The 71441-nt window shown below is 42.8% G+C and overlaps 3 protein-coding genes and 1 long non-coding RNA gene across 5 annotated transcripts; 3 read left to right on the top strand and 1 right to left on the bottom strand.

Moving 5' to 3' along the window:
• The first annotated feature begins 4476 nt into the window (after window positions 1-4476).
• On the top strand, window positions 4477-51140 carry LOC139342222 (palmitoyltransferase ZDHHC14-like). Of its 2 annotated transcripts, none has more exons than XM_070979212.1 (10): window positions 4477-5003; window positions 5644-5937; window positions 19609-19769; window positions 33675-33827; window positions 38239-38376; window positions 39305-39353; window positions 41142-41244; window positions 42069-42178; window positions 44104-44209; window positions 49951-51140. In XM_070979212.1, the coding sequence occupies exons 2-10, from the start codon at window positions 5696-5698 to the stop codon at window positions 50419-50421; spliced, it is 1533 nt and encodes a 510-aa protein (XP_070835313.1). In that variant the 5' UTR covers window positions 4477-5003; window positions 5644-5695; the 3' UTR covers window positions 50422-51140. The 2 variants fall into 2 exon arrangements, with proteins under 2 accessions (XP_070835313.1, XP_070835314.1); XM_070979213.1 differs by having other exon boundaries at window positions 49996-51140.
• A 1235-nt stretch (window positions 51141-52375) lies between these two features.
• On the bottom strand, window positions 52376-57769 carry LOC139342578 (galectin-8-like). The gene is made up of 8 exons (XM_070979769.1): window positions 57568-57769; window positions 57182-57270; window positions 55995-56205; window positions 55748-55867; window positions 55612-55638; window positions 54889-54977; window positions 54604-54769; window positions 52376-54428 (listed from the first exon to the last, which is right to left on the bottom strand). Exons 1-8 carry the CDS (start codon window positions 57604-57606, stop codon window positions 54279-54281), a joined length of 891 nt encoding a protein of 296 aa, XP_070835870.1. The 5' UTR covers window positions 57607-57769; the 3' UTR covers window positions 52376-54278.
• An 879-nt stretch (window positions 57770-58648) lies between these two features.
• LOC139342554 (interferon alpha-inducible protein 27-like protein 2A) lies at window positions 58649-59610 on the top strand. The gene is made up of 4 exons (XM_070979729.1): window positions 58649-58747; window positions 58906-58935; window positions 59179-59340; window positions 59447-59610. The coding sequence occupies exons 1-4, from the start codon at window positions 58738-58740 to the stop codon at window positions 59548-59550; spliced, it is 306 nt and encodes a 101-aa protein (XP_070835830.1). The 5' UTR covers window positions 58649-58737; the 3' UTR covers window positions 59551-59610.
• A 1254-nt stretch (window positions 59611-60864) lies between these two features.
• Window positions 60865-61370, top strand: LOC139342601 (uncharacterized). Its single transcript, XR_011603050.1, has 2 exons — window positions 60865-61026; window positions 61114-61370. It is a non-coding gene; the product is annotated as an uncharacterized lncRNA (long non-coding RNA).
• The last annotated feature ends 10071 nt before the right edge of the window (window positions 61371-71441 follow it).

The following is a 71441-nucleotide window of genomic DNA, read 5'->3' on the forward strand; positions in this document are numbered from 1 at the left end:
GTTCCCCGTTTGCGTTATCGTTGGGACTGTTTGGGTTGAGGACAAAGAAAAAAAAAACTCCCTGAGCATGTATGCAGTGTGAAACCCTGCCCCTCACTTACACTGTGAGACAGAGCAGATAGTGACAGAAGGAATTCATGGAGGGTGTACATTCATCAATAGGTCAAATATGTTTCCAGTTTCACTCTTTCGGCCACTGAGTGTCTCATCTCTGCTGTTTCGAGACTCTGTTGGTTTTCAGATTAAACTCCATTGACATCCCTGTGTGTTGTTGTGGTCACCGATGCATAGCATGTTGTCTGGTGATTAATAAAGTATGGATCTTAACTTTAATCTTAATCTCTCATATTAACACACTCATCTTGGTCAGTTTTGAATCCCTCAGTACTAACATGCTGTAATGAAAGGACATTGTTTGCAGCCTAAAGTGCTGCTCCTTTGTACGATATGTAGGCAGATTTCAAAAGGAATGTAAAAACAGATACTGGGAAGGACCAAAAGTTTGAAAGAGGGCTGAAGTGACGGATACTTGTTACTAGGCCCAGTTGGCAGACTTGTGCCAACTACATGTCTTGTCTGCACTATTGACCCTATTCCAATGAAAAAAGACACCATGTATCAAAGGCCTGTCTCACAGAAGACATTTTGACTTGTCATAGCAGGAAAAGCACAAGCGTTACTAATAACATTAAAGATAGCGCTGATCTATTTAAATGTCCCAGTAAGCCATGATAGTGTGACAGTGAGCCCGCATGCACAATACCCAGAAATTGAAGCAGCTAAATGGAATTCAGCCATTGTTGAATCTGTTATTTACACCTGTGTTTTTCCTGCTGTGTGTGAATGTCCTCCGTGAAAAAAGCCTTTTTCTCTCATGAGATGCGTCAGCAGGGGTGATTGTACCTCTCTCATGACCTTGTCCCAGAGCCGGGGCACCTGGTCACAGAATCTAAACTGTGCTTATCATCGAGGGTTGAGCCCCCCACAGGGCTGAAGACCACCGCAGGTTCTGTAACAGACTCTGCTCAAAGCAGATACCCAGAAGATTAGTTCACCTGAATAACATAGTGTACACTCAGAGTACAGTAGGAGTTATATTTTGGTGATTTTGACATCTTGTCCTCTGCTTTGTTTCTCCCTTCATCTTTGGTTACAGTGCATATGCTAAACGATCACATTTCATCACGTTTTCTCTGTATATAGTTTTGTGTTGTTGTATCTGGGTCAACATGTTGATTATTTTGAGTTTTCAGTGAATTTAATCATTTCCAAAGACAAGGACCGTCCTTACATGTCTATTTTTCTTCTTTTTCCCCTTTTAAACTTGCAGCTTTATTCATAATTTTAGACATTTTCACCGTGCTACTAATTCTTTTTTCAATATCAAACCAAAGATAGTATCATTATGATAAATGGGTAGTTTCATATTCACTTTAAAAACTGCTTTTAGAATTGAATCTCCAGTCTCGTGTTTCTAATTATTATTTCTGTTTTAAACACAGGCTCAGGCTCTTTTAATGAAGGCATGCAAGTTGTTGTGAGTGTAAATACAGACATCAGATTGGAATTGCACTGAAAAGCAGACATAAACACACAGTCTCTGCTGTATGTGTATTTTGTCTACTATGCTCACTCTACCTTGAGTTTTCTAGTGTTAATTAATAAAAAACAAGTGTTTAATAAAGAAACAACTTCCAACAACCCATTTTAGCATTTTTTAGTGTAACACATCAGAGGCTACACACACACTGAGTCTGATAACATCAGTTATTCATCATTGTTCACCTACTTTCTGTTTATTTTGTCTGTTTGAATAGAGTCCTGGGTTTGTTTTTTCCCTGAATTGTCATTTCCTCCTGAGTTGGAATTTGACGTTGTTCTCTCTCCTTTCCTTTGCCAGGGGAAATGTGGGCATGATATCAAGTCCTATTTTAAGCCGCCTTTAATAATTGCATTCCTGAGGTTGACAACACGGGCGATAAACAAGTTGGGTTTCAAAGAATGATTGTTAGCCAGGTTGCTTTGGCTGCAGAGAGGTACAATCACTCATCTTCCACTCATTAAAATCTCACTGACATCTTTAAACTACCTACAGCATGTCTGAGAGGTGGAGAACAGCGTCACTGGTTTCTAACTAAAGCTCGTCTCTGTGCAGATATCATTCCTATGCTTTCGGGTATGTTTTGGCATCCTGACTGTGACTGTACTGCTGTTGCATGTGTGCACCTGCGCATTATAAACGAAGACTTACCCTACATCCCCGAGTGTTTTCCATTTCAGCCTGTCATTTAGAGTTTGAATAGAAAGTGAATTGCTGTACTTTTTATGGTGATGGAGGATGTGTTTCACATAGGCAGCCAACCGCAGGAGAAAACCTCCCACACTCCTGTGCCTCTGAGAAGCTGAGTCATCGAGCTCTGACAGGATGGATGTGGTGGCTGAGAGGTAGCTGGGCCCGTCATTGGCTACTGCTGGCCTGGGTACCCTGCCCTGCTGCCTCTCACGGCTGGCGTAGGTAGATGAATGAGTATTAGGTGAAAACAAAACGAACTGCTCTGACCTTTCCAGGTCCAGGGATGTGTTACCGTATGCGTTTTAGCGGCGGCGTGAACTGTGTGTTTAGTCAGTCGGGCAGCATCCAGTAATTGTGGCTACAGAAAGTTCATTGGACTCTTGGTGTGACTTTGATGTCACTATGTTCCTTCATCCTGTTCAGCTTTCTAAGCGAAACAATATTGCCTGGATGAAGCCTTGGCAGGATGTGATTCAGGCCTGTGTTGTTCTTGGATTTGGACTCAAAGGCCCTATCATGTCCACCCATCTCCCCACACAAACACAGCCATATGTCATCAGATTGCTTAACGAGCCCCACACCTAAGGAATTAGCCTGGGGGGGGGGGGATCACAGATCATTAGCAACCATTGAACACATCCACAGCTTTCCAACAGATTAACTGAAACATGTGCCATTTGATAGCTAAACATGTTCAGCGGTGGCAGCCAACAACTTGCAGCATCGTAGTAGCTCATTAGAAATGCTGTATCATCAGCCCATTCTGTGCATGAAGTTATGTATTTTATGGTGTCTGTGTGTTTCATTTCCAATCTGATAAGTAAGCTCGATGATTGCTAAACCCTACTTTCAAAGAACAAATGCACTGGCAGAGCATGAAAGTGCAGTGAGAACAAATGTTCTCCTCTCTCCGCGTGATGTTTGATTCTGAACAAGTTCGTCCTCTCACATTACATGAAATGCAGCCAGACTTCTTTTTAGAGGATAATTGTACGGCTGTGGGAGTGAACGAGCTAAGCCGCCTGGGTGACTTCAGAGCTGAGGATGAGGAGGAGTGTGTGTGTGTGCATGCGTGTGTGTGTGTGTGCCTGTGTAGGTGTTAAGAGGAGGACAGATGACAGAGGAACTGTAGGCTGATGATGCAATCATCTGTACCAATGCTGGCCAAGCAGGAAATTGCATCATTGGAGAACTGTACTTGGCATGGGCGCGATCTGCGTGGTGACATCCCTGCACGTCTGTTATCGATAGAAACAAAGGCAATGTGACGGATAGTGCTCCCATTTAGTGAATGATTTACTGTCAGTAATGTTTGTTTTGTCATTTTTCTGAATCATTTTGATTAATTCAATAATTCTGCTTCCTGTTCAGACTTCCAGGGAACATTACTGGACAGGATTTTGCAGGTGAGATCAGGGCAATAAAGGGGCATAATACCAATGGAACAAATCTCCAGATGTGAATGAAACTATGTGTCTGGAGACACTGGCCTGACTCCTGCTTGAAGCGTAAACATGACCCATCTTAATGTTTCTGGGGCCTGCACTGGATCGGGGCGGTTCCCAAACCAGTTTATGAGCACAGATGATGGACATATTGAAAGAACAAGATAAACTACTTCAAGTTGGCACCCATTCATTCCAATGAAAGCTGCTGATCCAGCACAAACACCTTTTTCCTGCCACAGATTTGGCCTGGGGTTATTTACTGTACCAGGACTGTTTTTAGACTGAGGAACAGTGCCCATATTTAATATGATAAAGAAACATTTTACCTGGTAGAGATGTGGCTCATTCATGTATTTTAATAACCTAGCTCTATGGCACCGCAAGAATACGCAGGCTTTAACTAAACAGCTTGGTCGTAGGATCAGTTCACTGCTGGTTTTGGGTGAATTTATTCCTATCTCTACCTTCTCAGTTTGCAGCTCGCCTAGTTTTGCCTCTTTAATATAGTGATTATAAAGAAATATGAAAAGCATAAATACAAAGCATCTCTAACTTGCAGAATCTGAATGCAAATGAAATGAATCCAGGTCCCTCCCCGGACACGCCCCTGCGAGTAGGGACCCCCCCAATGACGGACGCCTGGAGGTCCCTGGACCACAGTTTGGGAACCCCTTTAACAGCCCATCCTCCCTTTGCACCTCCTCAATAGTGACTTCAGCCTCGGTTGGAGGGGGAGGAGCAGGCTGGGAGGCTCTACTCTGCTCCCATGTTGATATTTGTTGTTTGCGAGGGTGGCAGCACTGTGTGTGTGTATGTATGTATGTATGTGTGTGAGGAGAGGGACACTGTGATCGCAGGGTTGTCGACTGACGTGCCTGCACGCTTCTTGGGGATTGCTGCAACTTTTTTCCCCGGAAACGCGGCTGAACGGTGCAGATTTGTGGTGACTGTGTAACACATGGACATATGGCTGTAGAGGTCCTGCCTGGTTCGCGTTGTGCGCAGAGACTCGCGGCGTCTTTCTGAGCGACGGCCGGTCAGGATGCCGGAGCTAGTCTGAGAGCAGTCCGCCCGTGTGGTGTCTCTCTGGATCCCCCTTCCCCTTTTGAACCAACTTCTTCCTCGGCGCCAGTTTCAGACTCATTTCTTTTCCCCTTAAACTTCTTAAAATGGTGTTCTTCGCATTGTCGTCGCCTCGTAGCAAACCTGGATAACGAGAGGAGAAGCTACGTGACAACACCCTGACACGACGAGCAGCTTCGGTAAGGCAGCGCTTCAGCTGACGCTTCAGCGGGCGCAGCAGACAAACACAGCCGGGATGTGAAGCCGTGCTGTCCGCGGTGTTGTGTGGCTGACAGCGCAGCCGGGGAGCTCACTCAAACCTTCATTTTAGCCCCTCTCGAGTGGGAGACTTATAAGTAAGATAGCCAAATTAAAGTGTGTAGCTTTGTGGGTGAACTGAGTGACCACATAGCTAACTTAGCCATTAATTGCACAAGTTGGGCTAACATCGACTTCCCAGTCATATCATGAACTTGCTAGCCGCGTTAGCCTTAGCGGCACTTTACATTCAGTTGCTATAAAATGCTAACCAGGTTGCTTGCTAACAAAGGCGCTATTAACGTTAAGATGTGGTATGTGTGAGCTGAATGTATTTGACAAGTTTAGCTAACACTAGGTGAGCTAACTTGCTATACTCACCTAATTTGTTGCTTTACGTAAAGTTAGGGGTGTTTTAAAACGCCAAATATATGTGGTGTGAGCGTTAGCTAGATATTATTAATAACAGGAAGTGTGTGTTGCAGCTTCCACAAACTTTTTCCCCGTTACACTAACGCCCGGGCATTAAAAGTTATGATCTTAGCCTGTCTGCTCAACTGAACTCATTTCTTGTCTTCACAGAGGCACAACTGCCCGGGATTTATTCAGCTGTGGGGATTTTAATCAGCAGTCGATGCATCTCGGGGTATCTGAGTCCGTGAGAGAGTGCGAGTACAGCCAAATAAGCACTCGCAGCTCCACGCCAATGGAGACCCCTTACAAGAAAAGGACCCCGAAGAAGAGGAAGTGGGAGTCCTTCCCAGGTCGGAATAAATTTTACTGCAATGGGAGGATTATGATGGCCAAGCAGACAGGGGTTTTCTACCTCACCCTTGTCCTCATTCTAGTGACTTGTGGACTTTTCTTCACCTTTGAGTAAGTATTGTTGCAAGTGCACTCAGTCTCCTCTCTGCTATTCACTTGTGCACGTTGACATTGTGGATTAGGGATTTCATTTGATGGGCTCAGCTGCCAGAGAAAAAGTTTTAGATATAGGTCAGTTATGTCACTGGCATCGCTGGGTTTATTTCCTATGATCTCCTCGGGGCTCAGGGAGATGTCAGAACAAACTGGTTGGGGATTAGGCTGAGGCTTCTCTGTTTTAGGAAGTTCGGAAAATATAACAATATGCAGTTTCTTTAGCAGAGGCAGTGTGAACTGACAGGGCTGTGCTGATGGAAAGTGGTCTGTGGTTGCATTGAAGGGGCATGGATTTCCTGTTAATTTGTTTATGGCTTGTCCGTGCCCTTGCATTGTGTATGCATCTTAAAAAAGGTGCAGGGAGCCCTTCTGTTCCAGATTTGCCATTGTTGTTTTGGCATGCTTGTCTTGCTGTCAGAGAGCATCCTTCAGCAAGAGGGCTCATCTTCAACCTACTGTTGGCTGACAATAACTTAACTGAAGTGTCCTTGAGCAAAATGTTGAATCCTGACTAGTTGCAGGGTTGTTTATCTGTGGCTGACCCAGGAATGGGATTTTCTGTGTATTGTGTGGTAATTTGACCTTTATAATGACATCACGAGAACTGAGTAGAGGCTTATCTTTCTCCTTTGCTCTCAAATCAGCTTCCAGAGATCTCTAACCATACGCCTGTTGAGCATTCTTCTTTCCTATCAAATGTCCCAGACGTCTTGACTTCGTGTCATGCCACCAGTGACTTATGGAGTAGACTACAGTGTCAGTCCGACTCCGCCTATGTGTGTCATTTGCAGCCCCTTAATCACGCGATCCTCAAAGGAGCCCTCTGTCTTTTTCCCACTGGTAGAACAACCTGTAATCAACAGGCAGAATCTACTTCTCCACATTGTCTCATCCAGGCCTTCATCTTCACCTCATCCCGGATGTCCTAAAGTGGCCCGTTCTCGCTGAAGTGCATGATACAGCATGACGACGCACACAGACGTGAGCGCTAGAGTGTAACACAAGAAATAGTGCATTTGTCTCTCTCTCCTCATTATTCCGCAGTAATCACTCTGTCATCTCAGAAACCCCATCTATACTGGATAAGAATCCTGCTCCATCATGAGATTTGTTGCTCATTCGGACAATCTTTATCAGGCTGAAGTGCTTCAGAGCCAGAGAAAGCTTAATGGGCAGAATATGTGCTGTGGTTGATGGCTGCTGTTCAGTATCTGCACTGTAAAGATTCACGATCTAGGAATAAATCAAAAGACAGTGAACTATACGGCACACAACCACGATTCTAAACAAAATGGTTCATTCATAATGTATAAATGTGTGCAAGACAGTGTGTCCTTATATCATTTAGAAACATTTTGAAAGGACCTACTATAATGTAATGTCTTTTTTCTAGTGATGTGTTTGTTAGTGCCAAAACAATTAGTTGATGAATCTTAATTTCTTCACCGATCGTTGAGTCGTTTTACTTATGTAATACGCAAAACCAAGAAACATTCTCCCATTTCAGCTTCTCTCTTTTATATCCTTGTAAATTCAATGACTAACAAATCAAGACATCTAAAGATGTCACTTTGCTCTCTTGGAAGTGGTGATGGCTATTTTACACTATTTTTGATTTTAGATAAACAATTAATTGAAAAATAATTGGCAGATTTATGGAAAATGGAAAGAACTGCTCGCTGCAGGTCTAATTTTATGCTAAAAAGCAAAAAAAAAAAAAAACCCCAAAACATACACACTGATTTATTAAGAGGGCTTACACATCTTTTATGTCCTTTTTCAAACCACTGGCAGTTTTTCTTTTTTGTATGCCCTGTGTGAAGTCCTTCACACACGTCTATCAGCAGTGACCTCTGGACCACTTCATCTTTCAATGCATTGTCACCTCAGCAGAGATACAGACGTAACCCATGACCGAAGGCCAGACTGCGAGAGAGAGGGCATTGCAGGTCAAAACCTCCAACGCTCTTTGCCATGGAACAGTTTCTAAAATTACTGAAATAGGAGGGAAACGTACTGCAGAGCCCATCTGAACCTGGATGTTCCCCAGCACCCAAATGGAGGATGCCAGATGCTTCCTGATGATACTTCTCCCCCCTCAGATACCTTCATTTCCTCCGCTGTGGCCAATCAATGGAGCTGGGCCCAGTGTACTGTCCTCTGTTTGTTGTGACTACAGGCTACATTTTTCGGTAACACTATACAACCACAAAGCCACTTTTCAGCTTAGCACTGTCCTCCCTGCGCAACTGGCCTTGCCTCCAGGCTGCCTGAGTCCTCCTGGCTCTCCCCTCTCTCGCCGTCTACCCCCGCCCTGTTCCCCTCAGCTGAAAGGAGACATTTATCGGACAGGGCGATAGTCAGCAGACCTGCACGCTGCCTTCTGTTGTCATTAACTGTAATGCGTTTCGATTAGATGTGTTTTTCTAACCCCACTCCCCAGTTGTCAGCATAGTGGAGAACTACACCTCATTCACTTTGTGTGGGCTTCTTCTGTCTTTGGGGTTGCCACTTTTATTTAGTGTTTTAAATGAGGCTGTGGTATGATGACACCTGGTTCATATCTGTTTAAAGATGATGTTCGGATTTGTGGGGTCCAGAAAGAGTCGGCAGATGGCGAGTGCTTGGGAATGAACGTTTACCCAGAGATCTTTCTGCATCTCCATATTTCTTTTTGCTTGTTTTCTTTGTCTGTCTGAGGGGTGCTCAGCCATGCACAATAAACCCTGTTAGTGACCAGCAGACTTTGGTCTGTTTATTATTCTGTTGCTGGCTCCCTCCAGACGTCCATGTGTTCTGTTGTTGCACATGTTGCCATCTCTCCCTTATGCCTCGTAAACGTTTGAGTCAGGCAGATGTTTGAGGTGGTGTTCTGCTGTGCTCTTTTTGTTTGACGTGAAAATTGGACCCAAGAACCACAGTTTTGGCCAGAGAAACACTTAGTTGTATTTGAGGTGAACAAAACCACATAGATGTAATGCAGTAGTCATCAGGACTGGTCTGTGACACTAAACAGTGAATAATGGCTACATGTGCGTTGCTGTTGGTTCGTACAGGACCTTTTTTATAGTGCTCAAATGAAATGGCTGCTTTAGTCTTTAGTGCATTTAACCTGAGTAGTTGACAGATTGCCTGTCATTCACACAAATTCTGTTCTCAAATGCAACACTTTAAAGTTTGCTTTAAATATTTACCCATTACTTTTCCAAATATTTCTCTCTTAGTTTTTGAAATCCACACAAACGACTCTTCACGTTGGCACAGATCCACCACACAGCACTTATTTAAAAGAAAATATGACACTTTTAAAGCTTGTTCACCTGTTACTCACATTATTGCCTTTTTCCAAAACAGTGGTCAAGAAATCACTTTCAGCAACTTCCTGAGGCACCACACGAATCATCAGACGCATCATGGCGCCTGTTGGTGTAACTAAATTGACTTCATGATTTGATTGATCAAGGATATGTGAACACACAGCGTTGGCACAGCAGTATTTGTTCACTTCATTTTTGGTTCCACCCATGTAGGTGTTGTCCGTGGCTGGATTTATCTCTTATTTCTGTACATTTGGTTAACTGGTCTCTAAGCAACTGTGAACGGCTGAGTGTTTTCCATACAACTGGAGCTGTACTGTAAAGGGTAATTGTTACCTTGATGACATGTTGGATGGTTGTTGGAGTTCACCCAAACTGCACAGTTTACTGCAGCTTTTTATCTGGTGAAAGAGGAATGTCTTTTACCAAAAGTGAACTGCAGAGAATGCAAATTATCTTACAGTGATTGTTGCATGTGCAGTTCACAGGTTATGATGTAGAAATGCTCATTTTCTTCCATTAAAACTGCTAAAGCTCAAGCCTGTTTTCAGGAGGTCAGTGCAGAACGTCTACTTGATACAGACATATGTAGACTACAGCCTGTGTCACTAATACAACTGTGGGTTAGGCTTTGATTTAAGTGTCCTGCACATTTAGTCTCACCTAATTTATGTCCTTCAGTGAAGCTTGTAACCGCTTTATTTATGTGAGCAGTACACTGGCTGGGAGTTTGTGCTGCCTGACAGGCTTAATTCAGCATTCCTGTGTATTCTGCACAGAGCACAACAAGAATAGTCAAGAACCTCATTTTCCATTCTCAGTTTTTTCAACGTTACAGCAGTTTATTGCAAAATAACAACAAGGGTGGCAGTTGCATCAAAGGTTTTGAAAAGCCACTGCACAACAATACTGACTTCTGAGAAGTTGTCTGACCTGTTTTTCAGCTGTCAGAGGGATTTGATTGACACAAATCTGGTTTGATTCAGAAAGTCTCGAGTCATGTCGGCGGGCTACAGTCATCCCGTCTTGGCATCGAATGGTTTTAGCTTATAAATGAGACAGACAGGTCCCTGCTTTAAACAAATTGTACTTAACATGTATTTCTAAGAAATCTGGATGAGTAAGCCACTTAAAGTGTAAATGCTGTATTTATGTGTCCTGATGTTGTTTTACAAGCGCAGCCTCTCTTGGGGTGTATTGGGTAGTTAGGTTACTGCTCTGTGGTCACACCCATTTTTCCACTGCCTAATCCCACTCTGCATTCGTACGAGTCATGATTGTGACAGATAGGGGTGGAGGATGCCCGATTGTGTGCCTGTTTGGCCGACATCACCTCCTCATAAACCTCTTTTAAATATGCGATTAGGATCGACTAAAAGCTCAGCAGTTTTGTGATTAAGCTTTGCTGTGGAATAAAGGAGATCAGGTAAAGCATGGGGGTGAAGAAAGCACAATAGCTACTGAGTGTTTGTGTCTAAAATTGTATGGAACACGCAACGAAACATAGAAAAATATCATAGAGAAAACAGCTCAGGGTTGGCACAAGAGATTTTTTTTAATGTGCAAGCCAAGCCAAAAAAAAAAAAACAATTTTGGCTTATCAAGTTGCCCTCCTCATGTCAGACTGACAACTCTGAGGAGACACTAAGAAAGGAAATGAAATGTAGAGGCTTACTGCCAGACGTACACAGTAACAAGGCTGCAGAACACTAAGACCGGAGTGGCGGACATCACAGAACAGTGATAAACACAAAGCCATGTCCAGTTTTCTAAACCAAACACTCACTGTGGTCTGTTACAGACATTAACAAACATTCAAGCTCTTTGTTTCTCCAACTTGCTTTAATCAACACAGCAACATGAGGCTTCTCACTCGCATGTACACGAGTATTTAAGCTGGATCAGCGATTGTCATGTAATGTCCCACAAGCTGCTGTCTCGTCTCATGATACATTATCTACTTTTCACCAGCAGGTATCTTTTCCCAAATGTTTCCTCTTTTCATTTTTTTAAGTAATGTGTTACATTTAAGCACATTTTGTCACCAGAAATAGTCTCTAGTCACGTGACTTATGAAGAAAATGTCAGCAATCTAATACAGTATTTTTTGTCAAAAGGATGTTGAACACAGTGGGTAAGTGGGTCTGGTGTAAGCTGCTCTTGCGCTCGGGCACCAGTTCTCTTTGTTTACGGTGCTTGACCAGAAACAGACGTAGATTTTTCATGTTTTCCAGCAGAATATCTGACTCGAACTCGCATCTTACGTCTGCCAGTGTGCTCACACTCCTGAGAGTTTGTTGATGAGCTCTTGCTAGCACTCTCTCAGGACGTGTGTGTGTGATTTCTATTCATTCTGCTTAGACACTGTTAACACTGGTAGCTCAGATGCTTTGGAGGTTCTTGAAAAGAAACCTGCTCAGACATTATAATGACGCAGTAACAACTTTACAGGGACATAATCATGTTTGTCCACATATTTACTAAAGTGGCCTATTAAGAACACTGTAGATGGACAGGTAGGTTGAGTTCAAGGTCTTTAGAAGGGGTCTTCAGTCATTTCTTCTTGCAAATAGAAAGAAACTTTTATGAATACACCATGAACTGTGTTCCTGGTTTACTCAGAGAATGCAATGGCTCTCAAGACCCCTCAGCAAGCATGCCATCTTTTGGCTGTCCTGTTGTCACATTGAATGAAATGAAATCAGTGAAATGGTGACTCTCTTTCTTGTACAATGTTAGATGTGCAGAGCACTCCAAAAGAATAGCAAATGTGTTTGCAGCACGCTGGGGTGAAAAAATAAGTCAGCTTTTGGAGTTTCATGAAGCAAACTATTGTGAAAGAGTCTTTGTTCCACAACATTTGCACAGTCACACCCATGGTATACATAGTTTCCCAAGACAAGAAAAGCATTCCTCTCAGGCAAAGTTTTTCTTAAGAATTTAGAGCAGTGCGCCAAAACTGATTTAGTCTCAATGGCTTTGGCTTAATTAAATAGAAGAAATACAAGTTTTCACAGATGGGCACAACATAAGAGCATAAAATGCTACAATATGCTCTTTTCAGGTGGGTAAATCAGGACAATGGTCCTACTTGACTGTTTAATCATGTATAGATATCAACTAGCCAGATCTAGGTCATTTTTTAAAGCGAAAATGTTTCATTGTGACTTTAATGCCTTGCGGGACCTTCTGTCGGAGACTTTACTGCAGCTGTCTGTTTTGCTGCGGCATCAGGAGGCAGCTCTGTCACCTAGGCTCACTGAAACCAGGAATTGTGTCCAGCTGTTTGCTTTTCTGTAGTGCGATTCCTCCCCCTGACTTGCTCCAAGCCATCAGTCGACCCGGCACCCTCTGTGTGTCACACAGCTTTCCTGTGCTCGCACTTCCACTGCCTGTGCCAGGTGTAATTGGGTCCGTGGCACATGATTGGATCTGGAGGGTGCTCAGATGCACACATGACCACTGCAGCCCTCTGAGGCTGTGCCCGTGCATGCGCTCGCAACATCTGTCTGAAAGGTGGCAGGAAATCATGGCTCCATGAAGTGGTCTGTGCAAAAATGTAACCATTTGCAAAAGCATGTCATGTTCAGTTGTTTCACTGACAAATGACTTGGCCTGCAGCTAAGAGGAGGCTCATGTTATGCCCTTGCCTGCCATCAAAAGCAATCAAAATGTAATAAAAGGCAAAGCTGTCATAGCTTTGTATCCACGTAGCCCTGATGAGTAATGAGACTTTAGTACGAGGGGCCATAAAGCCAAGTGCTTCAAATGCATTTTGAACACGTTAAGCACATTTTAAACACATCCATGCATTTGGCACTGCATCACTGTTGAGTGATATCTCCTCTCAAGCAAGTACAAGGGGAGCTGCAGGCCCAGAAGCTGTGTGTGCTGTGGGATGGATGATCTGTGTTTGACAGACCTTTTTTTGCACATCACAGGATATTGATTGCCTCCAAAGCTGTATGGCCGAAGAAGAAAGTAAACGAGGGTGCAGTTTATCTCAGGTGACAGTGAAAGGACAGCCGGTGAACGGTGCTGTGTGAAGCCAGCTTCACATGGTAACATCAAGCGGAGATGAAAGTCCTCCAAGCTTAACTCCCAGCTGAGTTTTGAAAAACTGGTTGGCATTATAAGAGGCTTTAGTGGGAAATGTGATAACGGTAATCTGGATTGGATTATTGGTGAGATTAGCGCACCCTTTGGGAAGCAAATGATTAGGAAAACCTCGGGAGACCCCAGCGAGGTAGAAAGATTACCTTTGGTGCACTGTGGAGGTAATGGTCGTGTCCCACTCTGGCACAGAGGACATTTGCTGAGAAACAACCACGATACCAGAATTTAGCAGAGTGACCGGCAGATATTATGTTAAATTTAAATTATATCCTTTAGTCTGATCGGCATGATTTCTGCTGGAAAGCATATGAGAGACGATGGAATAGGTGTCGTGAAACGTATCTCCTTTGGGACAATTTGTGTTTATTTTATCTGGTCTCTTAGACAAAGAGAGTAAAGTTCATATGTATTGTTTAGGACAATAAAAGCTAAAATTGAGCTAAAGACCGTCACGACTAATACTTTGAGTGTACTTGTGCCCCTCAAAGGCTGAACTGAGAGAAGCCAGAAGACCTGATGATCTGTAAAGGCCAATTTACTTTAAAGACTATAAAGCAATTGCCCTTTATCTTGACAGTGGGGATATTCTCTTCTGGTTTTAATGACTGAATTTTTTAATGTAATAATATATGTACATGTAAATCAAACTCAAATGGGTCAGTACCAAGTTGGGATGTGTGGCTTCCACTTAGCTGCTGTGATCCAAAAGCGACATCCCTCCAGAGGAATGAAAGAATGAAGCCATGCACATTCCTTATTGAAATACAAAGCAAACATTAGGTTTTCCCTATGTCAACAAAACGTGTCGTGCTGCTGCGCATTGAATCTGAATGCCTGTCACTCTCATCACTCATGGTGCATTATACTACTCTTTGCTTTACAGTGACATGCACTAATATCTCCTGCAGATGCATTAACTGTATATCATTAAGGTGTCTGCCCCAGGAATTAGCTGTCGTAGTTTTATTGCGCTGCCTGCAGCAGTCAATAATTCACGCAGACTTTGACAGCCACGCAGCACACTTTGTAAATGGGCAGCTTTTGGTAATTATCAGCACAGGCTGTCAAAGAGCAGTCTGACCGAGGCTTTACAGTCAATGTCTGTACACACGACTTGTTCCAAACCAGCTTTAGTAATAAATAACGTCAATTGACCAACAAGGCTATTTTTGCTAGCCTCCAGAGATTTCAGTGAGTTTTGACAATCATTCCATGGTTAGTTTATTTTTATTCTTTTCTATTCTGAATGTTTGCTTACTTTATTTCAGATGATCCCACTGTAACCGATGGTCGAGCTCCTGCCTGGAGTTCTCTGTATTGTAATCTGTGTGCTGTGTTGTCTGCTTGGGCTATAGTGTGCTAATCTGAAGATTTTGAATGTCTGTTTTGCTACCTTTTGTTACCTATTGGCCCGAGTCTCTGCAGTCATCCATGGCTTTTATTTGTTGCTTTAGGCTTCTTTCCTCTCACTGTCACATAAGCAGGAATGAAAAAGAAATTCTTTTTCTAACTTTAGGCCAGATTAGCAGTTTGACCCATAATTATGTTTAATTCACTGTATGTTGAGGACTTTGTATTTACTGTACTGGAGACTGAGAACTAAGAAACATAAAACCTTGTCAAGACAAAATCCAACATATAAAGACATCCCCCACCTTAGTCAACTCACATTTCTTCTGTGGTTAGCACTCAGTGACGATGTCCATCTTGGCACATGTCCTGGATCAAATTGGACCATCCATCCATCCATCCATCCATCCATCCATCCATCCATCCATCCATCCATCCATCCATCCATCCATCCATCCATCCATCCATCCATCAACCAAATGACTTGTTGAGACATTTAAAAGGATTGTCTGTCTCTATCTTGTTGAATGCCTTTGTTTCTTTCTTTTTTTTTTTTCTTCCTCGGAGGCTTCAGCTCACTCATGTGGCTGTTTCCAGGGTAACCACTTTCCCTTTTGAAATTTACCATGTCTGACATTGGATGCTGTCCGTTTCCATGGCAACAAAGCCCCTAAAGTCCCAGTTAAATATAAGATTTTTCTATCAACTACTAAAAGGGGAATTCAAATGTAACTTTGGGAAGGGAAAGTTCCTTGTTGGTATCCACTCGTTATGGTCCTCAACAGGAAAGAGGGTTGATGACATTGCTTGTTGTCTTCACCGCTCTTGCTCAGTCACTGATAGAAATTGATTTTTGGGACATTGTCTTCAGGGGGATCTTAAACCAGGCAAGACGTTGCCTACCTGCAGCTCATCCACATACCTCTATTGATCCCCACACAAGAGGCAGGCTTGATGTTGCATCTATTCTGCCTCTCTAATGGCTTCAGTGTTTAATCTCTGTCCATTTCTACCGACCTGTCACTTTCTATCACACATGACTGCCTTTTCATTATATTCCTGATGTCCGACACATGGAGACACGGCTTCTGAGGCTGCGCTTTGTGCTCTTCTCTCAACCGTCTTGGTAACCGCTTGCCAGATGACAGAATTTGAAATATGATTTTTATTGAGGGGAGCACAGATCTGCATATATTGGCATTCCCTTCAGAAAAAGAGAGCATGCAGTGTGTTCAAATGATTCTGTGGATTTGTAGCTCTAAATGACATTTATGCATATTTGACATTTCAGTGGGGGGCTTGATTTCCTCATTGATTACCTTCAAATCTTGGCTTCAGGTTAATTGTTACAAATGCAGCACCCTCACTCAAGGTCTGCCAGGCTTTTTACACCTGTAGTGATTTGCTATTAGCACCTCTAATTGGAGGATTCGTTATGTGATGTGTGACCAATCAGGCAAAATAGAGGACAGGTTGAATGGGTAGATGAAAAGATGTCAGGTAATGACATCAGACTGAAACGTTCTGCTTTCCTGGGGCAGATGCAGACAGGCAGAGGCCAGCTGTGGACTGAACCCTTCCACTGCTCTCAAATATCAGACTTGTACACAGTGGTTGTTAGAAACGATTAGCAGGACATGTTTTTTCCCAGCAGACAGCAGGAACAGGACCAACTTGGCTGACAGGTTTCACTGTGTGGTTTTTACCCATTGTGTTGTTTTTACTGTCACTCGTTCTGGAGTACTGAAATAAATTACCCATGCGGATCTGCTGTTTCTCATCTTATGAAAGCTCAACCAACATTTCTCTCTGTTATTGTTGAGCAATAAGAAAAGTAATAATTCCTCGTATTGAGATATCCCCTGAAGATTTTCTTCCAGAGGAAAGTTCCAGATATTTTGGCCAACTGGAGCTTCGTTCAAATAAAAAAATAATCATCCCAGTCACATTTTTTTTTTAAGAGAGGGAAAATCCTACAGGCTTTAATGTGGATATTGTGTTTAAGTAATAGCTAGCAGCAGGGGTGGGTTGTGTTTGCCATGTGATGATGATGTTACATTTTTTATGCACTTAGCCCTCCAGACAGGAAACAATGACTGGACTCTCTCCCTGCATGACTGGAGTAGTCATCTTGTTTCAGTGTTTCTTAAGAAATTGTCCTCTCAGCACTGCCTAAATGGTCAGATATCTGCTGGCATTCTTTTCTCATTTGTTTCCTTTCTGGCAGTTGAAGCAAACTACTTGTCTTTCTTCTCTGACAGTACAATTTGCACAGTCATTTGGCTTCTACCAGCTCTTTGCGAGGTACCGTATGTCCCAGTGGTAACTGTTGCACTTTATGATTCACATGAAGACAATAGTGACAGATATTGATCTATTGGGACTGTGAATAAAGTTAATTATGAGATGTGATTGTGTGATGTGATGCATGCGTCTGTTGGCTACATGAATGGTATTTAGTGAAGTTTGAAACACAATGTGACAAAAGGAGACAGTTTTACCGTGGTCAAATGCCTGCAGTGAACAAGGATTACAACTCCGGCTGCTTTAAATGTGTTTCCAGTAATACAGCATATGAACCAAAGATTGTTAAAGGTCCCTAAAGGCTGTTTTTTCTTGGTCACATGACACACATTACCAAAACATTACTGTAATATGAGACGATACAGGCCAATATTTACTTGGTTGTGCAGCCATATCATGTCTGCTGTGTGGTATGCATGTGGTATGAATTTGGAGGCCAATAGCAGCCCAGTGAATGGAGGCAACCAGAACATACGGTGCTTACAGTCAAAGTATTTGAAAGAGCTACTTAGCTGCTCTCTGTTTGAACAATGACAGAAATCCAGCCTGCAACACTGCCTCAACCAGAGATGGGAATGTGCCCTGTATTTGATTACAACCTCAGGACACACTGCTGGGTGATGTGTTTCCACCCGGCCCAGATCAGAAGACCGAGGCTGGGGAAGAATCGCAAAGCACTGAAGGCTGTAAAATGGATGACCTGTTAGCAAGCGTCCGTTGACACAGTCGGTGTCCAGTGCAATGACCTTGGGAACCTCAGGCAAGTTTTTAAATGGAGCAATGTTTGTGCTGCACAGTGTTGTCCTGCCTGCAGTCCCCTGCTGATGTCCCAGACAACCCTGTGTTTTTTGCTTCATTCAGTCTCACTCCAGATGTGGAGGAACAGCAGGACTGGTCAGCATCCTCTCATATGGGATAATGGCATGAGTTGTAGACTTTTTGTTTGCCACATCTTAAACATTCTCAAAAAACCGCACAAGTATTGTATTCAGATTTGAACTTTTTTTTCATGAAAGTACAGTGAACTGGCTTACTCATCTTACAGGCAACTTGCAAGTGCACTAACACATTCGTAAGTTTTTGCGTTCTTTGCTCGGGCGTCATATGTTAGCTGACCTTTTCCCCTGGCTGGAGGGCGTTCATCTCCAGCAGTTCAGGTGAAAGCAGGGAGCGTGTACCGATGAAGCTAGAACCTCAGTTAGCACAGATAAGCAAATTTAAGTAAATGCTTTATGTCCATCCCCACCCGCTGTCACTGGCGGAACCCAGCACGGCGAGCCTAAATATAGTTTGGCTTGGTTTAGCAGAATAACTGGTGTTGGCATAGAGCAGCGGATGTAACTGCCCTCCCAAGGTGTTGCCATCTGAAGGCTGATGAGATGGACTCATGGACTTTACTTTGCTATCAAACGATATTTAAATTTAAACTTGCTTCCTTGATGAATTTAAAGAAGAGGACACTGTATGGCATTTTTTTTTTTTTTTTTGCATTTACAGCAAAATGCAGTTTGAAAAACAATGTGGTTCAACAGAATGTGATTGACCACTGTGTCCTTATTGTCGCCATCACCGTCACTTAAAACATCCTAAGTTTGTTTATGATCTGAAGTCATAGTTTCTATGCATTGGTTTTGTAATAACAGTCAATACCACAGTATGGTCTTATGCACTTAGTGAACGCTGATAAAACCTCTCCTCCTCACCAGCTCCACCTCTGCACCTTTTTTGTTCATTCAGTGTAATTTATCCTCCACTCCACTAATTGAAACCATTTTGCAGATAGTCCAGTGGAAAGTATTTTGATTATTTTTCATTTATTTTCACTCTGTTTTAATGAAAGCCTTATAATAATGTTGATACTATTGTGAACCTTGGCTCAGCTCGCAGTACTGCTTTCTGTTCCTCAACAGCATCCCTCAGAACATATGGTTTTGCACACACATGGACCACATGTTCATTTAATTTCCCTTGTCTGGAATGGAACCTCTTCACTGACCCCAGACCTAATCCAGTAGACCAGGGACTTAACAGATGAAAAGTGTTGTTCCACCCCCCAACCCCCACCCCACCCCACCCCACCCCTGTGGGACTAAATGTGATTACTGTAATAACCACCTGCACCGTTAGATGTTTAATTGGGATTATGCTAAATTGTCTCATTAGAACAGATTACGACTCAGGGGCCTGACCCTTATGCTTGTGCCTGTTGTCTGTTAAAGGGTTATATTCACTTACTGGTCATTAGTCAACAAGTCACAGGCTTTACCACTTCCTAAATTTCATGGCTTGTCTCTACCACCAGTAGAGTTCAGTTCAGTATTCTGCAAAAGCTCTGTGTTATGTATGTATGTATGTATGTATGCTGTATTTGGGTGGACACACCTGCGCCTCAGGACATCAGATGAGTTTTGGTTCTGGCTATTTGACTGTTCAGGTTTTCACTGCTAAGCTAAGCATTAGTGGCCAGACTGGACCCGTTGTCTCTTGTTTGCTTACTGCTTATTTCTTTTTCTCCCCTCATCTCCCCTTGTCGTACCAGTTGTCCGTTCCTGGCGCAGCACTTGACCCCTGTTATCCCAGTCATAGGAGGTGTGCTGTTCATGTTTGTATTGGGGACACTCCTGAGAACCAGCTTCAGTGACCCAGGAGTGCTGCCCAGGGCCACCCCAGATGAAGCAGCTGACCTGGAGAGGCAAATAGGTAAGACTTTAATTAAAATATTTTTAGATATGGAAAGAAGTGGGCATGAAAACCAATCACTGAGGTTTTGTTTCTCTGCTTCTGCATGTTTATGCTTCTTCTGTCTTTTCCTGTCACTGTTTCTCCGGATATATTCTCTGACCATTGTTTAGCCTTTTGCCAGCTGTTTTCTGTTATTGTATTTTGTATCTCCAGGCTGATGTTTACCTCTGTCTTAGAGGCTGTATTTGTATTTGGTGCTGATCCAGGGAAGCTAGTGTCTGCCTTTACAATCTCCCATACAAAGCAGCAGATTATCTGGCTGATGCGTCTGGAGTTTGTCTGTGTTGAGAGAGAAATCAGGATCAAGCCTCCTCTGACTTTAAAGGCACTCTGCATTTAGGCTGAGGTGAAGTATTGGTGCTGCTCTGACCAAATGGCCTTTGATCTGTTTATTTCACTCCCATCTTCTTTGAGGACCCCCGTCTGATGTATTACCTGACTCATGAAATTCAGCTGGGTAACTTCTGAATTTAATTTTCGATGTGAAACTTAGAACTGTTTGTGCATTAGGAACCACTTGATATGGTGTAACTGAATTACCGGCATCACAGCGCTAACGATTATTCGCCATGAGTCAGGAGCAGTCGAGACTGCAGTTTGTGATGTGGATTCAGTCTGTTCATGAGATGTGCGCTTGCCTCACTGTTTACAAGTCATTACATCAGGCATAGAGAAATCAAGAATTCATTTTTAATGAAATGCATTAATGCAAGAAGCACAATATGTAGATGCAGCCCCTGTTCAGATGTTGTGGATTTTTATTTTTATTTTTATTTTTTTTTTACCAATGCAATTCTTGGCAAGCCAAAAATTGAGAATGAAAAGTTGCCAAAAAGCCATAAAAATTGGCTATATTTGATATTTCATGGGTAATTGACATGTTGTATTCAACATTGCAGTTAATCACAAGATCTGAAGTATTCATAAAATCATTTTGATGTTTTTTGTTTTAAGTTGGAGCTATTGGAGTGTTGTGTAGTAGTGTTCGCTAGGAAGGCCACATGAAGGCAGTGTATAGTGTTTGTGTTTGAGTAGGTTAAGCTGCCAAAATGTTAAAGTTTGGTCAGAGTGTGGTCAGCTATGTGAGGCCTCTGTCAGAGGAGGCAGGGCGACAATCGAGACACGTAAGACTGGATTTTACACTGATGTCAGTTTAGTTACTCACCGCTGAATTTGTCCTGCTGTCCTGTGGCTAAATGGATTATCACCACCTTACTCAAAGGGTTTAACTTTTTAAACCTTCTTTTTGAAACTGCCTGTAAAGTTTGCTTCTTTTTATTTGGCATGTGAAGCTCCCATTTCCCAGCGATGGTCCTCTCCATGCTTCAGGCCACTGGGGCCTCATTAAACAAACTCTGGACTGGCTTAATTAATCTCATTAGGAGACTTAAAAGCTTTTGGAGGGAAAGTAAAGTACAGAGAGCTTGGAGCAGTGGGCCGAAACAGCACTGTGCAAAAGCGCCATGTTTTGTTTTTTTTTTTCAGAGGATAAACAAATTAAAGGCTGAAAATATGAACAATGTTGACCCAAATACCACCCCCCCACTATCATTTCATCCCGACTGTCTTTTGTGCTGCGTGTTTCTGAGCGTAGTAAAACAGTTGGCTTTTTCTAAACTGTAATTTCTTGTTCACAGAGACATCACTGTTGGTTGCTTGTAGATGAATCTGTGTGCACAGGTGGTGAAATGATTGAACAGTTTTTTTTTTCAGTATTTCTGTAGTTTTGTAGTCCTTCCTATCATTTATCCTAACATTTTTATCACCAGCTTATTGCTGACGTGGGTTTTCAGGGACTCAACACAGTTTAAGAGTCGCGCCCAGGGTATCCCTAACACATACATTCATTGCTGAACAAGTATGATGGAAGTATTTAAACCATTTGGAAGTGAAAAATTGAGTTTAACAATAAAACAATCAGCCCTGGCCCTTGCAGTCATACATCATGTTTGGGATTGCGACTCCATTGGTCCACTTTGACCGGCTGCTCACTCTAATTCCATGGCCGCAGCATTTCTACTTTCTTCTTCTCCTTTTAAGATGGACGTTGCGATGAATTTGGTTAAGCTTGTTTTAATTGTAGAATAGCTTGTAATTGTGGTGCCCTTCAGTCTCTGTAGTCTTCCCCTGAAACATCCACATTCAGTCCCATGGCTGCCAGTAAACTAATAGACTGCTTTAGTGTTGGTGCCATTATGGGTCCCATTATCTTCTGTTTGAAAGAACCTGGCTTGTAATAGCATGAGCATTTTACACACACACACACACACACACACACACACACACACACACACACACACACACACACACACACACACACACACACACACAAATGCACAGACATAAATTCTTCAGGTGGGTTATATCCTTCAGCTAGGAATGTTAGATTTAAGCTACTGAGAGGTAAAGGTCACTGCCTTTTCCCACAGCCAGTAAAAAGGTAGAGGCGCTTTGTTCAAATACATTTTATTCATAGATCTGCTTATTGCTGCTCTTTCTTCCTGTTTTCTCTTGCTTTCTGTCAGCGTCTGTCGGTCTTCGTGGTGAAGCGTTCTCTACTTTCGCCTCTGTCTTTCTGTTCAAACACATTTAATCCTGCTCCTTCTTTCTCTGGTTCCTCTGTCCGGACCTGTGCAGTGCAGAGCTGTTTGTTTGCTCCTTGCCATGGCGTGGCAGCTTGACATGCAAGACATTAGGAGCACATCTGTTAGCTCTTAGCCCGATCATCCAACCCCATCCTAAGCCCCATCGCCAACCAGCCTCTCGATGAAAAGAAACACTTAAGCACGTCTCTCTTCCCCCCTCTTTTTTTAATCAATTGCCCATTTGTCTTGATTCAGTGGTTAAAATGCATTTTGGAGTTGCAAAATAGTTTCAGAATATCTGCTTTCACTGCCCACGTTAACAGTGTGTGTGTGTGTGTGTGTGTGTGTGTGTGTGTGTGTGTGTGTGTGTGTGTGTGTGTGTGTGTGTGTGTGTGTGTGTGTGTGTGTGTGTGTGTGTGTGTGTTTGTACATACTTGCTCTTAAAAGTGCTCTTCATCCCTCTTCCTTGCCTCCTCCTCTCCTACCTACAGCAGGACTCATTTCTAGCATTTTCTTCCTCATCTGACTGAGACACCTCTCAGTCCATTTTTATTCAAAGCTTCTTTTTTATAGATATGTTCTTATGTAACTGTGCACGCCGATGATAAGAAAGCAGCTGACAGTCGTAGCGAGCATGGCTAACTGTTTCGCATATCAGCGCTGCCATAGTGTAATGGCTCTACTTCAGGCTTTTTTTTTTTGCCATGTGCTCTTTTGCTGCATTTTTGGGTTTGATTTACAGCACATGCTCACTCCACACCGATTAGAAGGTATGACCTTTTTTTGGGGTGTTACTAATGACAACTTACTTATTATTTTGCATCCGCTTGTGCATGTACATTTTATGTCTATAGTTTTCTTAATTAAAACAAAAAAATCCCTGATTACTGCAGAAACTAGAGGCCCAAGATGTTTTGCAATACACCAGCAACCTCATAAATAGATGATGATGTTTTGAAGTCAAAGTGCTACAAGGCTCAAGTTTGACACCGCTCCTATTGATCTGTTGATGAAACAGCAGAGGATCTAATGTCTGTACAATACGAAACATCAAGGTCTCTCATGCTCCGTGTTCTTTAGGAGAGAAAGCTGATAGCCAGGCCTCTGCTGTCATCATCGTGAGCAGATATCTCTGCTCTCTGCCAAATGCTTTATCCTCTACTAGGATGTTAGAGTGTGTGGGCTGAAGACATCCTACCTAAGACAAAATCAAATGTGACATGTTTGCACATGTAAGAATATATATGAGAAACATATGAAACTCTCCCCCCTGCACTCCCAATGCAGCAGGAACGCTGTGTACACCTATAAAGGGGGGAATCTGGGGGGTCATGACAGGTAGCACAGCTTGTTGTTTCATCCCCGCTTGAAATGGAGACAAGATTTCTCTTCAGTGTGCCGTGTTTGATGTCTATGCATGTCTGCCTGCCTGCCCAATATGTCAGGACTAGACAGGCTGGCATCAGTTCAGCCACCACATGCCAAATCCAAGAGACTCTCTGAAGCATTAATCAGAGTGAGAGATGGTCAGAGCTGCCTGCTTCCTTCCTTCCACCTAATATGGTCAAAGCTAGCTGGTGAATGTCAGGGCAGCCACACTGTTTTTCCAAAGCTGCCAGGCAGACTCAGGGCCAGCAGAGGAAATAGCTTTTGGAGAGCTTAGAGCTTGTGCTGCTGCAGGAAAGATGCGCACATCAGTAGAGGATGCAATGACATTTAGGCCTTGCATGACTGCAGGAACATTCAATACGGATGTGCTCTGAAATACATCCTTTTTTTCTTTTTGTTTGAATATGGATCTTTATGTATGTTTCCCAAGTAGGCATATTGTAATAGAAGTGTGTGCAGGCATTGTGCTCGGATAAAGACCTTATGCTTAAAGTGTTTGATTAACGAAGTAGATTTTGCCTTGTCGTCAGGAGTGCAGGCCACCGTTTTCTTTGTTTTTGACTGTTGCGTTGTGGTTGGCAGCCCACCACCATTGCTCTTGTATCGTGACTCTTTACACTCTGCCAAAGTGTTTAATGTCAAAACACACTGAAAAATACAGAAGTGTGCTGTTTGCATGAAGCTTGAGCCTTACTAAGAAGACCAGAGCGAACACCCTGTTGCTGATGCAGTCAGACACTTGACTGGGTGATGTGATGATACTCTGTGTCAGTGTTGGCTTTAAAAATCATAATGCAAGTCTGAGATTGTTATTATAAAATGCTGACAGTGGCAAATCAAACAGAGGAGAAGAACTGCATTCTTGGTAGGGGGCAGAGTTTTGCAGAACCAGCGAAGTAATCTAATCATATGTACTTTTCAGATTATAGTTGTGGGCTGTTTCACTGCTGCAAGAAATAGACTGTGATTCTGAAAGTGAATGAGTGACTCAGCTAAATGTTTAAAGTTTCAAACCAACCATATTAACCAGGGTTTGCTCATCACAGAAGACTAGTTTGTCTTTTAGTGAGCAAATTGTATTCATTTTATTTTTAGGAACAAAGTCATTGAACATTTCTTAAAATATTCTTTATCACCAACGCCCTCGTCTCTAACTTGAACCCTGATTTAATCACTTACTGCTTGTGTTCATTATTTGTGTTGAAATGGTTTGTTGGGGCTGCTCTTGTCAGTGCCCTTGCCAGAAATTTAATTCAGATGCCAAACTCACACACACAGCCCATCATCAGAGAGAGCCATCCTCTAAGATGAGAGCTAGCTTAATCACATTAGATACAGCTTCGTCTCCCTGCAGCAATGCAAACATGCTTATGGATTTGAACACCTTGTAGGTCTGCCTGTAGCGTTGACTTTGGCTGGAGGCAAATGTGAGACTCCACCATAAATAGATAAGCTTGTTTCGATTATGATCCATGTACTGAATATCACACCACGTTCGAGGTGGCTTCTTCTTTCCATCTTGGCAGTTTTTGTCCTTTAAATGCTGACCACTGCACTGTTAAATGCTACTCAACATCAAAAAGCTGGCATCGATTTAAATGAATCATCGTAGGTGGTGCTTTTCACAAGGCTGTATTGATTGTGACCTCCTGTTTGCCTCCAACTGTAGAAATTAAAAAAGTGAAATAAATCAGGTGGAATGCACAGCTTACTCTAAGATGAGGTCCAGAGATACCCTGGCAGAGACCGGGTACATCAGAGGAACAGTCTGTTTTACTCAGACTAAAGCTTCCCTTTGCCCTTGCCAGGACAGTAGCCTGTATGTCTGTTTGACATAATGTGTTCATCCTGTTGCACTAAAGAATGAATTAATGCCTCATTTTGAAAGACAGTCCAATCATAATTCATGCTGGTACTTACACCACTACTGCGACTTGCTTCCTCCCTCCTCTGCTTTTTCAGTGGAGCCAGCCACCCCAGGTCACATTCATGTTTGACTTCATTGTTATTGGCTGAAGAATAAATAATAGGGGTGCAGCCAGCGGAAAGAGGCTCTATTACTGAGCCACTTGACAGCTCAACTTCTGCATTTGTGGATTGCTTGTACATAGACGTGAGCCTATCCTCTCTTACCACGACTGACAATGGGAGCATGGGAGAGGATGAGAAGCAGTGTGAATGGATGAATCAATAAAAAAACAAGCAGAATGATCAACGCATTCAGACGAAGTGTCAGGCGTTGTGTGTTTTCATGGGTAGAAAACCAAATCTTTGAGTCCTTACTGAAGAAAAGCTTTCTTATTGAGCGTCTGCCAGCAAAACCCCAAACATCGAGGCCGTTGTTGTGTAACATAGTCACAGGTTTATCCGTGCACCCTGCAACTTCAATTGCACATTGTAGGAGAAGCTTTTATATCATTTTGATCATGTGTGCTGTGAAGAGTCATTTTACACTCTTTTAAATGCCTTTGGCAAAATGCATTTGTTTCCTATTCATTCCTCTCAGTCTTCCTTCATTGTTGGCGAGTCCCTTGGCTTACAGTGACATGGACATGAAAAAGACAGATGAAGAAACGAGAGTCAGTGGGTGATCGAGCTTCAGGGGACAGGAATAGACAAATAGGAACGTACAGGAATAGAGCTGTCACTGTAGAGCTGTTTTATGGCAGCACACAAGAGAAAAGACAACGAACAAACAGACAATAGAAGCAAGTGAGTAATCAGACTGGATTGACCCAATATGGTGATCGTTTGCTCTCTCTTGTTCCACCCATTATGCCTTCTCTGTCTTTCTCACACACATCTTTCATCGTAATGCACTTCTATTACATAATATATATAGGAAGGAAAGCTAGCAGTGCATGCTGTCATACATGGATCAGATTAGGTAATCATAAAGGCATTACCACATGACCAATCCTGCCTTTAGTAATAATGTTCTACTCGTCATCTGTCTCTTTGTTTGCCCTCCCTCCTTCTGTCCCTGTGGATCTCATCGGGCTTTGTTAACTGGCCAGAAGTCCAGGGTGAAGCAGCAGCACCTGGCCGTGCCATTGTCATAATTCACTCAGACAGATAATCACATCTCTGTATCCAGGCTGTTTAACTGATCCCTCATGGTCTTGGCCAAGGCCTGAGTCAGTTCGGCCCAGAGTGACAAAGTCGAAGCACAAGATATTTAGCCCAAGATTGCTTTGTTCTAGATTGAGTACAGTGCAGAGATGTTGAGCCTTTTCCATTTCAGAGGGTCACATGCACTCACTTTTTCACAAGGGGAGCACACAGTAAACTCCGGGGCATATCTGCAAATGAAACGTGTCAAGTTTTATCATCATTTCAGATTTCTATCAGGACTGGCTTTGCAATTGATTGTTTACTCCCTGCTCAAATATTTCACACCAAGTTGGACCTAATATGACATGCTATAAATTTGACTTAACAGAAACAGTCTCAAAATCAGATAAACAAGTCTGAATGTTTTTCAAGAAGTTTCGATGTTTAAATACTGTGAGGCTCCTCGACAGGAAGAGTGAAGCAGCACATCAGACCAGAAGAAAATTGGAAACAGATCAGTGTTTTGTACATGTGGTCAGCCCATACTAATGCTGCTGTTTTGTCTTGTGGCCACATCAAAATTATGTTCAGCAGCAAGCCAAATTCAAAACAGGTTGGCACTGCAGCCAACCAAAAGTCCCTTATTCCTCTGAAGAAGCACTGACACACCTATTAACATGGCATCCAACAAGCTTTGCATTTTAGAAAATCCCCCGCAGTATAAGTTCAGCTCTGACCTCTTGACCTAAAGAGGATGGCCTTCATTGTTTTCATGCCATCCTGCTCCACAGGTAGTTTTAGAACAGCTTTAACATGAAGAAGATTCGCTCTGCTGTTTTAGCTGTGCAACAGGTGTTGGCTCGCTTCAGAACGAGGTCAGACAGGAAATTGCACTGAATTTCCAGCTAAGCTAAATTCACTGATGCTGAACTAGTTTAAAGTTACTCAACACCAGAAGAACTTCCTCAAATGTAGTAATGTTATTTTCACTTGATGAAGTCAATAACCGGGGTGAACCTGCTCGAACCACAGCATGATGCGTACATTTAGATCAGACTTGATTTACTCTGCAGCGTCCATGTAAATAGAGCAGTAGCAGACAGCATTGTCCTATGCTTTTATTAACCTCCAACCACTCCTGCACATTTCATAATCACCCTTTCTCTTACCCGACTCCCAACCACAGCAGGATGCAGCATGCATAATACCAACTACCACTGGCAGGTCGATGTTACTGGTTACTTACTTCGGACTGATCACTTACGACAGCTGTCTTTATAAGTCAGTAGTTCTTATGGCTGCTGCTCTCTGCTGCTCTCAATCTGTGGTTTAAAAGCACTTTGATCATAATTTCATCATAATCATTTGCTTGGTAGACCTGTGATTAGCCTTGATTTTGCCAATCAGCTAATTGTTACTTATTAATTTTTTATTTTTATTTTTTTAATGGAGTGACATCAGTATAAACTGGAGTGACGTAAAGGTTTCCATTCTTGGCTTACATACAATTGCATGTGAGCTGGATTGGCAGCAGCACCTGATCCATACTTTAGTCAAGAAAACAATGCCACTCAGTTTCCTAAATTAGAACACCTTAACATGTTGTGGCCCTTTATCTGTGGAGAAAAAAAAGCATTAAAATTATGTAAAAATGATAAGAATCAGTTTGGCTTGTTCTTGCTTTTCCTTGTTTTTAAGAGCATTTGCCTTGAATTGTGCATGCTCCCAATTTACAAAACTTTTTTTCCACCATGTTGACAATTCTGAATTATTATTAAATATTTTTGAGTCATGCATCTGAATTTGAAAAGCAAAAATATTCCACACGAGTGAAGTCCTGCCACACAGTGCTTTAAACTGCAGTATGAGGCTTCACTCATGTACCATCAAAATATTCACCACAGCACAAAAGACACTCACCTTCAACTTTCCACCGTGGCTTTTTAAGTGACATGATGTGACACATATTTTCCATTTAAATGGCTTCTGAAACCCACACTTTACCACCAGCCTCATGTGCTCTATGCTGCTATTTTTACATCTGTGCGCTGTCAAATTTACAGAACTGAGCCACTCCTTTTGTGTTGAGAAAGAGCTAGTCACTCTTTTTCATTTTTTTAATTGAGGAAATCCTCCATGCTATTTGAAATGGGTTTAAGATTATATGTTTCATTTTATGATTGATGTCATAGTGTGCTTGAAATGTGTTTTAATCTAGTTATCTGTTGTGTGCCAGACCCTGAAACAGCCTCTCTGGTTTTAGTCCTACATCTTTACAGGCAGGTTGAGGGCAGTACGTCTGTATGTTCGCCATCATCATTGTATTCTAATACACTTTTCCCTCTGTGAAGGTAAAAGCTCCAGTTTTCTCTCCTCCACACACACAGCAGGATAGCAATTAGTTTCCCTTTATGCCACACCAGGCAACGCCTAGCACAGTTTGGCTGACATTGAGCCCTCATTTAGCTTTGTGTGTGTGTGTGTGTGTGTGTGTGTGTGTGTGTGTGTGTGTGTGTGTGTGTGTGTGTGTGTGTGTGTGTGTGTGTGTGTGTGTGTGTGTGTGTGTGTGTGTGTGTGTGTGTGTGTGTGTGTGTGTGTGTGTGTGTGTGTGTGTGTGTGTGTGTGCACGTATGTGTTCTGTTACATCACTTCCCAGTCTACCTGACCTTATTTTCTACCTTAAAGCTCTTAGGCCTGGCCTATCTCTCGGAGGGATTTCCCACTAGACACTGATGTAAGGCTAAGCATTTGCTGCTGGGATGGCAGTGCACAAATGGCTTCGTTCAGCAGAAATGCAACTTTGACACTCCCACTCACCCGCTACTTTACCGCAGGCGTCTGAACAAGTGTAGTGAATGTTGATGGGCTAGTCGAAGTGTACTTGCGGTGTGCCCACCGTTGATTTAAAGGACAGTTAGTGGAAGTACTGGTATTTAGTCAGATATTTAAAGCTGAGCTCAACACAGAAAATAAGCAGCAGTTATTTTTGCAACTTATGAGCCACTGAATTTCTATTCTTGAAACAGATAGAGACTGTAGAGGAGGCACATTACATTTAATTTGTAAATGAAGAAGAAAGGCTGCTACATTCATTATGTCTGCTTTTGTTTTGATGTCTGTGAGCACAAAACACCTGGAATATTAGTGTGAAACGACCTTCGTCCAGTCCACAGCATAAATTGCGTAGTATCAAACCACTTAGACCCTCGTCCATTTGGAGGAGCTTGTCTCAACAGCAGCAAAGTCTGCACAATGTACAGCAGCACAGTAATAGCCCTAAAACTGAAATGTGTCCATTCAATTTTGCAGTAATGTTTAAGGCCAGAGTTTGTGTCTGTGTCCATTTTAGCATGCTCTTGTAATGTTTTTGCTCAACTGGGAATAATGATATTACAAGCATAGTTTAATTGTTATATATTGCACTATTGATATCTTTTGTGGTGATGGTGAAGAAATTAACACAAACCCTGCATTAGAACATGTTGAGTGTGTTGGATTTATTATGTTACAAGTATTGCTTCAGTGTTTCCCTTCATGTTATCCATTTTCTGCAATTCTTGAGCGATTTTTTTTTTTTCTTCTTCTTCTTTTTAGTAGTAGTTTGGCCGGAACACAAGTACTTCTGGTCTTTTAGTCTCTTATATTTTAGAAATGTACGGGATATCTGCCTTCACTTGAACTGCTGATGTCCTGTGTTGCAATATGGCAGCAGAACGGGGAAAATGAAAAACACCCCTTACTCCCACTTGGAAACTTTCACGCATTATTCCAAGATTCTTGCCCCTGTTGCTCTGGTAGTCACACAAAATGAATAGAAACTAAGCCTCATCTTAATAACAGATAAAACCAGATAAGTGTGTGTACAGCTCCTTTTTGATGGACTGAAATGATTTTATTTTTGCTCAGACTGGAAGCATTTGATTTCAGTATTCGGTGGCAATTAAGCCACCGTTTTTTAACACTTCCTGTAGTTGTCTTTGCCATGAACAGTTTTTCTCCAGTTTCTTCTGATGACATACACACGTCATCACTGCATCTGTCTTTTCCTGTCTGCCACCATTACTGTAGAGATCTCAGAACACTTTCCAAGCGCTTTCCTCTAAAGCTTCAGAAGGAATCAGTTTAGTTGTCATAGCTCTTTATTTCATATGACAGGCTGTAATATTACTGTAAATTTTACTGCACTATGAATACCTAAACAATGGGACTCCTCCTGCGGGAACTGAATTGTGTTCCGAATTGTTCACATACTCCCTTGATTTGTTGTCTCCCCCAGTAGAGTCTGTTGAGAGGACAGAGGAATAGAGGGAGTGTGGAGGAGAGAGGAGAACGCTCTTTTGGCATCGACCACAATGGAGATGAATTCAATAGTACAGAACTCACTGGTTTCCTCTGCTCTCCTTTAGAAATGTCAAACACCCACACAAGCCTCTCAGTCCCTATACAATCCCCTTACTCTGTTAGCAATGCTACGGGCTTTTGTATAAATGATCCCAAAATGATCTTCCTACACACGATATCTCGTACTCTCGGGGTACGTGAGAGTGCTCAAAGCAAGCTGAGCGATAATGGGATTCAGACTTTACCTTTTATGGCTTGAAAATCACTATCATTGCTCTCGTCCATACCATTTAGCCTGTCATCACTGCTGTCTTTCTCCACGTAAAGCCATTCAGAGCAGTATGCCATCATTTTCTTCTTTGTATAATAGTCTGAGGATCATGGAGTTAAGTGCGTATTGAATTCCAGACTGTTGTTGGTGTTGCTTGAACTACATTACAGTTTTAGTTAACTAAAGATTGGTTCTGGTTGACTCACCTCAGCAGAATCTGTGCAGCTCATGAAAAGAGCTAAAATTGTCAGGCTAATTAGATATAATGAGCTGTGTGGGTTGTCCATGTTCAAACCTTTTAAGCTACTGATATCATGACATGTACCTTTTTCAGAGCTGAAGATAAATGCAGATCAGTGAAGGTTTCGCCATGTTGAGATTCATCCTTCTCGAGACAAATTAAGTAGACAACCTGAACACACGGCACCTAAACAGCAACATCTACTGGATACTCATGACTCATCTTATAAATAAAGAAATTTGTTATTTACACCTTTTTTACTGTGTCTTAAGTGGCTGATTTTACAAACACCGTTTCATTGCGCTGAAGAAATCCTCAATCATATTTTTAGGTTTTGAAGGCAGCATGATATTTATTCTAGTGAGACTGCCTTGCAACTCCAAATTTTTCATCTATTAATAACCTGTAGCCTTCATAGAGGCTGTTTGCAGTAACATGCGTCCAATCAAACCTCTAAGTACGTCAGTGACCACTTCTGATTGGATCTCAACACCCTGCCTGATATGCAAATAAGTATTCACATCTTTCTGTTTGCAAAGACCAAATGTGTTGATGTTTTTAAGCGTCAGCTCAGCAATAATAGTCACCAGGCTGGGAAAAACTGACACTTTGTTTACACAGAGAAAGAAATAACTTCCTGTATAACATTTGTCGAGGTTACAAGACGGCCCAAATAATTAAGTCAAAGATGGTGTTTCACAGAAGTTTCCAGCTCGCTAAATTGCACTAAATGCTTAAAAATATAAATTCTTTTTAAGGGAACCTGGGGACTTTCTCCACTGGCAACGAAGTAGTAGCCTGTATTGGTCACTATTAAGTGCACTGTAAAATTTGACACATTTACGGTCAGTGCAGTGTTGCCCTCTTTCATAGGTTGAGAGTAAATGATGAAATCATTTGAAACTGTGTTCAAGCAGCTGCTAAATGTTGGCAGGTAATATACACTTTAGACCCAGATTAGCCGACGGGCCGGTGCAGCTGCGACACACGGACACAATGTTTTTTCCAAGGAAAGAAACAACGCCTTGTTTTGCATGTAATGCAGAATTGAACAGAAGGCATGAATTATTTAAAACTCACTGTAGCTGTTTCGCCAAGTTTATTAAGTTTCGCCTTTCTCTCAACTCTCAATTGTGCAATTTTTTTAGAGGGTGTCTGGGGGTATTGCAGTTACTACTTCAGTGTTGTAATCAGTTAAGTGTTCACAGAAATCGGCTGCTTATCTCGACAGGCAAGAGAGTCCAGGCAATTAAAGTGCATTACAGTGAACCAAATAGAAATCGGACTGTGTGTCGTATGTGCTTAGAGGTCATGAGTTGAGAAGACAGTCCTTCAACATGCCCAGGACACATTTTTGTACACACTGCTCAAAGAATGTGGCTGCATGTGTCCCAGACCCCCTCAGAATGTGGTCTGAGCAATCTGAGCGATCTCAGTGCGTCTTTGGTGCCTTCACACCTGTGCTTACAGCGGTCCGCTTGTGATTGGATCACCCAGGATGTATGTTAAACAGCCTCATGTCGTGTGCTGCTCTCTGCTGTTTGCGCCTCATTATCCATCCAGTATGTAAAGTGGAGGGTGTTATAAAATGGGAGTAGTGCTACACTTATGAAAAGTTTTTTTTAAAAATGCGTTGGCTGTAAAATAAAGAGATCGTAGCCTAGACCATCGGTGTAAAATACTGTCATTTAGTATAGAACTTATACCAGCATTTGTCTTTACTTTCCTTCTGTTTCAGATAATCACCAGTGAGATTTTCATAATGTAGCCTATCCTCCTACCTTTTTTGCATTTCACACTGTCTGTGCCTCCTATTCAGAGGCTTGCCAAATAAGCGGGTAGTAGTTTTTGTGCCACTGGAATATTCATAACACATACCACACACGATGGTGCTGCTCTGTGCATTACTATGGTTTTAACAGCTTTTTCTCTGTCATTCTTATGTGTCTCTTTTTGTTTTTCTCTCTTTGATTTTCCCCAAGATGTGGCTAATGGCAGTACCGGCTACAGGCCTCCTCCCAGGACCAAGGAGGTGGTCATCAACGGCCAGACAGTCAAACTGAAGTATTGCTTCACCTGCAAGATCTTCAGACCGCCACGTGCCTCCCACTGCAGCCTCTGTGACAACTGTGTGGGTGAGTGGAACTGAAGTTCCCAGGATGTGAGTTTGTGTGCTTGGCTGATATTTGCTGCCTAATTTTTTTTTTTTTTTTTTTTATAAAATTCACTGTGAAACATTAGTAAAGACCATCACCAAACTATCTTTCAGTTTGTGGTTTGTTTAGCTTGAACCACTTCTTTGTCTGTTTATATGTAGTCTCATAAAAGGTCAATATAGATCTGATAAATGGGTAAACGGCTGCCTCACTTCAGTCTGTAGGTTTATCTCATTTCATAGAAGAGCACATAATATACACAAACACATGTTAGCTCACACAATTCGGATAAGTCAGACAAAGACTGCATCTGTAGTGTGAAAACAAGCCAAGTTAAATGTGTAGTTTACGATCTACAGGGAAAATACGGCACACATGCTTCGAGGGGTTGGCATCCACACAGAGGGGGAGGAGGGAATAGCTACAATGAGAACAATACAAAGAAAAGGCACTATAATGGTTGAGTTTTGCTGCTCTTCACAACCACATGCTCCGTATCTGGAGACAAAGCGAAGAGCACAGCTTAGCAATTACTAAAAGACAGACACAGACCTGTGTGTCTGCGTCTGTCTCATCAGGCTTTTTGTGCTGCTCGCTCATCAGAGACGATTCCTTCCTTGAATGTCAGTTTCCTTGTCAGAAGTGGGCCTGACTGAAACCCTTTGAGACAAAAGATGAGGAAGTAGTAAACACATGCAAAAAGATGAGGCGTTGGTAATCAGATGCGGCAGATGCACGCCAGCAGGAAGGAAGACAGACTGGCAGCTGAACAAAAAGATGGGAGGGCATTCATTTTCACAAGCCAGCGAGTATGGCGTTACACAAAAGTGGGTTTTGTGCGTATTTTAGGTGTTAAGTTCTGAAATTAAACTGGCAAGGCAAATTTTATTGCCGTACAGTATTATAGATGAGCTGCCTCAAAAAACAGCATACAGTACATGAGTGACATGTAAAGCAGGACAGCGACAGGAGATGCTTTGAAGGTTTTTCTAGACTAAATACGGACACAGAATGGTGTGATCGTATACATCCAAATTCTTGGGGCTTAAAAACTATGTTAAGATCATAGTTGTGAGTCACAGAAGGGAGGGACATGAGGAATGAGAAACAGAGCCATAGTTGGACTGTCCATACTGCAGGTGGGTGGGAGCGATAAACTCCAGTGATGAATGTCAGTTGTAACTGGTGTCTCTTTCATAAGAGCTACTTTTCCCTCCTGCTCTCAGAGGTCCAGATCTCCACCCAACACGGCTCCACGTTCCCCCCCAAAAATCTGGAGTCCATCAGTCCAAGTTTCATTATGAAGATTCAGAGATAAACTGTATGAATAATGGTACAGGGAATGAGATCATATGCAGGAGAAAAGACTAGGAGGAAAATCTGACTGTATTTATGTTTGTTTAATAGTCCTCACATGTTTATTCAATACAGCCCCAATTCCAAAACAGTTGGGAGAATAAATAAAGCAGAATGTGATTATTGCTAATCCGTTCATACTCAGTTGAAAACACACAAAGACAATATATGTAATGTTTTATCTCATCAACAGCAACACATTTCAAACAAGTTGGGACAGGAGCAACTAAAGTCTGGGAAAGTTGTGGAATGCTCCAAAAACACCTGTTTGGATCATTCCACAGGTAAACAGGTTCATTGGTGAGAGGTGACAGTATCATTACTGGGTATGAAAGGGGCATCCCGGAAAGGCTCAGTCATTCAGGAGCAAGGATGGAGCGAGGTTCACCACTTTGTGAACACATGACTGTATAAAGGACGTTACTGCATGGGCTCAGGAGCTCTTTGTAAAACTGTCAGTAAACACAGTTCCTTTGGCACTATTAGCACTTTACACAGCGCCCCGACGTCCTTGTCCTCAGATTTGTAAGTGTTGGTCAGTATTAGTAACAAACTGGACTGGTACTTGCTTGTGAACTGGAAACGGGATCAGATTGACAGTGGAAAAAGTGGTGCGAGTGCTTCCCCTGTCTTTCGATTTCTCTGTCTCCCTTTCTCTTCCTCTGGTGTAGTAAACGCCAGGGGGCTAACAAGCTCTTAAATAAGTTAGCAGCCAGAATGGATAGGCCTCCCCAGTGGACGTGGAGGATAGGAATATGGTCAAGTCACTTTCTTTTTAGGAGGGATATTCCCCTGGGAGTGATAGAAGTGGCCTCTAAGAGCGCAGTTATGATTCACACGTAGACTGCTTCCCTTCGCCTCCTGTCCTGCTCTTTTATGTCCTCACTGTATATAGACTACAGATGGTCTCAGTGTTTGTGCTTAATTCCAGGTAGTGTTCAAGTATTGGTGCTTGCGTATGTGTGGGCAGAGCTTTGGGATTTTGTGATTGATTTTGTGATTGACTCCAGAGTGTTGGCTGCTGTCTGATGTGCTTGAAAGGACATCAGATGACGCTTTAACTCAAAAAATGTTGTTACATAAGCAAACAATGAAATACATGAAAAGAATATTGGCACATAAGTAATCTACATTAGATCATTATGAGTGTCAGATTCAATTTTGGCTTCATTTTTTGTTTCCAAGAGCTCCTCCTGGTCATGAGGTTAAAGTCTAATCTGAAACGTTGAAACAGCAGACATGTTTCCTGCTCAGAGTGATTTGATTCTTTATATTTCTTGACTAACAGCGGGACTCCCGGCTCACTGTTGAGAAAATGAGCGTAGACAGACAAAACAACATCAAAAGTCTCACTTCTCCTCTCCTTGCATTGTTGTTCACTTGATATTAAGGACTATTGTGGCAGCTTGTAATAATCAGATTGGACTAGTAGTTGCTGTCCCCTTTCATCATGTCTGACTAGAGGCTGCCCAGACACACTTCAACCAGGCATTGATTAATGAAGACAAAAGCAGGTCATTTCACCTCACTAAACAAATAGTGGCTCTGATTAATTAGTTAAATAGCTACCTCTGTGCACAGCTAGTAGCCCACATTCAGAGATAGGACTGTGGAGTTCGGACTGATTAAATAAGCACACCAACAATAAGCCGTCCGCAGATAAGTGTGCTTGAGCACAGTTTCTTTGATTACAACCGCTGACTGATTTTCAGTTCACAATAAAATGAACAGCACTTCAGACTGCATTCAGATGCATACTTTGTGTTTTGAATACATTGCAGCAAGTGTTTCTGAATTCCAGACATTGTATTCAGTTGAACCAGACGGCTGTTCAGGTAAAAGCGGCTCCTCTGCAACACAATAACACCTTGACGCACACTTTACCAAGGTGGCTGTCAGTGCTAGAATATAGGAAAAAAAAGGAACACTTTGACGTTACTACTTCTCCTTTGTCTTCATTTACAATTCCTCAAGTGTCTTCAAATACTCTTAAATTGAGGTCTTACTAGAGGTGCTCTGTCTGTTGCCCCAGCGAAGTGCTTCTTTCACCCTCTCAACCTTGCACAGACACACAATGAGTGAGTGAGTGTAAGGTGAGTTTTTCCAGCCATACACAGTCATGCTGGCCAGCCTGTAACTTTTATTAGCTTGTTTATATAAATAGCCAGTTTGCACTATGTGAAAAATTTATGTTATTATGCCAAGACCCAGAGGGACACTTCCCCTTTCCCATAATTTCCCACAGCTCCAGTCTTGTAGTGTGTGCTCACATGCAGCTGCGGCTGAGCTATATGTAAGTTCTTCCTCAAATCTGGGAGCAAAGACCCCACTAAATGAAATGTTAAAGCTAGTTCGTTTGATACTACTGCTTTGTCTATGTGTGGTTGCACCACAGAGAGGCAAGATTCATCTTAACTACTCTGGCTTTAAGTCCAAACTAATCAAAATATTTTCACTTTGTCAGACCAATCAGATGACATTTTATTACTGTGTTATCTCCCGGGTCCAATTGTCTTTCAGCACTTTGCTACACCACAGCAAAGGGGCTAAAATAAGCTCATGTAAATCACCAAACAATAACAAAAAGGTATGTGCGAATTGGTGTACATTAGTGTCTAATGTCAAATTTTGTCAAGTTACCAGCTTTGCCAGCCCTGTTACATAATGTAATGCTCTGTTGACCTTAGTCTATTTACTATTGTGTAGAAATTATCTTTAAATCTAGGCTATGCTGGAACTTATGCGTAGTTCAGTGTGACCCACTGTTGTTCTTTTCTTTAAAAAAAAAAAAAGCCTGGTTTCAATAATTGTGTATCGAGAAAACCTAGACATCTTCTGGGAAAGCCTGATTTCTAAGCCATGTGTACATAACCCAGTTTCTGGTGGCATTTTTTATAAAAGCACATGCGCATGACAAAGGCTTCAGACCATAGAAGCATCCCTGTGGCAGCAGTGTGGTGGGATGAAAGGAAAGACTTGTTGGCGTGCATCCAGAACAAACTTTTCTCACTTCTGTCTCTCTCTGTCCACGCAGAGCGTTTTGACCACCACTGTCCCTGGGTGGGGAACTGCGTGGGAAGGAGGAACTACCGTTTCTTCTACATGTTCATCCTCTCGCTCTCCTTCCTCACCATCTTCATTTTCGCCTTCGTCATCACACACATCATTTTACGTAAGTAGCCGACAGGAGGGGACGCACAGGCATGGTTGAGACACACACACTCCTCCTGGCTGTGTTCTCAGCGTGTTTCGAGCTAGCAGGGTGTAAGTGGGCGTTGTGAAAAGCTGCAGTATTCTGGCTTGTTACCATCTTTCCAGCTGGGAGCAGGCAGTGGACTGTTGGGCTCCCCGTTGGTGTGTGTGTGAGTGTGTGCATAAATGACAGTGGATCAATGTTGCACTGGGAAAAAAATATTGGCCAAGATTAACTGCTTGAAAATTGTCGTGCTGATTATGGTCTTTTGAGCTTGTTCTTGTTTCTTTGATTGTAACCATGCTGTGTTGAGTCTAAATGCTGTCAGATTTGGCCAAATAGCATCATAGCAGTTTGAATTTGGAGGGTTTTTTTATCCCAGTGGGGCTCTGACCAAGTTAGAGAACATCACAGTGACTTAATAATCTCTTCCTGCTGTAAGCTAACATTAGACACACGGTACAGTCGTGACAGTGCTTCAGATCAAAGGTAGTTGCATCCTCCAGTGCTTTAATCACACTATTTCATTTATTCTGAGCATGTCTGTGCACTCTGAACCCACTTGTTGAAATTTGCACTGTTTCATTTAAAAGCCAAAGTTAATCATCGGTCTGGCTGATTAGTGCCACAGAGATGCCTCTGACGGCTACATTTAGCTGGCCAACACTTTATTTTGGGTCTTTCTTCTGCCTCCGTCCTGCTCATCACACTTGGAGGTTGAGTTGCCACTTAAGTGGGCACACTCTGCCTAGCTTAGTTCATCTTGTTGACACTTCTGCAGCAAATAATGGCTCCAGACTGTGTAGCACCCAGTATCTGATACAAGCTCCCACATTCAATGGCTGTTGTTTATGATGATTGTATCATGGTCCAATGGAGACTCTTCTTTGTCTTTCTCTGTTCACAGGCTCCCATCGAAGTGGCTTCCTCAACGCGCTTAAAGATAGTCCTGCCAGATATCCTTTCACTGAAATATAACTCTTTTGTTCAGTATGTCTGTTAAGTGTTTTTCTGCTGTCTGTCTGTCCATGTTTTTTAATCACCCAGCTTTCTCTGTATTAAATTGTATCACAACTTGACATGGACTTACTCGCCCAGCGAGGGCCCATGCAGGTCATTCTGCAGGTCAGAATTCATTCGCATGACACGCCTTCTCAAAGCGTTTCCATCCATTGCTGCTGCCAGTTACAGTACTTGCATAACTGGTGTGCGTCTGATTAGTCCTGTTCCATCCAAATAACACAGCACGCAAGGCTGCTCCTCACTCTGTCTCTGTCGATTGATTCAGTCGGCCTTTGATGTCATCTGGCTCTGACTTGCCCGCAGTCTCTCTACAGAGATGTTGTGTGAGTGAGATTTGATATGAGTGTGTCTGTGTGACAGATGCCAAGTGTGTGCGAGGCGTCTTAAGCTACAGCTGTTACAAATGCCCTGTAAGTCAGCTTATTGACTTGGGTAAATCCAGGCAAGTCAAACGTTTCACTTTGACATTGCAGGAAAGTTTGGTTTCACACTGTTTGACCTTTGCTTTTAGCTGTAAATCCAGGCTTTATTTCTGAGGAGAGAGTGAAATTTACCTTTTAACCAACCAGTTTCTTCACTTACTTTAAGTGGAAACAGCTAACTCTTCAGCTTTTGTCCCCTAGCGATCTACTACCAATGGTTGACGCCCATCCTTTGTGCCATAAATCAAGCCTTCATTTTCCTGGGACATCGTACCCAGTGGCAGATAGAACTGTTTAGTGAAAGCTTGTAAGGAACCAATCTAAATGCCAAAAGTGATTATTCGATCGCCATTGCATTGTGCACAACACAACAACACTTACTTCATAATGATAAGTTAAAGCAAAAAACTTGTCTATTGCCAGTTTAAATGATATAAGAATCTGAACTAGGATCTGATAATATGCAATATCCAATGCTACTTCTGATCCACAAATCAAGTTAAGAGTCCAGGGCTATGACACTGTCTGTCTCCCTCTCTCTCCCTGCCCTTCTCTATACGGCTGAGTGAGATAACTGTTTTCTCTGGCAGAGAAATGTGTGCCAAGCCAAGCTGATAACAGCCTGTGTCCTACAGGACTTTAATAAAGGGGAATTGCAGTCGATGGTATCGTAGCAGTCCTTTGTACTCGGTGAATGATGACATGTTTTGTCCTTGCTAAGGAAGAAGAGACTGGAGGGAGAGAAAAAAGAGAGGACATTAAAAGAGAGAAAAGGGGAGAGTGAGGGCATTTAGTTGATTTTTACAGTACAGTTTAACAGACTGACTCATGGTCTTTCAGTATGGAATATTACACTGACCTACCGAAGTAATTAATTTTTTCAGTATGCCCATGGGGACATTTCTGTACTGAAAAGTGCACTAGAAGTGTTTGTAGGCCCTGTTTTATGAAAAAGATATTTTTTGTATCCTAAGATGTAATTAAGGGTCACTGTAGTTTATTTTCATAAAGGCAGGATTCATCTCAGACAGCTTTTGTGTGTTTCTGCTTTATTTGGAGCAGAGAAATGAGCAGTGCTCTGCAGTCCCGGCCAAATGAACTGGTAACTAGGAACTATTGGCAAGAGGAGGACAGCCCTGAGGCTGTAGGTCAATATGCTAGCTGTAAGAACGTGTGCTATTTTCTGTCCATGCTGGCTCTGTGTGTCTTTGTCAGTATTGTCTGCTTCACTGCATGTAAGAATGGATTTTAAAAAAAAGGGCTGTGGCAGATATTTATTCCTTGACTTTATTGTGTCACTGTGTTGGAGGTGGTGGTGTGTTTCTTCTCCGTCTGGTCCATAGTGGGCCTCTCAGGCTTCCATACCTACCTAATCAGCTCCAACCAGACCACCAATGAAGATGTGAGTATGAGCACACACGAAATAGAGGTACATCAGTATGCGTGCAGCGTACATCAGTTTGCTGCATGTGCTGTCCCTTAAAATATACACTACAAAATCATGACACACCCTAATGAAGCATTGCTATGAGTCACGCAAGCTTTCTTTATCTGTTGCACACACTGTATTTGTGGATTTTGTTTTTAGGTAATCACTGAAATATGTGTTTCTCATGACAGTTTAGTATAATTGCTGGCTGGCTACATGACTTTTGAACCACAATTTAGTGTTTGTTTGTTTTTTTGTTTGTTTTACAGATATTGTGTAATACAAACTATTAATTAATTAATAGTAGCAATAAAACAATTAACATTTTTTGGGAGTCAGGAAAATTAGCGAAATATTTTATTTTCCCTGCATATTAACCGCAAAAAATTAAAACAATCTAACATATATTTAATCTTTTTTGTGGTTTCACATGTACAAGGCTTTTAACTCAGAGACTCAGCTTCTTGTTTGTGCATCATTGTTTCCATCATAATGCTGCCATTGATAATCATTCCACAATAGATGGACACTAAAGGGAAACCGAAGCATTTTGATGTTCTCTCTTTCACCTCAGTCAGACTGCAGAGAATACTGTGTCAGTGCGGTTGGTTAGCTCAGTTGGTTAGATGCTAATAAGGCCAAGGTCGTGGGGTTGATCCCTGTATTGGCCACAAACATGTTCTGGCCCTTGACCAGACACAATACACAAGCATTATCTCTGAGTCTCTGAGTCCACTGAGACTTCAGATATTTATCTGTCCCCCTGAATTTGACTGATGTTGTGTGGTCTCCTCCAGATAAAAGGGTCCTGGTCTTCTAAAAGAGGGAAGGACAACTATAACCCCTACAGCCATGGCAATATATTCACCAACTGCTGCGCAGCCCTGTGTGGACCCCTGCCACCGAGGTATGACGTGTGGATGTGTTTTTATGAGGTGATTTATCGATTCCCAGGTGCTCAGATGATGACATACAGTACGCCCTGCTCTGACAAAACCCATTTTTTCACCTTACTGTAAAGTGTCACAACACCTGTTTCCTTTCCTCAGTGTAATTTTCCGTTGTGTCCAAAGGCTAAAATAGAGCTGTTAGTCAAGAGTCTTTTTGATGTGAGGAGCTGCTTTGAAATGAGCCTGCCTGCAGCCTTTTCTCTATACATAGCTAATAAGATACTGCAAGAGTGGAAAGGATTTCAAGCTTATTTTAACCAAATCCAAGATCAAAGTTGGCTAGATATATTAGATTTCACACTTCTCCTGTTCATGTGATTTAACAAAAACACAGGCCAACTGTCACAGCTACGTCCTCATGTCCATGTGACTGTAAATGTCAGCACATGCCCTCCCTGCTCCTTCCACTTCGGCATTTTGTACCAACAATTCTCATTACTCATCTCAGTGAAGCTGCTATTCCTTCATCGTGGTTCGAAATGTGTTCATGCTTACACACTGCACAGAGATACCTACTATCGGCCCTTATCTTTACTGGCCACCAGTACCCACTTTAAAGATACAGCACTCTCAGTGACGCTGTCAAGACATCACAAACATCTCTTAGCCTTTGGAACTTGCAGCCTTTAATTTTGCCTTTTGTTTTGCACCCATTTAACCGTGAAGTACAAACGAGAAAGTTAGAGAAACAGTTTAGCGCGTGCGAACTGAAAACACTCACACACAGTTTAAGAGCAATGATGGAGGCGTTTAGCAACATTCTGTCTGTGTATCTGGCTGCAATGTACTCTGGCCCTCACAAGTCTTAAGTCACTAATAATGATACCTGTGGGTGACTAAGAAGAGTCCTCAGTGCACAGGTGGCTGCCATCTGGTCGTGTGTGTGTGTGCACATGTGTGTTTGTGGCATTGCACAGCTGGGTCCACCAGTAAGAAAGGAATGCCTCTCCTCAGCCTCAGACTATGCAAGCAACGCAGCCTCTCACATACGCAGACAAAAACCTCTTGCATTGCGTTCCCTACTGAGGCCTTGACTCACATTTTCTAATGCATCAGCCGACATGTTTTTATGCTCAATTCCTCCTAACTGCATTTGCAGACGTTCCGGTATTCATTACCAGCAACACAAGCCGCTGCTGTAGGTTCCCCTAGTTTGTCTCTGTGATTCGAGCAAAGCATTTCCACCTGAATCCAGCTCAGTCCAATGGGAACACACTGTCCACACACTCTGTTAAATGATTACCCTGCTCACACTTCTTAACACCTCAACTGGCTGTGCTTGCGTGTGTGTGGTAGAGACTGCTCAGATCAACCTTTATCTGGCTGATAAATAGCCGTTATCACGTAGATCTGGCCCACGACCACACAAATGTGCGCACACACTGCAAGAGTTAAGCAGGTTGTCGTCTAACCAGCTGTGTCAGAGTTCTGCAGCATTAACGACGGGACAGAAACAATGATTCACTCCAGCGCTCCACTGCAGGACCTCACTGATTTATTACCCAGTTGTGATTTTATGTGGTTGTGTGAATGTGTGTGGAAGATTTAAATGTAAAGACTCAAATGTTGAGACTTTGACACAATATTCCAGCACTATTGTCTCTTTAAACTGTGGTACCACCGACACACAAGGTCACTAGCACTCTGCTAATCCTCCCCACCTATCATTGACTCAACCTGCCTCTGGATACAGTATTAGCACAATGTTTGCAGTCAGTCAGAGAGTGGCTGTTTAATAACAACTGTGCTTTAAGGCTTTCAGTGTCATTACACTGCTCTCAGGATTGAATCTGTTAGTGGGGAATGTCATTTGCTGTGTAATATTTGTGAATGAATGCACACAGACAACAACTTTCTCCACTCTTTGTTTCTCTCTGACTAGTCTCATTGACAGACGGGGCTTTATCCAATCAGACACACCGCAGCTTGCGCCACCAACCAATGGCATCACCATGTATGGCGCCACCCAGTCACAGCAGAGCCATATGGTAAGACACAGACCTCCATAACACCACTGTCAGGTTGTTAACTTCATAGATGTAAAAATGCAGAGTTGTCACAAGTGCTGTGGATGTTCATAGTGCTGTTGAGTCTGTTTCGAGTCAGCAAGTCATCTGAGGGGTGTACTGCAAAGCGAGATTAATGGGTTTTCGAGGTATGTTTAGCCCCAAGTTTTCAGCACTGGTTGATTTGGCGGCACCTGTGGTCCCTGGTGGTAACAGAAAGTGCTGTTTAACACTAGAGGAAACGCTCCTTAAGCAGCTGCTTTGTCAGAAATACAACAGAAGGGCAAAGGATGCATGTGCTTACACTACAGCCAAACAAACATGTTGTTTTAATAAAGAAGTCTGTCAGTAATTGGCCTTTTCCCCTCATGCCATTAACAAATGGACACAGTAATGGAAGTTGGTTCCCTTGTGGAGGAGTTGGAGGTTTTTCATGTAACAGCTCACTGCAGCAATGTTTAAAACAGACCTGCTGACAAAAGGTTTTGGACATGACAAAGGTCAGTTCCGTCACCTCAGTGAGTAATCATTTGTTTCTTGCGACTGCTTAACAATAAAAGCCACATCGTGTTTCACCAGTCGAATGCTTTTAATGTGAACAGTAAACAGTGAGGCTGATATCACACACGCCTCAGATGCAGATCATAAATACTGTTAGAAAGGAGGTTTGATTTTATGAATCTCCCAAGGATTATAACCTTAAGAGACGTTTTGATAGTCGTCTAAATCCTGTGGTCCTCATTTCTTTGGCTTCAGTCTCGCTCGGACCATACTGTCACTCCTGCAGGACCAGGCCGTGGTCAGCATGACGCGCAGAGACAAAGCATCTTTCACAGCAGCCTGTCTGAAGAAGAGAAACTTCCAGCTGTTGTCTTTTGTTCATTTGCCAGAAACAGAAAATCAGCTCTCTGAAACTGCTGCGGATGAACTTCACCCCATCTCAGAAGTGATACTGCAGATGTCGTGGCTGATATGATTTTGTCTCTGATTGTGCTGGTAAACATTGGCTATTGGTTTTATGGCCTGGCCTAGATAAAATGTGGCCTAAGCAGAGAGAGTAAAGGCTAGATGAGGTCAAACTCAAATCTTCACTTAATTCTCTGACACAACATTCTGCAGAGTCACTGCACCTTTTCCTCTCTCTGTTTCAGACGTGAGAAAGCAAATCCAGTTACAATTCCTCTAGATCGCGTAGAGCGAGACAGTGATGTTTTCAATTTTGCATGTGTCGCTCCATGTTGCCTGTAAATTAGGTCAACAGCAGCAAGGAAGGGTCCTTTGTGTGAGGTGGTATCGCCGCTTGAGCAGAAGGATTTAACTCTGGTTTCAGTCGCTCCCTGTCAGAATACTGTTTGAGATCATGGGTTTCCTCGTCATGCTGGTAATCCAAGTTCTACAAGAAAAATAATGAGGAGGAATCAGAAAAGAGATGATCTGTAATGAACTGGAACATTTAGTGCAAACTCACAATCTCACAAACTGGAAGTACACAGCAGTCGTTAAACAGATATCTAATGTTAAAGTGTCTCCTGCAGTCTGAGAGAGAATAGCTGTTTGTGACGAGGACACTGGACTGACCTCACTGGCCAGTTTGCCTCTGGTGCCTGAATAGACGCAACAAGTCTTCTGTTGTTCGATTTGGCTGTTAACCTCACACATTACACGCTACATTTAAGACCTTTTCACACACAGCTACTTAAACGTCTTTCACTGGTACCGTCCCTCTGTGCCACAGTCATCTCTTTGTTCCCGTCCAACCTCGACCTCGCTCTCCTCGGTCTCATTGAGACGTCGAACATGAACGTCATCTGTCTTCAGGTCCTGACTGTGTGGACGCCTTGTAACGGGCCAAGAGCCACAGAAACATTCCCGTATGTTCGCACATTCAGACATAACTGCCATCTGTTTTCTGTTGCTGTCATGCTAAGTGGCCGGAGTTGTCCTATTGTGCCGGCTGGTGGCCGTTTGTCTGCACACTGATGCAGAGTCAGCTGTTGGTAACACATCATGAGTGACTGTTCCTGAATATCCTCAACGTCTCCCCCCACGCCGACTGATGCAGCTCTCTTCATTGCTGTGAAAATCTTTGTTTGCCTTAAAAATCCAGAGCAGACCACAGCCCAGGTTTGATTTCAGCCTGGGCCCTCTGCTGCATCTCATCCCCTCTCTCCCCCGTCTCTCTCCAAACTGTCACCATCTAAATAAAGCATCAATGGTGCAAAAAGAACAGAAAAAAAGAAAGCAATGTTGTGTCATCACGTCGGTTTTAGAGAGGCTGCCGGTCTGATTTAGTCAAATCGTTCAAACCACGATGAGTAAAAGTCTCCCATCACTTTTGTCTGTTTACTACGGAGGAGTGTGGGCGGGCGCTATTTAGAGAAAGTGTGTGAAAGTACATGAAGTGTGTGTGAGTGTGCGTGTGTGTGAGAGAGACTTGGCAAAGAGACAGCAGAGAGGTGAATTATAAAATGGAATTGTGTCAGACTTGATTCATATGTTTTGTCCGTTTTAGTTTAGTTGATCCTGTAATTTTGCCCTTTTAATGTACGGCGGCACAGACTGTGAGAAAGACAGCGCTGTTTGTTTTCTGGACTCTTCTGATGTCAACTCAAGACAAGGAGGTTCCTCATCAACACGTTTCATTCCTGACCCTGAAGATGACAGAAGACACTCCAGTAGATTCTTACGGTGGTCGTTTCCCTTTTTTAGCTGGAAATCGTGCACTTAAGAGTAACGCAACTCTTGTTTTTGCAGAAATGTGTGAACTCATTCAGGTTACAGTGGCCTGGTGTGGAGAAGCCCTGTAAGCCATTGCCATGGTAACAGAGTGTGAAATGATGTCACTTTACACCTCGATAACATAAAATCTCCGTCTGGGATTTGATTTTGATCTAACACCCAAGTGTTAGACAGAATGTAATGGACGCCTTCACCGGCGTCTTCAGTTAAAGGGTCAGTTCACCCAAATTACAATAGAAAGAGCAGCCAACACTTCAGCTGCGTCAGTGTATGAATTTGTAGCTTTTCTCTGTTTTATATCTTTGTAGTTTGAATATTTGGGTTGAATCTTGAAGGCATCCTCGGGCTCCAGGAATATTCCATTTTTCAATCATGTCTGATATTCTCTAAACAAAAGGATTAATCAGAGAATGTAAGTGACAGATTAATTGGTGATGATAATTGTTAGTTGCAGCTCTGTTTTTGGACATGTGTGTGAGAGTTTTGCCTCCACTCCAGTACAGTGACAGTGAAAGGAAGCAGGAGAAACTGAGAACGATGGTTCATTTTTCAAAATGTTATATTTCAGTGCTGCGTTTTTATTTCAGTATCTGCAGGGGTAGATCCCACTGAAAGTCAGAAAATATGTTATTCAGCCACATTTGACATGTAGAATATGAGTGACTCTGTCCTTTAACATCATGGTACACAGTCAATACTTCTATTTCTGATCTTCTTTCTTCCTTCCTGTCTCTCTTCCTCTGTCTTTTTCCTTTGTGAGCTGTGAGCTATTTTTACACAATACACACACACACACACACACACACACACACACACACACACACACACACACACACACACACTCATAAGCAGAGTGCAACTCAATCAACCACCATTTCCTTGCTGATAATTACACAGTGAGTGATAAATGACTAACAACCCACAGCCTGGTTTTCAGTCTCACCTCAGTCAACCATATGAATGATGGTGTTATAGTCACTGAAAACGCTCAACTTTGTTTCTTTGTTCCACGAGGAGCTGCATGCGATCAAACATATACCGAGTGCCAGCGAAGTGTGCAACTCACCAGCAGTCAAGTGCTCATTCACAGCAGACAGCGGCATGTTGTCAGGAATAACAGTCGACTGGAATCTCCCAGCTTGTAGCTGAAATCCACCGTCTCATCTCGACCCTTGTTTAAAGGTGAAACATGATGGTGTCAGCTTTGAGAAATATTTCATTTCATTTGCACAAGGCCGTGGTCATCCTCTTCATGACCTCACCTTCATGGCGACTGAATTAAACTCTCAACTGTGGCTGGCTGGTAAATTGGACAGTCTTGGACAACATGACTTGAAAGTAGGACTGCACTTAATCATTGTTTTCATTGGCCGTTAATTATGTGGTCTGGAACATGTCAGAAAATGGTGAAAAATGTCCATCAGAATTTCCCAGAGCCCGAGGTAAAAAGTCAAGATATTCAGGTTAAAAATGCATCAAATACTTAGGAGCTGGAAGAGGGAAAGTCAAAAGATAATTTTCCTGTCAATCACAGAAGTTAAACCAATCGTTTCATCTGTGCTGGAAAATATTGTCCTTCTGTCTCGATACACATTTACATATGTGTGCTTGTAGACCCGCTGCTATTGTGTATATTATGAAATCTAAATGTGAGGTTCCATTTTGGATGAGAGAAAAGCTTCCTCAGTGTGTCATCATGGCCACGTGTGAAAGCCATCATGGCCTGTGCTGCTTCATTTGCTATCTTCTCTCCAAGGTTAGTCTGTCAGCAGTCTGTGTACATATTGTTCCTTGTAGTGTGTGTGTGTGTGTGTGTGTGTGTGTGTGTGTGTGTGTGTGTGTGTGTGTGTGTGTGTGTGTGTGTGTGTGTGTCCGTCCGTCCGTCCGTCCGTCCGTCCGTCCGTCCGTCTGCCGTGGGGGATGGACAGGGCTGAGTCAGTCTAGCTATGACTGTTTATAAAACATGAGTGGGCCTCAAAGTAGAAAGAAAAGGACAAACCCTTGTCTCCTTTTTTTTCTTTTTGTCCACCTCTCTATTTTCTTTTGTGTCCAACACGCCACTGATGACGTAGCTCCGTTCTATTGTAGCTGTGAGCGAGCTTTCCGTGTCGTTTCTGTCCAGTTTATCTGGAGAGAGGTTGTCGTAAAAGTGATGGGTCAAGAGCAGCTGAATAGAGGACTGATAATACTTCAGAGTCTCCTGTCAAAGGTGGCCGAACTTTGTTAAATCACATCTGTAATCTGCTCTTTTTAGGTCAGTGAGATTGAGACAGAAAGGTGAGATGTGCGGGACAAGTCTCTGCTTCTTGTCGGTCGGACTTTGCGAGTGGGTGTGGCTGAACGAACCATCAAAGTACCTTTTTGATTTGATCGTATTGCTTATTGACTACTGTCGTCTCTGCACAACCGGTGATCTTTCTGTTAAAGTGGTCTCCAGTGCACATGATTGTTCCGCGGCGATGAAGGGCTATTAGGGTTAAAGCTAATCTCCCTGTAGCTAATGTATGCTATTGATGACTGGCCGTGTCCTAACCCAGTTCCTCTGCTTCAGTCCTAGACATGTAATTTCCACTCTAAAGCAAGGCAATAGAGATCAATAGGCCATGAAGCAGACACTTAATAGCCTTGTGTTTTTAACTCTGACTACTGACCTCAGCTCTGTTTTCACTGGGGCGGATGAACGAGCTGGTCCGGGTTCTTTGTGTGACTCTGCATTCTAACAAGGGTACTAACATCTTTTTTCTCTTTTTTCCTCTCTCCCTCTGATCCAATCACCTGTCCCCTCCTCTGTTGTCTGTCCACATGTTCTGCTTTCCTCAATCCCGTGTGTCATTTCTTCTTTCCTCCTCAATCTAATTTTTAACACGGCCTCACTCTTGCTTTCTATTTCTGTCCTTCACCTCCGGCACCTTATCTGTCTCTTTGACTTTCACATCCCCTCCCATGTTGTTCTCTCTCTCCTGCTTTCTGCTGCTTCCTCTCAGTGTGACCAAGACCAGTGCATTCAGAGCACCAAATTCGTTTTGCAGGCCGCCGCCACACCTCTCCTCCAGCAGCAGAGCAGCGAGCCAGTCATCCTGACGGCCTCCCCTGAAAACGGAGGCACCCTGCCCGGACGTGCCGCTCTCACCCTGGGCGGCCCGTGCACCTCGCTGCCTCTCAGCCAGCCCACCCCTCCGACTTCCACGCCCAGTCTCAGCTGCCACGAGGCCCCTGACATGCTGCCAATCCATGGACACAGCCACACTCACAACCACAGCCATCCCCTCCAGGAGCCCGTGACCCACCACCACTTTCTCACTCCAGAGGAAGTGCCCTCGCCGCCTGGTATGCTCCCCTGCGGCAGCCCCCTGGGTCACAGCCACACCATGCAGGCGGGATTCTACAACCCAGCCAGCCAGGACTCACTACACGAGGACTCCGTCAGAGGATTGGTAAAGCTCAGTTCTGTCTGACAATAGGACATGCACCCCCTCCTCCCTCCTGAAGACATGCATCCAACCCATGAAACTCTCCTGTGCCGTTTTTGTACCAGCTCGCTCTCACCCTGAGTTAGCTTTCCGTTCTCTCCTCAGCAGGACTTAAGACCTGAAAAAGGCTATGGTTTGAATCCAGCTGCTACAAACTGAATGGGATTTAACTGAACCGAAGACAAACCAGTTGTCCTCAGCCAACGTCTTGCCAAACTGCTCCGCTGGAACTGGGAGAGATGTTTCTCCTCCTCTCCCGTACGACTGCTCAGACATGCCCTTCTCTGTTTTTCTACATCGTGGGACGCATCATCTGTTGTCTCCTGGAAACTGGACAGTGCAGTTTCTCTTTCTCAAAAGTGGCGTATGTCTGTGAGCCATGTCAAGCAAAAAAAGAATACATGTTTTGACAGTATGTGACATTTTTGGTCAATGATGAATTTCTGTCAGTGGATCAAAGGTCTGACAGGTTTTTTGTAAAACAAACTTTAGCCTCTTTGCCTGTTGCTGATTGGACAGCGTCTTTTGCCTTTTTTTTCTTGGACATTCTCAGCAGTGCAATGGTTGATGTCATCATGTTGCATATCATCCCGCTTTTTCTATGTTAAGAATAAGAGACTGTTGTACTGTACCATGGTTATTACAAATCTTACAAATTATTATATTTCCTGTGGATATTAATAAAACACCAACTTTTTATCAGATACGGTTTCATTAATATTGAGGTGTAGACGCCATAAAAGGTGCTAATGTGAGACTCATGTGGTGATAGCATCCATCCATCCATCCATCCATTTTCTATACCACCTGTCCCTTTCGGGGTCGCGGGGGGGCTGGAGCCTATCCCAGCTATCAACGGGCGAGAGGCGGGGTACACCCTGAACTGTTCGCCAGCTGATTGCAGGGCAACATGCAAAGACAGACAACCATTCACACTCACACTCACATTTAGGGGCAATTTAGAGTCACCAATCAACCTAATGAGCATGTTTTTGGTCTGTGGGAGGAAGCCGGAGAACCCGGAGAGAACCCGCGCATGCACGGGAAGAACATGCAAACTTCACACAGAAAGGCCCTGCCCAACCCGGGAATCGAACCAGCAACCTTCTTGCTGTGACTGTGCCGCCCGTGGTGATAACATTTAGGTTTAAATGAGAGATTACAGGCCTGTCTGTTGAATTTACTTACAGTGTTTCAAACAAGGTTTAGACTTTCTTCTTCTTGGTCTGAAACCTCAAGCACCAACCTTTGAAGAGATGTGCAGACTTAAACTGTTTCCAGTAATATTTATTGAAAGTCGTTGTGTGAGAATTACACCTCCTTCAGCCAAAAAACGAGAGAGACACCACAGATTGGCAGTGGTTGGTGAAGGCATTCAATCAATGTCTGTTCTCTTCTACCACCTTGTGGTCGAGCAGGAGTACTGCAGTTGAAAGTATAGTTTATTTTTTATTAACAAAACCATATTTTTACCAAACATTAAACCGTCAAAGTTTAATGTAAGCAACAGATAAACTTCTCTATGTGGCTTTAAGCTGTACTAACCAATATTTACTACATTAGAAAAGGTCAAACGAGTACATGTAATATGAAAGAGTCATTCTAGTGAAGGACTGGAGTTCCCCTCAGCTCTAGAGAGCGTTTTGTACTGCAGTTTTTCTAGCATGAAATTTCCTTTTGGTTCACTACACACAAACTGACTGGGACAGCTTCAAATGGTTGTAGGACAAAGTCAAAGTGTGGCTGGTCTGGAAAATGCAGCATTTAAACCGGATCATTTCTCTGTTTGTTGCTGACACGGTCACCTTTAAAGGTTAACTTTCAAATGAAAATATCTTAGTGGTGTGTTTCCAGCCTGTTGTGCTGCCCCCTAGTGGTCAAGCATACCAATTCATGCTGCAAACCATCTGGTCATATTAAACAGTGGATACAAAATGATAAGAGTAACACATTTATTTGTTATTAAATCATTTATGATACATCGGGAAGATCTTTCGTACATATTTTACAACAATTAAAACAGACAGAAAAAAAAATGGAGAAGGAATATCCCAATTTTTTTTTTTTTTTTAGCAGGAGTGATGATTGCAGCACTGAGTGGGAGAGCAGTGACACGAGAGGAGATGGTCACAGATGCAGGATTGTACCATATTCTAGAGCGTGCATAAAGATTGCAAACTGTCATTTGTTAGGTTGTTGAAATAATTATATTCTAAACTGGCCCTGTGCTGCACTGTGCTCAAGTTCTGCTGCACCATTACGTTAAACTGACTTAAATGTCAAGTGCATGGGACGCGATCATGTGTTAAAGAATCCTGAGGATTAAACAGCAGATGGATTTTTTTTAAAAAGATCAAGAATGAAACAAAGAAATGTGGGTGCGCCTTACATAGGTAGGTCCAGTTTAATTAAAGGTATACTGTGCATGAATTATCAGTTTGTAATCACATTGAAACTTGGAGCCTCCTCCTCTGCTCAACACCACTTAACGCAAACACCTCCCTGCTGCTGACCACAGTTACCAGAACGCACACAGCCCAGTGCACCACCTGCACCATCACATACCTGCATAAAGCAGCTGCTCAAGAGTGGTGTACCTGCAGGAAAAAGAGTGATGATGTATCTCACAAATATTTGATCCGTTAACCTGTTTATCATGTCTTAATGGAATATGAACAGCTACGCTAACAGTTGGATTACTGACCACAGAGTGTAGCTGTCCTCAGTCCAGCTCTCTAATAGGCGAAGTAGTAGACAATAATTACGTGTCATGATGATAACATAATTACAATGCATCTGTTGAGTTACAGACAGCGGTCAATGAGCCAATAGCAGCATTAGCTAATTGGGTTGGTGTCCAGACTTTAGCAGAGGTTCAGACACAGACGACACAGATTACAGCGACACAGATAACAGCGTCAGCCTGGTCGTTAACTTTTTATTAAGTCCTGACCTCACCAGTGTGCTGGTTTTGGCTGGGAACTACACACCCTCTGTCCCAGAAACATCCCGACCACGGCAAAATAAGAAGAAAGTACAGGAAGAGGGCAGAGTGCAGATAAACACATCACCACACACTTCTAGTGGATCAGAGGTGATGATTGAGAGGGATTCCTTTTGTAGGAGTCTATACATTGTTTTGTTTTTTTTTAGCAATATCCTGCATAGTGTACCTTTAAAATTTAATGAAAAAAAACTGCAGATGAAAATGATCATGACTGTACATTCAATGTTTCATTTCCAAAGAAAAAGAATATAACCAATACTAATTATTAGCTTTTTAAATTAGCTGTACAAGTAACTGAACCTTCACTAGGCCTCGCTCCTCAAAGGTTCAAGTTCATTCATTGTTTGTGTTTGCTGACTCTCTTGGCATTTAAACAAAGCCAGCACTTGAGTGCTTATTAACATTTACACATATTTCCTGTTTGAATTATACAGTGCACAAAGGGCGTATCACAGCAGAGATGCACTAGAGACAGTGTAAGAGATGAACTGAGGCAAACCTAACTTGTAGCTGGAAACAGTCTCAGTGACTCACAGCCTGATGCTCCAGCACAGCTAACTCTCATGCATCAGTCGTCTAGCCAGGGCTGGAAACACGGACCATTAAAACTCCATGGTAGGACCTATTCATGGCCCTTGGTCACCAAAAATGCTAGACTAGCTTAAAATGAGTGACCTATGGCTGCTGCAAGACTAACCTCACCTGAAGTCAGCACAGGGTTTGTTGTTTTCAGCATCCATTGTCTGGGCCATTGTGGCTAAGCTAATTTAGCATTGATAACCAGAACACAAGAGTGTCTGTAACACTGGCTTCCATGTAAATCTACAGTCCCGATTCACCACAGTTTCACATCAGTGAGCTCCAGGTCCCCCATGATCTCCAGCTGGTCAATGCTGCTCAGGTCCTGCACCCGATGTCTGAACTCAAACAAGTGTGAGCCATTCACTGCCAGCTTGAACTGATGGGGCTGACAGAGGATGAGAATCTGACCAAAAAAACAACCAACACAGACGAACAGACCATCATTACAGAGCACACAGACATAAATAATTATAGATGAATTTCTGATTATTACACACTTAAAGTGGCAGACATTCAGCACAGCTGCAGCAGACAGTAGAAGGCCTTCAAAATAAAGGTAAGTCGTAGACGCTTCCTACCTCAAAGTACTCCCCTGAGGAGAAGGGAAAGAAGGGCAGCTCCCGCTCCTCCTGACCCCAGGACTCGCTCAGGTATGAGTTCCTGATGAACACACCTGACTTCATGCGAGGGTTCAGCTGGAGAGCGATGTTCTCTGTGCCGCTGTTGCGGAGGTTCACTGTAAAACTGGAAGAAGTGCGGACTAAAGGTAAGTCACTTTTTCTAAAAGAGACTACCAGAGGGAAATGTCATTTACATCAGCAGTGTAAGAGTCACGGGGAAAGCTTCATCAGTGATCACCTTACCTGTGAGGATACATGCTGACCTGTCCTTTGATTGTGATGTGCTGTCCAGGGCTCAGTCCTTTCAGTATACTGCCTTTGTAAGGGAGGCTCTGCAATGAAAACAACTGTTCATACATGTTCTATGGTTGTTTTTAGTAACCGTCTCTAAAAAAATGTAATGTCCCTCAATCCAAACAGTCCAAAAACTCAAAGATATTGAGCTTTCCATCATATATCACTAAGAAAAGCTCACATCTGAGAAGCTGGAAACTGGATTATTAGTCAAAGGACAATTCCAATTTATTAGAACTTTAGTGGTATTTTCATAGTTTTGAACACCCATTCATCCATTCTTCAGGTAATAATAATAATACTGTACTTCATCAAGTTAAATGCTCAGGAGTAGTCAGATTATTTCCATCTTTTCAGGTGCTTTCACTTTGGATTTTAGAACAACCTGTCTGCCTGAAGGCTCATATTTCTTTCCCCACTGGCCTTTGTTGTAGTGACGTTGCCGTGTTCCCCGATCTCAAAAATGAATGTAGTGACCAAAGATGTTCCCATGAAAACTGGACTACAAGTTGCAATAAACCAGAAAATTCCTGTAGAAGTCTGAAACGAACAGTCTGCAGCTCAGAAACAAAGGCATCATTTAGGAAATGTGATGCAGTGTTAGCGGCGTCACAAGATACTGAGCACATTCAGACGGGGTTTGTGTAGATGACGCAAAAAGGAAAAACTCACCAAGTCACCTGATTCTGAATATATTGCCTAAGTGGGAAAAAAAGCTCATTTAGAAATAATTCAATCTGATTTGTCTATAAAACAAACACACATGAGAGGACAACATAAAGCAGAGACAGGATGGGAGGGTACTTACTGAGTTTGGGATGTAGCCAATAGCGTGCACCCTGACTTTCCCAGATATAGAAAACGTGTCAACTCTGTTTAACGGTATTTTGTGCTTGTATTCCAGCAGGTGAGCACCATTTACTGCCACCTATGGGTGAAGACAAGTATCTTAGCGGCCTGTTTTTCTATCAATCAAAAGGCCACGTGCATTTATTGTTTCAGGTACTACACAGGCTCATCGATGCCTTCATCCTTCACAGCGTAGGTTCACTGACCTTGAAGACGTCATCGTGCACCAGGATAATGGTCTCGAAGGGGGCTCCGCGTTTGTAGGGCAGCTGATGGAGCGTCTCCTCTTTGCCCCAGCTCTCCTGCAGCAAGGACTTACACACCACGCAGGGCGTGCCTTTGAAGCGAGGGCTGAAGTGGAGGGCGACGTCAGAGCGCGGTTTGGTGCTGCAGCCGCTCGACAGGTCCACCTGAAACCTGCAGAAAGGGCGCACGCCAGGGCCGGATCATCAAGCAGGTAAAGGGTTGTGGGGTTTGGCAGGTCCTTTTATAGAGGCCCTGTGTCAAAATCTACCTCCAGAAAATGATTTTTGTTTGACAAAACTCAAGATTACGATCATAAAAGTTCCACAAAACTGTAGGAAAACTACTTTTTACAAGGACAAGAATGAACTTTCAAGCTCAAATCTACCACAACTGACAAAACAGGTGCATATACACACCAGTGATGGAATGTAACTAAAGTACTTTTATCAAGTACTGTGCTTCAGTACAGTTTTGAAGTAGTTTTACTTGAGTACTTCCATTTTATGATACTTGTACTCCTACTCAATGCTAAATAGAATCAACTCATAAATTATGACGCATCATTTAAGGCCGTGTGGGATTAGTCGTTAAATGATTAAACGTTGCTAAATGAGCGAATCAGAACTAGAAATATTTGTTGGTTCAAATTACTATTATCTTCTAAAATACAGTTTGGTTTTTGAAGAATGTGATTCAATTCTGAATTGGGCCATTCTGCATAACGGGTACTTTTACTTTTGGTACTTTATTTATATATTGATGCTAATACTTATGTACTTAGAGCTTTTTGTGTCAGCACCTAAAAAACAAGCCAACATTTACATGAAATGAAAAAATACTTGTCTTCAAAGATACACAGAAACAACACAGAAGTAGTTCAATGAAGTCAGTAAAAACAGCTGATATATATTTGTGTGTGTCTGTGTGTGGTTCAGAATAGGCGCATACATTTTCATTCATATAAATATTCCATCTGTTTTATTTGGTTCAGACTTTGTTAAATTACATTCATGAACTGCACAGAGCTCCATGAGGCAGTTTCACCTGAGAAGGTTACTGACTGCCAAAGTTTTAAGAAGTCTGTGAAACACTGAACTACACTCAACAGGGCTTTGAAGTTTTTCAAGGTGAAAGCATCCCATCTCACCTGTCAGCATCTGGGGGCACGGTGCCCTGGATGATGATGATCTCCCCAGGGTGCAGGCCTCCAGGTATGGGCCCTGTGTATGGGATCACCTGAGGTGGAGAGCTGAAGTTAAAGACACCTACAGTGACAGCAGCTAAAGACGTGAAGTACGGGAGCTGACGTGAAACGCCTCTGTGCTTCATGGATCATGAGGTGGAACATACACTGAGCGTCTGAGAGCTGTGGTTAGTTCACGTCCAGTGTGCAGGCAGGCCGTTCAAACCCGGACAACACAGCCAGCTGCACAGTTTTTAGCTGGATTCTAGGGGTCTATTGATCACTGCATGATGGCATCAGAGAAACAGCAATAATAATAATAATAATGATAATAATAATGAGCGTCTTACCGGATTCAGGACAGTGTGTTTCGCATTAGCCACAGACATCAGGCTGCTGGTGTCAGGCTACAACATGCAGCTGGGCTGAAGGAGTGTGTGCGTGTGTGTGTGGTGTCTGCGGTGGATGTGAGCGGTCTGTGGCTCTCTGCTCTACACGGGGATGATGGCAGTGGGCATCTTCTCTCCATCGGCCCACGACACCATGCGCATGCGCAGAGCACACCACGTGAACAGGTCCGCTGGACGCCGCACAACGACGGAGCCCCCAGTTCTGTGATTTTCACTGAAACGTTAAATAATGTCTAAGCTGCATCTCACCTGCAAGAGCAAATTAAAATGAATAATGCACTTAACGGTCCTCTCTCAAAGAAATGTCCGTTTCACAAATGCGACAACTGTTGGAAAGATGTGGAACTATGGATCTAATATATTATTTGTTCTAACTAAATCTGTATTTTTTGTTTATGTTAAACCTAATAAGTTGTATGCATGAGGGCACACTGAAAATCAAAAGTAAATGCTGTCATTTTCTAGTTGAATTGTAGAAGAAACAGTCAACATGTACGAGCAAAATGCAGTCCTAGTTCGACAACTATTATTATTTCTATTATTTTATTATTATGTTATTATTAACAATATTAACATTGTTGTTTAATACTACTACCTCAAATACTACTACTACTACTACTAATAATAATAATAATAATAATTGATGATAATAAACAGTAACAACGATGATAAGAATACACCGAAGAAGAAGAAGAAGAAGAAGAAGAAGAAGAAGAAGAAGAAGAAGAAGAAGAAGAAGAAGAAGAAGAAGAAGAAGGATGACATTAGAAAAGCTGGAGTAATTGTTAGTAATGGCACGTTAGAGACTAATTGTCAACTGATATTGCATCTAACTGCTGCTGCACATGAACCTTAACGATGAAGACATTTTATAAACGGTCTGTAGAATTTCTTTTTGATTTTACTTCATTAGTTTGTTATTTTTTTTCTGTTGTTCCAATAACTCTCATTCCTTATGCTCGCGTTAACGCTAATCAGTTGAGTTTCACTTCCTGCTCTTGGGTCACGTGGAGGAAGCCACTCTCTGGCGCCATCTTCTGTCCAAGTCCTACTTAAGTTTTCGTTTCTCTGGAAATTGAAGCTCAGCAGTGACTCATCAAGCTGGATAACATGGGCCTTGGTCAGTATCGCTTTTACTTTGACGATACTGGTACACCTCCTCAAAGCTTCTATGTTTTCCTCGTTAAAATAGTACATTGATAGTAACCACAGCTGATTTCTTGGATTGAACCAGATGAGCTGGAAATGAATAAGTCAGTTTTCCATCTTGTCTTTCAGGTACAGCTATTGCCATCGGAGCAGGAGCATGTAAGTATATGGAAGGCCTTTATAGATCATGCTTCTTCTACTGATACACACTACTTCTTCTTCTGATTTTTAATGCACTTTATTGGCTAAGTGTGTGTGCACATATAAGGAATTTGATGAATGTGTGTGACTCTGTATGACCAGCTAACACAGAGCTAAACTGATATCACTCATGACCTGTTTGAAAGTGGCCTAACATACCAGCTCACCATCAGTAGAAGCACACTCCCTGTCCATGTGCAGTAGGTGCCTTGGCTCTGGCTCCTGTTGCTCTGGGGGGCGCAGGTTTCACCTCAGCTGGAATAGCAGCAGGCTCCATTGCTGCTAAAATGATGGCAGGTGCTGCAGTTGCTAACGGAGGAGGAGTAGCAGCAGGGAGCACAGTGGCTGTTCTGCAATCAGCAGGTAAACACCATTAACCAGGTATTTCTATGGTGGTTTTAACCTTTTATCTTAATGGATAACCAATAACCCAGAGGGAATCATGTGGTCCTGTGTAATCTTGCTTTAGGTGCAGCAGGTCTGTCAGGAGCTGCCTCTGCAGCTGTGGCCGGTGCTGGAGGAGCAGTGGGATGGCTGGCGAGCTTCATCCCCAGAGGATCAAAAACAAGATGAATCTGAAATAACTTTAATGATGAAGTGTTTTGTGCAATAAACTTTAACTTTTAAAAAATGGTGGTTCAGTGTGTCACGTGTGATTACTTCCATTCCTCATGAGGTCCGCTTGAAGGGACACAGAGTGAGTATCTGCATGAAGTCGTTCACTGGTTCATGAAGTTGTTCATGAAGGGTTTCCACAGTAAAGTTGTGGACTCTAAAACCAAAACACTGAGCTGAAAGATGCTGTAAAGCTCAGAGGGGAGCTGCATGGACAGGAGATTATCAGCTCAAGGTTCATAACCATTGAGTGACATTACATCAGTGTTTCTCATTTCCGGTCCTCGGGCCCCACTGCCCTGCGTGTTTTAGATGTTTCCTGCACAAACACACCTGGTTCAAATGAGTGGCTCGTTATCAGGCCACTGCAGAGCTTGATGACGAGCTGATCATTTGAATCAGGTGTGGTGGAGGAGGGAAACATCTAAAACATGCAGGGCAGTGGGGCCCGAGGACCGGAAATGAGAAACACTGCTTTACACCATCACTTGATCTGTTTGTTGTGTACACCGTAAATCCTGTCAAGCTCTGCAATACATTGTTGGACATAAACATCAGCTCCAGACTGTTCTTCCTCAGACAAGTCATTCAAAGTGACACACTGAATCAAACTGAGTTTTATGGCCATCACTCAAAGTATCCTCCCGACATCAGTTTGCTTCCATGGCCTTAACACTCACACACATGTTCTCCACTTCCATCAACAAACGAGGAATCAAACTATCCCGGCCTGCTCACTTTCAGCCTCTGCCCTCTGGGAGGCACTACAGGTCTATCCAGCCGTTGCTGATCTCGGCACATGGAGCTCTGTGACTCTGTGACGGCCTTATCTGATTCGAACTTTCATTTCTCGAGAAAAGATACTTAATCCTCAGTATATAAAGCTAAGCCCAGCTCAGTGATCATCAGAGCAGAGAAAAACATGGGACTCTGTGAGTACCACAGCTCCTTTGACGATGCTGATACTTATATTTACATGTTCTTATAAAAATGCAATAATGATAGCAAATGTGTCTTTAAACAAGGTGAATTGTAAATGTTGATTTCTGTTTCGTCTTGTGTTTCAGTGACGTATGCAGTGCTTGGAGCAAGTAAGTGTTTGCAAAGCTTTCATGGATCACCTGTGTTTGCTTTTCTGCTGATTTTAATACACTTTCTTGTAGAAAAGCCACTTCAATGCTCAACATGTCATGCACGATCCATCCTGTAGCGGTCTAACAAATAAACACATTATCATGAGAAACAAAGCTCCTCTGCTGTGCTCTCATGCAGCTGGTGCAGTGGTTGGGGCTCCTCTTCTTCTGGCTGGCATTGGTTTCACATCTGCTGGAATAGCAGCAGGCTCCTATGCTGCCAGCATGATGTCGGCTGCTGCAGTCGCTAATGGAGGAGGGGTGGCAGCAGGGAGCACGGTGGCTCTGTTGCAGGCAGCAGGTAAAGCACCATGACTTTCATTTTTAAAACGAATTCTAATCTTGAGAACAAGTCTTTCTCAGCTTCTCCTGTGTAATCTTGCTTTAGGTGCAGCTGGGATATCAGGATGTACCTCTGCAGCTCTGGCTGGTGCTGGAGGAACAGTGGGAGGGCTTCTTTCACTCATCATCTGAAAATCATGAAGGAACGTCCTATATTTGCAATAGATTTTCTTTTGCCAAATATAGGAGGTCATAACATGAAATGGTTTAAGTTCAGATGATATCAAATTCTCTAACTAAACAGCTCTTTTGTCATGTCAGACAACTGAAATGTTTTGTGCAATAAATCTTTAAAATCACTGGTTCATTGTGTCTCCTTTAAATATTTGTCTTCTTCATAATGTCTCAGAGTTTCATATACTCTCAATTTGAATATATGAAAGAAAGCGCTCACTGGTTCATAAAACTTTACACACAGTCACTTGATCCATCTTTCATAATAGTATTATATTATTAGTAGATTGGTTAAAAAATGATGGAACTATGGCAGTATCTATCTATCTATCTATCTATCTATCTATCTATCTATCTATCTATCTATCTATCTATCTATCTATCTATCTATCTATCTATCTATCTATCTATCTATCTATCTATCTATCTATCTATCTATCTATCTATCTGATTTAGTGGTAAACTCTACTTTGCCTCTTGTGCTCATGTACATAATGTTTTTAAACAGTGAACTTGTCTGTAGCGGTTAGCAAATATTACAGGAGTGTCACATTTTCGATTAGCTGTGTCTTGGTTTGGGGTCTTGGTTTTTGTTATTTCCTGTTTAAATATGAAAGAGTTTTCCTCATGTGTCACCTGCTGCTTTACTTTCTGTGTTTCCCCACATTTGTGATTGTTTTGTTTCACCTGTCCCTCATTAGTCTTCTCTCCTTTGTGTATTTAAATCTGTGTTTTCCCCAGGTCTGTGCCAGTTTGTCATTGTACCTTGTGCGTCAAGCGTTCCACGCTTTTCCAGTGGTTTCCTGTTTTTAGCGGACCATTGCTTTGTTTTTCCAGACCTTGTCTGGTTTTTGGACTTGTGGCTTCTTGCCTGCTGTGTTGTTTGCCTGGTTGGACTGCTCACTCTCTTTTTGACCCTTGCAGATTTCACCATCCCGTACGCCATTTGTTCCGAGCCATTTTTTGTATTAAACCATTTGAACTGCTCCAGCTGCACCTTCATGGTCTGCTTTTGGGTCATAGTCCTGGTTTTCCTGTCCTCTGTGTGACAGGCTGAAAATTGTTAGCTAGACTGTCAGACAACTATTGGATGAATTGGCATGAAATCTGATGTAGTCATGTTCTCACAAGATGAACTGTAATAACTTTTTTGGTGACCTCTTGCTTTTCATCTTGCAAAACTAACAATAATCCCAATGTCTTAAGCTGCATGTTGTCTTTAAAGCTAATATCACCATGCTGGATTATGAACATTGCAAATATTACAGCTGCACAGCATAAGCATATGTTGTCACTGTGAACATTTTAGCATGTGGACATGTAGCTGTGTGCCTCTGTGTCTTTGCACAGCCTTACAGAGCTGTGAGCATCAGGGGCGGACTGTGTTCTTGTGATGGGTTGAATAATCAGCAGTGGACCAACATCATCGGCCTCATGTGTCGTGTTTTTCGTGTCCTGAAGTGGTCTGGAAATCTTTATGTATAATAGTTTAAGGTTAAAAATGTTTACTTCCTGTTATAATCGGTTCAGTACAGTATTTTGTGCTTCATGTTCAAAATACCATTCTAACTCTGCAGTCTGAGTGCGGGTAGTGGTTGCAGTTACCAGAGGGAGACAGCAGAGGGAGTGTAATGACTGAGGGGAACGCCCTAAGTGCATCGTAAGGTGGTTCAACAACATTACACTGAACATGAAGCACAAACAAACACAAAATACTGTACTGAACCGATTATAACAGGAAGTAAACATTTTTAACCTTAAACTATTATACATAAAGATTTCCAGACCACTTCAGGACAGGAAAAACACGACACATGAGGCCGATGATGTTGATTATTCAACCCATCACATACTTCCCCTCAAAATTAGATGTTGTCCTCAACATCATTACCTTTAACCTTTAACCTTAAGTGTCAAAATGCAGTCAGACATATTCAAAACACTTGTTACAGGCTGGAACTCTTTTGTTACATTCTGTTTTGTGTCAGTCCATTTCCTGTTCAGTTACAGGCTTAAACTCTTTTTTTTTCCCAGAACACATAATACATATGTCCAATATCTGAATAAATGTCAGGACTGTTCACAGCATGGCAGTTGAATTCACCACAGTCAACTTATTAACAAAGTCCTCGACTGTGCAATATTTGTGATATCACTGACACTCTGCTCCATGAGTCCCTGAGTGCATGATATTTTCAGCTGTCCAATGCAGAAAGGAGTCTTTCAGTTTACATCCCATACAGGTAAGGATGCTGGTTGCAGTAAGGCTGCACTGGTTGTGTCCATACTGGGGGGCTTATATAAGAAGGCAATGCAGCAAGACTGTAGCAGGATGGAGTTCCAATTTTATCATATCTGAAGATCTTTGGTGGCCTGCGTTGTCTCTGAGGCCGCTGAGGTCGCACCTCAATTCCATTTTCTGGCGTGTCATCCACTGGAGGCAGTGATGTCTCCTCCTCAGCAACAGGCATGTTGTCCTCTTGGATATCCTGGTTTTCTGGTAGGTTGCCATCACTGTTCTCTGCCTGGAGTTCTGTTGTAGGTTCATTTTGGTCTGGTGCCATTACATCTCCTGCTGTAACAGGACTCTCTCTCACTGGTTCCGATGGTTGAGCGGTGATTTGAGGTGGCATGAAATAATAATCACCGTCGTCATCCTCTTCCTCTGAATCCTGGCTGACTGTATCAGTTACTGCAGTTTTCCTTTTTTGTTTCACAGGTTGATGCACTTTAACTTCTAGAGGTAGGTGATCACAGGGTAAAAGGAGGTTTCGATGCAGAATCCTCGACTTTCCTTTCCCTTGTTCAGATCTCAGCTCATAAATGGGAATATCCTCTCCCACTTGCCGAAAGACACGGTCACCTGGGTACAACACAGAGCTCCTGACCTTGCTATCATATATTCTCTTGTTTCTCTGAGCAGATTTTTGTACATTTTCCCTTGCAATAGCATATGCCTCTTGCATTCCTTGCTTCCACTTTTCAACATACTCATGCTGACTACAACTACCTGCGACAGTGGGCAAGTTAAACAACATGTCAATAGGCAGTCTTGGAGAGCGACCATACAATAAGAAAAATGGGGAAAAGCCAGTTACTTCTGTACGTGTGCAGTTATAAGCAATCATGAGCAGAGAGTCTTTCCAGTTCATTTTGTCTTTGTCTGTGAGAGTCTTGAGCATCTGCATTAACGTGCGGTTGAAACGTTCTACTTGACCGTTTCCCTGGGGGTGGTAAGGGGTTGTCCTTGAGCCCGCCACACTACAGTATTTGCTCAGTTGTGAGAAGAGCTGATTCTCAAACTCACCTCCCTGGTCATGGTGAATACGCGCTGGAAATCCAAATTTCAGGGCATAGTCATTGAATATTTTGTCAGCCACTGTTTTTCCAGGCTTTGATGTTGTAGGGTATGCCTGTGCGAAGCGTGTAAAATGATCTACAATCACCAGTATATACTCATAGCCGCCTTTGCACTTATCAAGGTGGAGGAAATCTACTGACACAAGTTCAAAGGGCTGAGTATTAACAATGTTTGTAAGAGGGGCCCTTGTCTCACGGCTGGGCTTTTTTTGTTTCAGGCAAGTACAACTCATTACATACTGCTCTATTTCTCGCTGCATGTGTGGCCAGAAAAAGCGATCTCTAATCAGTGATACTGTCCTGTCAGTGCCTTGGTGCCCCATCTGGTTATGTAGTTCCTTTAATGCTGTGATTTTGTGTTTTTCAGGCAGCACCAGCTGTTTTCTGTGAGCTGTCTTTCTCCATAGGATCCCATTTCCATCTACCTCCAGTTTATCCCACTCGCGGTGGAGACAACGGCTCTGTGCATTGAGTTTTCTCAGTTCTTCGCGTAAGGGCCTCACTCCAGAAACTTTGCACTGTAAAACTGGCCCAATGCATGGGTCATCTTTCTGATCCTGCTGAATCTGTGCTGGTGTCAATGAAACAACTGAGGTATCTTGAACATCAAGCAGACTGTTTACAGAGATTGCCATTGACCATGAAGCATTTGACTCTGTCTGTGTCTCTACTGCCTGAGCAGTTGTTCCCAATGCATCATAAGAGATCTCCTCGGTGCACTCAGTCATCAGCTTTTCAACATTTAATGGCATCCTAGACAAACTATCGGTATCAACATTCTCTTTTCCAGGGCGGTATTTAATGGTAAAGTTGAAATCTGCTAGCTCTGCCACCCATCTACTTCCTGTGGCGTTCAATTTAGCAGTGGACAAAACATAAGTCAAAGGGTTGTTGTCGCTGAAAACTGTGAAAAAGGGGGCATAATACAAATAGTCTCGAAATCTTTCTGTAATCGCCCATTTAAGAGCGAGGAACTCCAATTTACCTGAGTGCAGGTGGTAGTTTTTTTCTGATGCTGACAGTGTCCGGGACCCATTTGCAATGACACGTAGCTTCCCGTTTTGTCTCTGATACAGCACGGCTCCTAGCCCCTTGTTGGATGCGTCTGTATGAAGAACAAACGGCTGGGAAAAATCTGGAAAAGCAAGGACAGGTGGTTGAACAAGACAGTCTATGAGTTTCTCTAGAACTTGTTGGTGTGAGTCTTCCCATTCGACTGGTGTTTGAGATGGAACCACTTTGGCGTTTCCTTTTTTGTGCAACCTCTTCCCATGAGGCTGTGGGTTTTCTGTGGGGGCAGGTCCCTTAGTTAGCTCGTACAGGGGGCTAGCAATGCGAGAGAAGTCTTTTATGTACTGGCGATAGTAGCTCAACAGTTCCATCATCTGTCGCACTTCACCAACTGTTTTTGGTTTTTTGTCTTTCAGCACTCTAATGGCGGCAGTGTCAGCAGGATCAATTTTGTTTCCCTCTGCTGATACTATTCTCCCAAGGTAGCGAATTTCAGTTTTGAACAATTCACATTTGCTTGGTTTAAGTTTGATTCCATTCTGTCTCAGTCTCTGCAATACTTGTCTTACATCATTCACATGGCTTTCAAATGTTTTGCTGTATACAAGGGTATCATCTAAATATGGGACACATATTTTGTCTCTGATTCCCTGTAAACACTCTTCCATGCAGCGCTGAAAAGCTGCTGGGGCATTCATGAGCCCGAATGGGATCCTGGCCCATTCGTACAGGCCCCACGGTGTCACAAACGCTGTCAGGTGCTTGCTGTCTTTTGCCATAAACCCCTGATGGTAGGCTTTTCCCTGGTCTAACAGTGAGAACATGGTGTTTCCTCCAAGGCCATCCATGACATCCTGGACTCTGGGGATTGGCTCTGTCAGGGTGAGTCTTACGATTTAACTCTCGATAGTCTATGCACAGACGTAGGGAGCCACATTTCTTTCTTACACAAACAATGGGTGAAGCATAGGATGAATGGGATTTCTCGATCCACCCCTGTGCAATCAGGTCTGTCGGGTCGTCCTTCATTTCTTCATATAAGGGTTTAGGGACTGACATATAGGTTCGTACCACAGGCTCAGGATCTTTCAATGAAATTTTCAGCTGAAGCTTCTCAATGCAACCTATGTCATTATCTGAGCGAGAAAAAGAGTCTGACTCCTCTCTCAACATCTCACGAACAACCTGCCTCTGATTCTCCTCTAAATGGCTCAGATCGATTGGGGGGTCCCTGGGCTCTGCACTCACTTCCTGATCTTTGGTGTGTTGGGCCTGAATGTTGTTTACATCAACAGGTGAGTGCGTTTCCTTAAAAGGCCTGACTGGATGCACAGATGTGACTGGCTGTGCTGTGCCAATAGCTACTCTTCCTGTTAACATGATGTCATGGTCAGTAGGATTTTGTACACTAAGGACGATGTTTCGTTGTGCCCCTTTATTCACCTGAACAAGTGTGTCACAGAATTCAAGTCCCTCTGGCCACTGGGGATTTTCATCTGGCTCAAAAACTAACATAGTGTCTTCTCTGAAGGGTTTAGCATGTATTCTACATTTCACCTGGACAGCACTATGACTTGGTATATTTATTTTCTGACAGGCTGTTCTCACAAGGTGTTCACTTGTTCGCTCAACACATACTGCTTTAATGAATGCCTTAACTGTCTTTTTCTTTAAGTTGGGGAAGGCCATCTTAACTGTTTTTATTAGTTTCTCTCCCTCTTCATCATTTGTCTGTTTCTTCTCGCTGTTAATAACAACACGTTCAATGACATTAAAGCCATTAATTGGGCGGGGCTGCTGGCTGCCTTTCATGACTAGCATGGGGACATGAAACTCCTCGGCATCAGCCGCTAGTCTAAAGGTCACCTCTACCCACCCCACATATGGCATCTCTGTACCATTCGCTGCCTCGATCTGCAAGGGATCATCTGGATTGATCACTTCGGCAATGTCTCTCAGTTTGATGTCAGAGAAATGGTCAGCTTTCCAGACCTCATCAATTGCAGAAACCTGTGAACCAGTATCCCAGAGTACTTGGGTCCACTTTCCTTGCAGGTAGCAGTTGAGAAGACATTTTTTTCCTACCAGTTCAGTCACTAGCTGCGTTTCCATTACCCCTAGAAATGCGCAAAACCTAAAAATCGCAATAAAATACTGGTAATGGAAACACCTATATTTTGAAAATCCTCTCAAATATCGCAAAAACATTTTTACGCTCTCATGAGGTGGTTTTTCAGATGTGTCGATATAAAAGTGTATCGCAAAAGTGTAATGGAAACACTTTTTTCGCATTTACATGTCGCATCTGGTGCCACAAGAGGTTCAAGAACATCGCAAAGCTCGTTGAACGTGGCCCGGGTCATCCGAAAATGTTGTATCCACAGTTCGTCTGTGAATTCCTCATTTACAATCTTCTCCCAGAAATCCCTTATTCGTGGCCGCTGCCACACATAAGGGCTTCGCCTTTGAACAGTTATACGTTGCCTCCGCCTTCTGTTCATAATAAGTACAGCAACAGCCGTAGCGGCTCCTGAGATCAGTGTACCGAGACGCATAACGCTTTCGGCCATCTTCCAGTCTCGCGGGACGGCCGCGAATTTACAAGAATTTCGGTTAGTTCGCAAAACACCGTTCAATGGAAACACCTGCAAGTAGCACTTGAACTTTGTCGAAATTTCAGAAATATCGCTTTTATTTTGCGAACAACTGTAATGGAAACGCAGCTATAGTTGAATGTTTCTTTGTCAAAATGTTTCTTTTTTTGTTAGTCATAGTCTTGCATGAATGTTTTTCTTGCGTTTTTGGCTCAGGGTGTGTGAATGGTTTACAGTTTTCTTTATGCTCTGGCCAGTGACTAACCTGACATTTCTTCGAACAATAAAGTGTTGTTTTACACACTGAACATTGTTGAAACTTCTGATGTTTCTCTTCCTCTCCGCAGTTGTTGCATTTATGGGACACTGTGGCTGATCTGGTCACTCCCTGTCCCTCGGGGGCAACCGCTCCTCGTTTAAAGGTCTCTCTCTTACACTGCTGGACATCCCTCTGTATCCCCTGCAGCCTGCACGGAAGTGCTCGCTACTTCCACACCTGTAGCAATGCATGCAGTATTCCTCCCTTTGCTGTTGGCACACAAAACATCTTGGTCGGGGACGTGGCAGGGGATACGTCTGTGGTGCAAACCTCTGTTGAAACTGGGCTGTCCCTGTCATGAACCTTGGGCCACCAGCAGCAGAGTACTCCTGCACTGGCTGATGGAACTGTGGCTGAACATAAGCTGGGTGGTTGGCTGGACCATAACCTATCTCTTTGTCTGCAGGAGGATACAGTTTTGGTGCAGTCTCTGTCTTATGAATGGACTCCCTGATTTGTGATACCTCTGCCTTAAGATCTTTTAACAGTACTATGTCTGCTTTGATTTCTTTCAGGTCTGAAAGCACATCTGGGGGGAGTGTGGCAATGCTTGGTCGAGCTGTATGTTTACTGTCTCCACTTGCATCACTAGAATGGACAGCGTGGACGCCAGTGTGCCGCTGTGGTGCTGTCTGTCTCTTTTTATCTTGCCTCTCTTTCTCGTGAGCACATGCCACATTTAGCTTCTCCAAGAGCAACTCATCTGAGGTAGCAGGTTACAACAGGTAAGGCTGGAAATCAGTCTTGATGTTGTCATTTTGTAGGCCTGTGAGTACGGTGTGCATAAACATGCTCTGCACTAGCATGGGGTCGTACTTGAGGCTAGACTCAGCTTCCTGTGATGCAAACAATATTTTCTGCCTTAAATCCATTGCTCTAATTAAAAAGTTCTGTGGAGTCTCTTTATTGCCCTGAACCTCTGTGGTAAGCTGTTTGTATAGCTCAGTTGCACTCCTCTCTTGGTAGTGTGAGCGGAGGATTCTCCTGAGAGTAGGCAGGGACAGGTCACTTTTACCTTCAAGAGAGCTCCACAGTTGCAGGCTGGGTACAATGGCTCTGATGACAGCGTCCACTATTTCTGATTCAGGGTAACCTTTGCTTAGACCATTCTCAATTTGGCGAGCCAGGCTGGAGAAGGTAAGTCTGTCTTTTTGTCCAGGTTCGCCAATTTGACCTGAAATTTTGAAGTCTTTTCGCCATGGTGAGTTGTTTGCATTGGCAGGGGCTGTGTAAACAGGTACCGATTTGTTGTTTACTGCATCCTCCCTGTTTTTGTTAACTCGTTCCAGCACTTCCATTTCTTTCTGTTGCACCATGAGTTTTAACTGTTCCAGTTCTCTCTTTAATTTCTCCTGTTCGTCATTTTCTTTAGCTTGTTCTGATGGATCATTTTTATTAGCCTCTTGCAGTGTTCTTATTGTGTCCAGAAGGCTCAACAGTTCTGACATGCCTTCGTCTTCAAGTTCAGCTAGCTCATCACGTTCAACATGGTCAATAATATAGGAGACAAGAGCATTACGTGTTTTACCAGCAATATTTTCTTGGTTTAGTCCTGATATCTCAAGATAGTCACTTATTTGCATTAACTGTTCTGAGGTAAGTTGGAAAAGAGCTCCTTTAATCTCAAACTTCAGATTCTCGATTTCTAGATCCATCTTTGTGGGTGAGTGACAAACAGTGTCGTGGGATGATGTTTTGCCTGAAACCTTGGGTGTTGCTGCTCCTTGGTGGACACTTCACACCTCAGGATGCACGCTTTCCTTGGCTAGGCTCTCACTCCAACTGCAGCTGCACTCTCTGCCACCTGAGTTGTTTTTATGGGATGATTGATGCAGGATGTCTTCCTCTGCTTTGGGATGCCAACCCCGCGTCTTTCATCCCAGCGGTACCTGCAACAGCGCGTAGCCTCGTGCGCAAAATTCAACCATGATAAGATAATATCCGACATATTCTGCTTCCTCTGTCGTCTTCTCCTGCTGGTAACTTTACCGTGTCTGTGTGGTGGTCTGCTGAAGCGCTTAGGGGTCTGTGGGAATTCCGGGATTGGGCCTTTCAAATGTTACCGGCTCGGGTTTCTTAATGGAGGGCCTCCACTGTGGCTCGGGTTTGTCAGTGGAGGGCCCAGTGGAGGGACCTCATTACTCATATCTTTCATTCAAAGTATTCTTTCAAGTATTTCCAGTTACTCAGGTTTCAAAGTACTCCAATCCTTGTGAAATGGATTGATATGCATCACAACAAAAGTCTTTTAGTGCTATAAAAAGAATGATCCATCATGAATTCCCATATCACAAAATACATTTTAAATAAACCATGAAATAATTTCTCTTTCAAGCACTATTTATCCTTTTAAACAGCTTTTACATGTAACTTATTGTCCTTTAAATATACATCTTTTTAATCTATTTACTTTTTTTAAAAAACATCAGATGAACTATATCACTATTTATTTAATATATGCATTTTAACAACCAATGAAATAAACCTATCTGCATCTGTGTCAAACATCACAGTGAGTGAATACTCCTTTAACAAAATGATTTAAATACAAGAGAAATGGGTGAGATGCACCTTTAATGCTGCACCACGCTATCACTACTACTACATTCATATTAAACAGCACTGACAACGCTAACCGTTAGCATCGCGGCTAGCGCGATTAGCGATCTTTTTTAAAGACATCCTAAACAGATTACAGTGATACAGTCTGCACCACGGTAGTGTAAAACATTTGGCATCAGTACCATAACCCCGATTGTTTTTTTTACCGGAGCTCACAACAAGAGGACCAACAAGACAGATGCGGCTCCTCACGTTCACTTTCACACACAAAATCAGTTCCTGATAAACAAACGAATTATTAGCAATTGATATGAGGATATCAACCATGAATTTTCCTGTAAAATAACAATAAAA

The sequence above is a fragment of the Chaetodon trifascialis genome, chromosome 14 (assembly GCF_039877785.1).
Source record: "Chaetodon trifascialis isolate fChaTrf1 chromosome 14, fChaTrf1.hap1, whole genome shotgun sequence".
In the NCBI taxonomy this organism is placed as follows: domain Eukaryota; kingdom Metazoa; phylum Chordata; class Actinopteri; order Chaetodontiformes; family Chaetodontidae; genus Chaetodon; species Chaetodon trifascialis.

Excerpts from the sequence above, each read along its gene's own strand:
- LOC139342222 (XM_070979212.1), top strand. The coding sequence starts at position 5,696 with ATGCATCTCGGGGTATCTGAGTCCGTGAGAGAGTGCGAGTACAGCCAA. Across the intron at positions 38,377-39,304 it reads CATCACACACATCATTTTAC|GCTCCCATCGAAGTGGCTTC; the intron begins GTAAGTAGCCGA and ends CTCTGTTCACAG. Across the intron at positions 41,245-42,068 it reads ACCAGACCACCAATGAAGAT|ATAAAAGGGTCCTGGTCTTC; the intron begins GTGAGTATGAGC and ends GGTCTCCTCCAG.
- LOC139342578 (XM_070979769.1), bottom strand. The coding sequence starts at position 57,606 with ATGTCTGTGGCTAATGCGAAACACACTGTCCTGAATCCG. Across the intron at positions 57,271-57,567 it reads AACACACTGTCCTGAATCCG|GTGATCCCATACACAGGGCC; the intron begins GTAAGACGCTCA and ends TCTCCACCTCAG. Across the intron at positions 55,868-55,994 it reads TGCACGATGACGTCTTCAAG|GTGGCAGTAAATGGTGCTCA; the intron begins GTCAGTGAACCT and ends CTTCACCCATAG.
- LOC139342554 (XM_070979729.1), top strand. Across the intron at positions 58,936-59,178 it reads TGCCATCGGAGCAGGAGCAT|TAGGTGCCTTGGCTCTGGCT; the intron begins GTAAGTATATGG and ends GTCCATGTGCAG. Across the intron at positions 59,341-59,446 it reads GGCTGTTCTGCAATCAGCAG|GTGCAGCAGGTCTGTCAGGA; the intron begins GTAAACACCATT and ends ATCTTGCTTTAG.